At 36.4% G+C, this 72,089-nt stretch overlaps 2 protein-coding genes, 2 long non-coding RNA genes and 1 pseudogene across 4 annotated transcripts in view; 3 read left to right on the top strand and 2 right to left on the bottom strand.

Moving 5' to 3' along the window:
- LOC142632571 (uncharacterized) overlaps window positions 1-139 on the top strand; it is a 1,276-nt gene extending 1,137 nt beyond the window's left edge. The window contains exon 2 of the mRNA XM_075806949.1: window positions 1-139. This exon is cut by the window's left edge and continues 260 nt beyond it. Within this exon, the coding sequence (XP_075663064.1) occupies window positions 1-139 (139 nt within the window).
- A 26,462-nt stretch (window positions 140-26,601) lies between these two features.
- Window positions 26,602-35,786, top strand: LOC142630273 (uncharacterized). The gene is made up of 5 exons (XR_012843268.1): window positions 26,602-26,676; window positions 27,011-27,127; window positions 34,186-34,302; window positions 35,049-35,147; window positions 35,295-35,786. It is a non-coding gene; the product is annotated as an uncharacterized LOC142630273 (long non-coding RNA).
- LOC142630627 (uncharacterized) lies at window positions 29,087-32,509 on the top strand. The gene is made up of 4 exons (XR_012843362.1): window positions 29,087-29,366; window positions 29,468-29,531; window positions 30,129-30,205; window positions 32,351-32,509. It is a non-coding gene; the product is annotated as an uncharacterized LOC142630627 (long non-coding RNA).
- Window positions 35,787-37,948: 2,162 nt separating the features above from the next.
- Window positions 37,949-43,162, bottom strand: LOC142632570 (uncharacterized). Its single transcript, XM_075806948.1, has 8 exons — window positions 42,664-43,162; window positions 41,808-42,554; window positions 41,041-41,093; window positions 40,291-40,923; window positions 39,609-39,851; window positions 38,675-38,872; window positions 38,471-38,522; window positions 37,949-38,367 (listed from the first exon to the last, which is right to left on the bottom strand). Exons 1-8 carry the CDS (start codon window positions 43,160-43,162, stop codon window positions 37,949-37,951), a joined length of 2,844 nt encoding a protein of 947 aa, XP_075663063.1.
- A 3,128-nt stretch (window positions 43,163-46,290) lies between these two features.
- LOC142632569 (TMV resistance protein N-like) lies at window positions 46,291-65,857 on the bottom strand (annotated as a pseudogene).
- Between the last annotated feature and the right edge of the window lie 6,232 nt (window positions 65,858-72,089).

Below are 72,089 nucleotides of genomic sequence, written 5' to 3'. Positions count from 1 at the left end.
TTTGAAGGTGAAATTTCTATCAGGAGACCAGATCGAGGAACTGCTTGGGAGTCAGTCCGTCGCCAAACAATGTATGGCGGTAGCAATTCTGCATCAGCCTGAGGTTGAATCCTCGCCCTCTGCTGAGGGGGGCTCATAACAATCAATGACACCGGTCATGCCCATGGAGGCAGTGATAGAAGAACCCGCATGTGAGGGTTTAGAGGAAGTTATCATAGGTGATGACCCTGAAAAATTCTTTCAGGTGGGAGCTCAATTGCCTCCTCAGGAAAAGGAGCTGATTATGTTCCTGAAGAAGAACATTGATGTATTCGCGTGGAATGCTTATGAAACCCCTGGGGTGGATTCAAGTTTCTTATGTCATCATCTGAATGTCAATCCGGCTGCGATACCAAGGAATTAACCACCTCAGCGTTCATCCAAGGAGCATTCTGAAACTGTCAAAGAAAAGGTAATCAAGTTCAAAAAGGCCGGCGCTATCAAGGAAGTTTTTTTTATCCTGAATGGTTGGCTCATACAGTGGTGATAAAAAAAAAGAATGAGAAGTGGAGGGTATGTGTAGACTTTACGGATTTGAATAGGGCTTGTCCCAAAGATCCTTTCCCAATGCCTCGTATAGATCAGTTGGTGGATGCCATTGTTGGGCATCCTCGGATGAGTTTTTTGGACGTTTTCCAAGGTTATCACCAAATACCTTTGGCTTCGGAGGATCAGGAGAAAACAACATTTGTCACTCCAACAGGGAATTATCATTACAAGGTAATGCCCTTTGGTTTGAAGAATGCAGGGGCTACCTATCAAAGGATGATGACCAGGATGTTCGAGCCATAATTGGGAAAAAATATTGAGGTTTATGTGGATGACATGGTAGTAAAGAGTAAAGTAGCGTCCGCACATGTGGAGGATCTAAATGACACCTTTCAGATACTAAGAAAAAATAAGCTATGCCTTAATGCTTCTAAATGTTCCTTTGGAGTGGGATCAGGTAAATTTCTAAGTTATATGGTCACTCATCGTAGAATTGAGGTTAACCCAGCACAGGTTAAAGCAATTAACAGCTTACAGCCACCTTGGAATCCTAAGGAGGTCCAGAAATTGACAGGGATGACTGCTACCCTAAACCAGTTTATTTCTCGGTCTGCAGATAGATGTAGGCATTTCTTCTAGTTGTTGAAAAAGTGGAAGAGATTTCAGTGGACCGAAGAGTGCAATTCAGCTTTTCAGCAGCTTAAGGAATATCTTTCTTGACCACCTATTATGTCTCGGACCGAGGGGGATGAAGTTCTATTTGCCTACATTGCTGTGGCTAACCATGTCGTTAGTTTGGTTTTGATACGGGTTGATAATGGTGTACAGAGGCCAGTTTATTATGTGAGCAAGTCCCTACATGAGGCTGAGGTGCATTATTTACCGTTGGAGAAAGCTATCCTAGCAGTGGTGCATGCTACACGTAAGCTTCCCTATTACTTCCAATCTCATACAGTTGTTGTTTTAACTCAACTTCCTCTAAGGTCTATACAATTCGATAGTAAGGTCTTCAGAAGATATTGTTGTGATCTAGGCATTACGAATAGATATTCCACCCCAACTTATCCATAGGGGAATGGATAGGCCGAGGTTGTAAACAAGGTTATAGTTAATGGGCTCAAGAAAAGACTGGATGATGCGAAGGGAAGGTGGGTGGAAGAATTGTCGCATGTTTTATGGACGTATCGAACTACACCTCGAAGGTCTACTAGAGAAACACCATTCTCTATGGCTTATGGAGCTGAGGCTGTAATCCCTCTAGAGACTGGGTTTCCAACATTAAGGACGAGATCTTTCACTCCAAGCAATAATAATGGCTTACTAGAAAAAAGTTTAGACTTAGTGGAGGAACGACGAGAAAGCGCCATGGCAGCTAGCTTATTATCAGCATAAGCTCAAACAAGGGTACGATTCCAATGTAAAGTTAAGGTCACTCGCAGCTGGAGATTTGGTGTTGAGAAAGGTTTTGGGCACTGCTAAAAACCCAGCATGGGGAAAATTAGGACCCAACTGGGAAGGACCATATCACATCACCTCGGTAGTTGGAATAGGGGCATATTATCTTGAGGATCTAGATGAAAAAGTTGTACCACATCCCTGGAATGTAAATAACCTACGAAGGTATTATTATTAATGAAAGACACTTCTGCCATGTTATTTCTGTTGACATTATGTGTTATGTTGATTACCTTTTTTCTAAGTATCAAACTGAAACTTGGTCATACCTGACTCCTCAGACCCCATACCTTGTATAAATTGATATTTTATTAAGTGTTGAACAGAGCCTTAGTTATGTCTGGTTCTCGAACCATCTATTTTGGGTAAATTAACACTTCAGTTCATTTTTCTAAGTATCAAACTGAAACTTGGTCATGCTTGGCTCCTCGAACCACATACCTTGTATAAATTGATATTTTATTAAGTGTTGAACAAAACCTTAGTTATGTCTGGTCCTCGGACCATCTACTTTGGGTAAATTAACACTTTAGTTCATTTTTCTAAGTATTAAACTGAAACTTGGTCATGACTGGCTCCTCGGGCCACATACTTTGTATAAATTGATATTTTATTGAGTGTTGAACAGAACCTTAGTTATGTCTGGTCCTCGGACCATCTACTTTGGGTAAATTAACACTTCAGTTCATTTTTCTAAGTATTAAACTGAAACTTGGTCATGCCTGGCTCCTCGGGCCACATATCTTGTATAAATTGATATTTTACTAAGTGTTGAACAGAACCTTAGTTATGTCTGGTCCTTGGACCATCTACTTTAGGTAAATTAACATTTCAGTTCATTTTTTTAAGTATCAAACTGAAACTTGGTCATGCCTGGCTCCTCGGACCATATACCTTGTATAAATTGATATTTTATTAAGTGTTGAACATAACGTTAGTTATGTTTGGTCCTCGGACCATCTATTTTAGGTAAATTAACACTTCAGTTTATTTTTCTAAATATCAAACTGAAACTTGGTCATGCTTGGCTCCTCGGACCACATACCTTGTATAAATTGATATTATATTAAGTGTTAAATAGAACCTTAGTTATGTCTGGTCCTCGGACCATCTACTTTGGGTAAATTAACACTTCAGTTCATTTTTTTAAGTATCAAACTGAAACTTGGTCATGCCTGGCTCCTCGGACCACATACCTTGTATAAATTGATATTTTATTAAATGTTAAACAGAACCTTAGTTATGTTTGATCCTCGGACCATCTACTTTGGGTAAATTAACACTGTAGGTTATTTTCCTAAGTGTCAAACAGAACCCTTTGGTTCATTAGAACATTCATTTTTGAGTCAACTAGTACCTAAGGTTGATTTCAGCAATGTTTAGCCATTTTGATTGCATATCTTGGGGACTCCCAAAACAATGATGAACAGATGGGAGTTCATGAGCATCACTTAAAGCATTTGTAAGTATATCAAACATATTTATTGCTTGTTCTATGTTCTAATTATTTCCTTAAGATCATTAAGTTATATTGGAAATGATGTGAATGATTGTTCCGTTGTGATATATAGACTTTGCAATTATAAAGGTGTTTTGCTAGATTGGGTGGACTAACTAAATTTTGATTCATTAGAAAAGAATTATCACTTATGCAGATGACAAAGCTAGTTATATGTCATTGTCTTATTGATTAGGCAGTAGGTAAAGTAAAAGTTATACAAAGAAAGGATACAAGCGTCATACACATAGAAAAAAAAAACTTGGCATTTTCATTAATTTAAAGTCTTTTGAAAAGACAATTCACTTACAGAGTATTCAACTACATCATAAAAAAAAATTGTTAAGGATAGAAGAAAGAATAGACAAGGATCAATCACGGCTTCATTTTTATAACAAGATTGCCCTTAGGATTCCTCGGCGGCTGGATAGGAGCCGTGGGGTCAGAAGCCAACCCTTTCCCTTTGGATCCTCCTTGGGGATGATAGGAAGGGTCACCAGGACAATTTCCATTGTCTCGATAGCTCCATTCTCCTTGGTAGAATCCTTAGGGGAAGTGGAAGGTTGAGCAGCATCATGGGCCACCCCTTTCGTTATTTTAGTTAGCTGTCCGGTGGCCTCAGACTGTTAACTTCCTCGGACTGAGATCCAATGGAAGGAAGGGCTTCAACTGAGCCATCCTTTCCAGCATCTGCTCCCTGGGGGGCAGCGTCAGCCTTGGAGACAGATTGAACAGAAGCTCGGATGGCTGGGGGATAATAAACATTTTCTGTCCTCCAAAGGGCAGAAGAGGCATCAACCCCAGCTTGGGTAAGTGCCTCATTCCACACTTGGAGGCAGTAATGTCTACATATCTCCGAGACCTGTAGTCTAAGGTTTTCCTCGGTTTCAGCCACCCCAACCTCGTATCCATTTTGTTTGGCTCGATCCCTCGCCTTCTTGGCTTCCTCCTCGGTTTTCTCTACTTCTTCTTTATCCTTGATGGCTTCCTCCCTAGCTTTCTCCGAATCCTTTAGACTCTTCTTAAGGGTCTCTATTTGTTTCTTCGCAGCCGCATTATCCTTGTCGGCCTGGCGAAGCTGCAAACGTTGAGTCTTAATCGGTTTCTCATTCGTCTTTAGAGCTACCTTAGCGCTCTTTCTCTCACTTTCTGCTAAGTTTAGCTGGGCAGTGACCTCTTGTAGTTTCTTGTCTGCCACCTCAAATGTCTTTTGGGCAGAAATGTGCATGGCTTCCTCATCCTTTAGCGCTCTATGAGAGCTGATAACAATCTCTTCAGCCCTATGAGTAGATTGGACGGCCTATTCATAATAATAGAGAGGAACAAAGGGATATAGTCAAATCAGAAAACCTAAGGAAAAAGAAAAAATGAAATGAAATGATGAAATCAGTAAAAGTTGAATGGGAATCTTACCATAGTGAGCTCCTTCTTTAATGTCATAAAGACATCTTGCTTCCTTATTTGCCTCAGCTCAGCCATGTCCTTAGGCAAAAGAAAAGCTTGTTCTAATGCGTCTGCCACACAAGCAACTGTTCCTACATCAGAACCCTAATGGAGGCGTTGGCAGTGACCTTATGATCGTCCAGGATCATTGGTGGAGCCCAAATTAGGCTGGACTCAAGCGCCTAGACCTCAGTCCTTTTTTCTAGCCTCGTCTGTGTTGTGCGAGCCTATTTAACTCCCTTTTGAGGCTCCATGTCCTTGGGAAGAAGGCTCTTCCCTCCCTCAATCGCATCTTTCCACTTAGGCTGGTCCCTTTTCCTTTTATGATCAGCGTGTTGGGTTTGAAGGGGTGGAAGAGCAAGGAGCTTAGGCTAAGATGATTTCTCTGGCTGTTTGTCCTTAAGAGAGGGGAGTTTAGTCTGAGCAGTCTTCCCAGGCTCTTGACTCCCCACTTGGGATTCCATTATATCTTTAACATTCTGTTTGGTCTTGTGTTGGATTCCCATTGTATCTGGGTTGATAGTTTCTTGTTGAGGATGGCTTGTTGGCTCTGAAGACGAAGTGCCGAGGTCACCAGATGGGCCTCCCAGGGAAGAGGGTTGGTTGAAAGCCTCTAACTCGTCCTCGGAATCTGAAACTTCAATGATTTCCTCCTCTTCCTTGATATTGGGTTGGGAAGAGGTTGCTTCACCAGACTTATGTTAAGATGGAAAGGGGATTAGGGGGATGCCGTCAGGTATGGGTTGTGTGACAAGGGTGCCTTGAGGAATAGGAGCGCCCTCAAGAAGAAGGAAGCCTTCAGCAGCAACACTTATCCATTGTAGACGTGGGTCTTTTGCTCTAATCACACATTTCGGTGCCTTAAAGGATTTGGAAATGGGATTGTAGCCGAGGATCAAGTGCGCTGCTCGGAGTTGATTATTGGTGTGTACAAATACTTCTGCCTTCAATATTTCATCTAGTTTCACTTGGTTAACGAGGCTGAAGTTCGGGATAGCAGCGCGTCGGTCTGTAAAATCATCAAGAAAAACAAGATTAATTCAAAAGAAAATCCCTGTCTAAACCCAAGTTAGAGGAAAGGAAGAGTGGGTAATTATAAGTAGTTCGTCTAAACCTAAAGCCTCACCTGGTTCCCCTTCCTTCATCGGACAGGGGATGCCATCATGCCATTCCCCCGATATGATTAGGAAATATTTTTTCAGACCCTTGTTAGATTCAGGGAGGTGTTGGATCAATCTAACCTCAGGATACCTAGATTTCAAGTAATATCCCTGCCTATGTCCTGTGCAATCCTCAACCGTTGGATCTGTATCGCATCATAGAACGTGAGGGACAAAAAGCTATAGAAATTTAATGAGGGAGCGCCTCGCATGCCGAAACGTCAAGAACGTGCAATGGGCAGTTTAAAGGACACTTTCACTGTTAGAGATGATATATGACGAATACAAGATAACAGTGACAGATATCGAGATCCTTTTTTTCCTCCCAAGATAGCGGAAATGAGAATCTCGAGGGGCTATTGTAGGGTCAATGGGCCCAAGAGAATGCATTGAGCTAGAAGCCTAATCTGAGGACATTAAATGGTCTGAGGATGTGGGAACATCGACTCAAGAAGCAGTGTTGATGGATAAAGACGTGAAGGCTGATCAAGGTCATCTCGGAAGGTGGTCCGAGGACGACCTCCTCCTCGGCCAAATAAAGCCGAGGTAAGAAAGGGTTGCCTGACATCCTAAAAGCGATGCTCTAGGAGATCCTATAAGTAAGGATATGCATGATGGGTGTATAGGATAGGAAGAAGGGCTATGAAATATCCAAGATAAAGCTGCTACCACCACATTAAATGCTCTGCAACTAAACCTTTGGCCGTATTAACGGGGAAGTGATGCATGGGCATCAGGTTTCAGCCTTACAGCTACTTCCAAAGACTTCAGGGATGGGTTGATGGGACAAGTATCCAAACTCAGTAATCTGATCCATACGTGGAGGATGGAGAGAGGAAGAAAGATGATATAAAAGGAAGAGAAAACTTGCAGGAGTGGGGATGGGAGAGAGGAGAAAGAAAACATTGTAGACATTAAGATCAATATTTGTAACCTGTCTTTAAGGAAGAGAAATATAGGATCCAACCTCCTCGGCTTGAGTCCGAGGACAATTTTTGTTACATAGACTATTTCATCTGTATGATGTTATAATCGAGCCCATCATCTTTATTAGTAAAATCACTAGAACCTAGATTTCAAGTCCACTCTATACAAATTCATTGTATGGGGCTTTTTGGGCCTATCCCAATCGTATCTTTTGGGTTTAAGCACAAATTGTGTCCTTACAAATATATTTTTGGATTCATTTCTAGCCAAATTGGGCCAGGACAGGCCTAAAAAGAGAAAGAAGATTGTGTCAGGTACCATATCTGCTCGACCCAGGCTGGAGCATTCCCAAAAAGATACAAAAAAATACTTAAAATATTCATAAAAAAATTTAAAAACATCATTCTAACTTCATTTCTAGCCAAACTGGGCCAGGACAAGCCGAAAAGGAGAAAAAATGTTTTTTCGTAATGGGTACCGTTTCTGCCCGACTCGGGTTGGAGCATTCACAAAATATTCAAAAAATTAGTACGAACATACAAAAAACAAAAATTTAAAACATCAATCTGGCTTCATTTCTAACCAAACCAGGCTGGGACAGGCCTTAAAAAAGGAAAAAAAAAAAGTTTCTTTTCGGTTACCGTTTTTACTGGACCTGGGCTGGAGCATTCCAAAAATAATTCAGAAAAATAGTAAAAAAATTGAAAAAAAAAAAACTCCATTCTGGCTTCATTTCTAGCCAAACTGAGCTAGCATAAGCCAAAAAAGTGAAAAAAAAAAGTTTTTTCTTTTCGAGTACCGTTTCAGCCCAACCTAGGCTGGAGCATTCCCAAAATTTTTTTTTTTTAAAAAAAAGTAAAAAATTCAAAAAATTAAGAAATGTCATTTGGCTTCATTTCTAGCCAAACCAAGCCAGGAATAGGCCAAAAAATAGAAGAAAAAAATTTTTCGTTTTGGGTACCGTCTTCGTCCAACCTAGGTTGGAGTATTCCCAAAAAAAAAAAAAAAAGTAAAAAAATGCAAAATATTAAAAAAAAAATGTCATTTTGGCTTCATTTCTAACCAAACCAAGCAAGGACAAGCTGAAATAGATTATAAAAAAAAAAATTCATTCCAGGTACCATTTCTGCCCGATCCAAGCTGGAGTTGTAGACACTCGATTTTGCACTTTTGATTTAATCAAGGAAGATAACTAGAGTGACCTTTCATATACCCAAAATTCATGATTGCATTACATGCATTTTTTTTCATTCATTGCATATCATAAAAATGATCTTGAGGTTCTCACGGTCGCGATGGTGTGTCCGGTTTCTAAATCGGCCCGTCGAATTGAAAGATATTAAGAGATCAATTTTTCACGGTCTACATGCATTGTATGAGGTGAAGCCAATCACGTGTGATTAATTGAAATTAATTTTGATTGGCTAGACAATTAAAATTAATTAAATAATTTTGTGATTGGTAAAGTTTTTTTTTTAAGTGAGATTTGTTGCATAGGATTAAAGCAAATAAGCTGATAATATTTAAATACTGTAGATAATTAGGCTTTTGGGATAATTATATTCAAAATAATTATTTTAAAAAACCTAATTATCACTTTGGAATGAGGTTTATCATGAAAATAACTCTTAAATTCGTCCAACTACAGTTTTAGAGTTGGAAAACACTTCAAAAACATGCTAATCAAGTAGCAGATTTCAGATTGATATTCCAAGGTACTTTTGGCATAGTAAAACTCAAAATTCGGACTAGGCTATTTCTGGTAAAGTTGTAGATAATCTAATTTCCCTTCAGATGTAAAATTTTCAGCTTAATCCAAATTCTGAGTAAAAAGATATGATCAAAATACTGAAACTAGTTTTGATCTGAAAAATCAGCTTACTCTTATCCAAATCTCCTCTTTTCTTTTTTTTAAGGATTTTACCCATAAGTTTTTTTCTTATTTTTTACGCATTCCAACCTCTATAAATAGGAGATGCCTCTCAAAATTCAGCACACTGTTTAACGCTCTCAGAGTTCCTCTCTTTTTGACTCCCCTTTCTGGTATTTTCTCTCTTATGTTAAAGAGGTTTGGAGGCTTTAGTCTTAAGAATTTCTTTTTTGTAAGTAAGGATTTTTAGGTTTCAAATATAATTGAATAAACTTTTTTGAACCCTAAAATATTCTCTCAAGAAAAAGAGTACGTTCATGTAAAGGGTAGTTTTTCTTTACTTCTTCTTCTATCTCTTCTAATTTGGTAATGCATGAATAAATGTTTGGTTAGTTTTAATTTTTAAATGCTCATATCATGTGTTTGTTGATTTTTTTATTATTGGAATATGTTTTCGATGTATTTTTATTGCCAAGATCTATTTTCTTATTTCAAAAATCTGCTTGTTATCATATTTTTCTCAATCAAAAACTGATTTGCATCTTCATTAGATGTAGATTTGAATTTTTCATAATCAAAAAACTGATTTGCATCTTCATTAGATGCAGATCTGAAATTCTTTAGATCCAAAAAACTGATTTATATTTTCTTTAAATGTGAATCTGATTATTTTAACAAAGCAGATTTTGAAATAAAAAAAGAGTCATAAGTAGTCTTGTTGGTTTTGTTTGATGCATGTAGCATAGGTTTATATTATAAATTAGCCCTCTTCTAAAAATCTTTTTCTTATTTTCTTTCATATAAAAAACAGATCTGACTTTTCTAATTCTGTACTAATCTAAATTTTCTCATAAAAAAAAAAAAACAGATCTGATTCTTTTTAATGCAAACCAAAAACAATTTTTTTTAGTTCTCAAAAAATAGATCTAATCTTTTTAAATCAAAAGATTTTGTTTCATTTAATGAACACAAATTTGAATTTTTTTTCTCCAAAAACTATTTTTTTCCTACACATACAAAAACAGATTTGATTTTTTCTAAACCAAATTCAATTTTTTATCACAACATAGATCTAAATCTTTAACAAAGAAGAGGGCATATTCATAAATAGACTTATATGATTTATTTTTTTCATGTGCATAACATATCATTCGTTTCATGCATAATGAGGTACATTGGTCACAAGAGTCTAGAAGATCAGACTCTGTTTGGGCAGAATGGGTGTCTAACACCTTCTCATTCCATAACCTAACCTCCGAATTTAGTTCTTTTGGATAGGTAGACCTAGGCTTTATTTTTGTTTTTATTTTGGGTAGTTTGTAACTAGGGCCCAAAGCCATGCAATTTCCAATTTATCAAACATGTATTCTTTTTTATTCAATCAATGAGAATGGAACAATTTAGTCATGTATTTTGTATTTAGTTTTTTTCTTTTTGTGTAAAAAAAAAGAGTAGTGACTCCACACTACTTACCCAAAAAGAAAGGTGCTCAGCACTCCCAAAAATCTCCCTTCTTTTAGAGGCACTTTTCGGTCTCTCATAGGAGCATTCCCAAAAAAATTAAAATTTTTTTTATAAAAAAATGTCTTTCTGACTTCATTTCTAGCCAAACCGAGCCAGGATAGGCCGGAAAAGAGAAAAAAAAAAATTTTGTTCCGAGTATTGTTTCTACCCGATCCGGGCTATGGAGCATTCCCAAAAAAATTCTATAACAATTCAAAAATGAAAAAATGACATTTTACCTTCATTTTTAGCCAAACTAGGCCAGGACAAGCCGAAAAAGAAAGAAATAATTTTCGTTCCAAGTACCGTTTCTGCAGAACCCGGGCTGGAGCATTCCTAGAAAAATTCAAAAAAAAAAAATCATTCTCGCTTCATTTCTAGCCAAACCGGGCTGGGACAGTCTGAAAAAGAGAAAAAAGAAAAAATCATGTTCCGGGTACTATTTTTGCCCGACCTAGACTTGATTATTCACAAAAAAATTTAAAAAAAAATTGTAAAAAAATGCAAAAAAGTAAAAACATCATTTTGGCTTTATTTCTTGCAAAACCAGGCCAAGACAGGCCGAAAAAGAGAAAAAAAAAATCCCATGTACCGCTTCTTCCCAACCCATGTTGGAGCATTCCCCAAAAAAAAAATTTTAATTCAAAAATTCAAAAAATTAAAAAACGTCATTCTGGCTTCATTACTAGCCAAACTGGACTGGAACAGGGTGAAAAAGAGAAAAAAATATTTTCATTCCAATTACCATTTTTGCTCGACCCGGGCTAGAGCATTCCCAAAATAATTTAAAAAATTCAAAAAAATTAAAGGTATAAGTAACAGATCTCGACCCAATGATTATAACTGAATTACGAATCGAAGGTATAAAATTTGAACGCCACAAGGAAGAATCCCTGATAAGTTCACAATTCTTGAAGAAGCAAAAAGTCACGTTTTTTCTGATTTTTTATTCAATAATCTTCCATTACAATGAGTGCATGCTATTTATAAGACATGACTGAAAATTGGAAAATTAAAAAAAAAAAAAACGTACTCAATAATAGAAGTCTAAATTAAGGTTGATTTGGTCTGAAATTAGCGGCTCCAAAATAGGAAAATAGCTAAAAAATGTATCAAATAATAGAAGCCTAAAATTAAGATGGATTTGGTATGAAATTAGTAGCTCCAAATTAGGAAAAATAACTATTAATTAGTATGGATCTGGAAAGTCAATCAGCCATTAATCCACACCATAAATCAAGCCCAATTAAGCCAGATCAGCCCCATCAATAGCTTGGATTAAGTTTATTACGCCTTCATCTTCTTTTGGGCCAAGCTTAGAATGTCCAATGTTAGAATCAACCAAAATCTCTTGAATCAGCCCATTAAGTACTTCTTTGATCTTATTGGTTCTTGCCCTAGCAATATTTCTAGCCAAATCAGGCTGGGACATGCCAAAAAAAGACCAAAAAAAAAAAATTCGTTTTGAGTACCATTTCTGCCCTACCCGGGCTAGAGTTTTCAAAAAAAATTCAAAAAAATAGTAAAATAATTTTTAAAAAATTAAGAAACGTCATTTTGGCTTTCATCTCTAGCTAAACCGAGTTGGGGCAAGTCGAGAAAGAGAAAAAAAAAATTCATTCTAGGTACCATTTCGACCCGACCTAGACTAGAGCATTCGCAAAAAAAATAAAAAAATTGTAAAAAAAAAAAAAAATCATTCTGGCTTCATTTCTAGAAAAATCGGGTCGGGACAGCCTGACAAAGAGAAAAAAAAATAGTTCTAGGTACCATTTTTGCCCGACCCGGGCTGGAGCATTACTAAAAAAAATAGTAAAAAATTTTTAAAAATTAAAAACCATCTTTCTGGCTTCATTTCTAGCCAAATCGAGCTGGGACAAGCTAAAGAAGATGAAAAAAAATTTCGTTCCAGGTAACTTTTCTTCCTAACATGGGTTGGAGCATTTCAAAAAAATCAAAAGATATAGTAAAAAAAATTAAAAAAACATCATTTTGGATTCATTTCTAGCCAAACTGGCTAGGACAGACCGAGAAAGAAAAAAAAAGTTTTTTCATTCTAGGTACCATTTCTGCTCGACCCAGACTAGAGCATTCCCAAAAAAATTAAAAAATAATAAGAAAAAAAATTCAAAAGAATAAAAAAGTAATTCTGGTTTCATTTCTATCCAGATGGGGCCAGGACAACATGAAAAAGAAAAAAAATAATTTTTTGTTCTGGGTACCATTTCTGCTCAACTCGGGTTGGAGCATTCCCAAAAAAATTCACAAAAAAAAAGTAAAAAAAAATTCATAAAAAAAAAACGTCATTGTGAGATTTCTAGCCAAACTAGGCCAGGTTGAGAAAGAGAAAAAAAATTTCATTCTAGGTACCGTTCTTGCCCGACCCAAGCTGGAGCATTCACAAAATTTAAAAAAAAAAAAATACTAAAAAAATTCAAAAAATTCAAAAATGTCATTCTTGCCTGACCCAAGATGAAGCATTCCCAAAAAACTTTAAAAAAAATAGTAAAAAAATTTTAAAAATTAAAAACTGTCATTAAAGCTTCATTTATAGAAAAACCAGGCTGGGACAAGCTGAAAAAGGAGAAAAAAAAATTTTCATTCCAAGTAACATTTCTTCCCAAGACGGGCTGGAGCATTCCCAAAAAAATTCAAAATATAGTATAAAATTCAATTTGGCTTCCTTCTCCAACCTTGAATCAACAAAAGCATAGTCTTGGGCATTACCCACCAAACTCTGAACATTCCAGGGACGAACTTGCACAACTCCCTTGCAAAAGAATAGTGGAGTAGGAAATGATTTGCATTCTCGCCCCTCCTCTTGCATATGCAACTCCAATCAACTATAATCTGATTTATTGATATGCTAGAAGGATTGAGAAATTATGCTAAATCCAAGAAAGGAAGGCTTATTCTTATTCAATTTATTTTTTAAAGAAATAATTGGTTATCATATGTATAGTGAGTGCTATGTATTAGTATTTTTTCAATTTTAGTGTTATGCTAATTGAAGCAAGGCAACAATTGAATCCTGCACCTTCAACTCTATTTTGGGGAATTGGGATTAAGGTTGATGTAGAAAAGGGTAGGGCCAATTAGGATTTGATAGTGATATTTATCGGGAGTAAGATTTAGGGTTTAATAAGCTTTTAAGGGTGTTTGCACTTTGCAGATTTGATTTGATCTATGTTGTGAAATTTTAAAATACTCGCAAGTGTATGAACCGTATCAAAGTATAGTTTGACAAGAACGAGGTCGAACCCACAGGGACTTGAATGAACGTAGGAAAATTAATTAAATCTTAACCAAATTAATCCTAATCTAGTTTAATAAAAATTGGTTGTTTTGAAATCAAATAAACTAATCAAATAATCAAATTAAGCAAATAGTTAAACTAAGTAAAAGATATAAAGCAATAAAAAGATGTAAACAATCAAGGGAAATGAATTAAGGTTTTGGAATCCACCTTGTAAGTCATATCAGCATATATTTATGATCATTAATTTTTCCCAACTCACTACATGATAATCTAGAAATCAATCTTGCTATCATGGAAAATATTCTCATTAAAATCCTTATTTTAAAAATCAAAAGCATGTTTTTCTTTGCTTCTTAAGTATAAAATCAAATCATCAATTGTATCTGTAGCCAAACAAATCACAAGATATATCCAATTCTAAAAATCAAATCATAAATTGTATCAATTGACAGAAAAATCACAAGCAATATCCAATTTTGTAATCAAGAATTAATAAACCAAGCATTCAACTAATTAAGATAAATCCTAAATCATGAGAAAAACATGATTGAACTCATATCTAGAATCTCATATCAATCAATTGATATGAAGTAAGAACAATTTAAATCATTAAAGAACAACTATTGTGGGGAAAATCAAATCACATAAATATTACTAATAATCCTTAACAAGGTTTTATCCTCAACCCTAATTATAAATTTAGCTACTCATAGTAATTAAAATAAAACACAAGAATAAAATACTAAACATTAAACTAGACAAATAAAATAAAACTAACTGTCATGGAAGAAAACCAAATAAGTAGCCTCACTCTCTATGTTCAGCCCCCAGCCATAGCACTAGCCTCCTTGAATTTTGCCCTAAAGAGCCTTTAAATAGATCAAGGAATCCTACAACAAGTTGAATTCCCGTTTGGGGAAAATCCCAAATTTTTAGGCTTTAATTAACTGACAATTTTGGCCCATTTAATGTCAGAATTCGGACTTTTGGTAAACTACAAAGTTGTAGCCCTTTAAGTTAACTTTACAACTCAACTTGAATAATCGAGATTGGACATCTGAGCCGAAAGTTATGCCAAAAATACTAACTGATGTGCAGGCTGGAATCCTAATCCGAATTGGACTTGGATTTGGTGCAAATTTCCTTTGATTCCCTGCTCCAATTGGACTTAAATTTAATTGGGTTGGCCTTCTTTAACTTCATCATGGCCCTTGTAAATTTAAAATCCATTAGCATTCTTCTTTGCACAAATCCACTTATTTAATTTCATTCTCCTACAAAAGACAAATTCACGCAATAAGATTCAATTAAGCACAAAATTGATTATTGACCATTATTCCAAAACCAAATATAAAATGCATGAATTATCTCAAAATAAGTATGATAATACTTTCTAACAATGATATAAATATGCAAAATTAAGCTGTTATCAATGCACATTAATCTAATTTTCAGATCAATTAATTAAAGTAGAGAAATAACATGAGTACATTAAAGAGCAAGTGGAAGATGAATGAGAAAGAAATAGAATGATAAGAGAGATGCTAGGAAGTCAAATGTAGCTCTAAGCTATCAGTTCTCAATAATTTGCCTTATTCTTAAATGTGATTGGATAAATGATTAAATTCAACCTTCTTGATAGACCAAGAATGTATTAACCCCTTGTGATAAATTAATTGATTAATTAGCCAAGTTTATTAATTAATTAAATTATCATGCAAACGCGTGGTAGCACAAACAAATCATCAATAAACTAAAGTGCAGTAGAAAATAAATTGACATGGTGATTTGTTTACAAATGGGGAAAACCAACACAAGAAAAATCACACTGGGTGATTTTAAGGTCACCACTCTCGAGGATTCACTATTATCACAACAAACGGTTATAAGTAACGGAATCTCAGTACCTTATGCCAACCTACAGTTAAACCCTTACCCCAATATCCAATTGGATTTGTTATGTAGTGACAATCTCTCCTTTTTAATGCAAGGCTCCTAGTACGTGACTAACCAATTGCACGGATCCCAGTTGATGCGAACCTCAATCGACACGCTTTGAGACTCAACAAAAATATTGGAATACTTGCCCAAGAAAGCTAAAAATTCAGATTTTTGATAGAAACTCTGACCCAACGTTTATAATCGAAACGCGAACCAAAGGTATAAGTATGACACCTTGACCCAATGATTATAATTAATCACGAACCGAAGGTATAAAGTTTGAACGCCACAAGGAAGAATCCTTGATAAGTTCAAAGTTCCTGAAGAACCAAAAGGAGAGCAAAGCCTCACATTTTCTGATTTTTATTCAATAATATATGAAAAGCGTTTACAGACTTAAGGGCCTATTTATGAGCTCCATAAAACTTGATAGACAATAAAATATATTCTAAAATAACTCCTAATTGATACCTTACCCTATCAAAAATAAAATTTGACCTAAAAAGTATTAAATTCACCTAAAAACAAGGAAATAAATCACCTAAACCTAAAATAACGTTTTTACATAAAAATACCAAAAATAATAAATTACAATAATTAAACAGTAAATTGTGTCTTACATCAGACCCCTCCACTTGAAACAAACTCGTCATCAAGTTCATCTTTGAAATCTAAAATCTTCCGCTCCAAATAAACAAATACTTTGAATGCTTTAATGACTTGATCCGATTGTGAAACTTGAATTCTTCATAAAGTGTAGCAGAAAATTTCTTCTCGTCTACTTTCAATTTATTTACAACATCAATCAACAAAGGGTTAATAATAAAATTAAACTTTTCTACTCCAAGAAAATCAACATATTGTATAGTCATCTTCAACAAATCAACTGAGACTTGAGAATTGTGAGTTGTGGACTCATCCTCATATTTGTCCTCAATTGAATCTTCCACAATGTTCTCAATAATTACCATCTCTTCTTCTTCTTTTTTTCTTTTTCTTTTTTCTCTTTTTTTTAACTTTTTTTTGAGCTTGGTGCACGATTTTAGCCTAATGTACATCACAAAATAAGAACGGGGAATGAAGAACACAAAAGGAACAAGATAGGATAATAACAGGAAACTAAAGATAAAGGGATAGAAAACTGATTTTAGAACCTGTGCTCTGATACCAAATGATGCGAACCTCAATCGACACGCTTTGAGACCCAACAAAAATATTGGAATACTTGCCTAAGAAAGCTAAAATTCAAATTTTTGATAGAAACTCTGACCCAACGTTTATAATCGAAACGCGAACCAAAGGTATAAGTATAACACCTTAACCCAATGATTATAATGAATCACAAACCGAAGGTATAAAGTTTGAACGCCACAAGGAAGAATCCTTGATAAGTTCACAGTCCCTGAAGAACCAAAAGAAGAGCAAAGCCTCACATTTTGATTTTTATTCAATAATATATGAAAAACGTTTACAGTCTTAAGGGCCTATTTATGGGCTCCATAAAACTTGACAGATAAGAAAATATATTCTAAAATAACTCCTAATTGATACCTTACCATATCAAGAATCAAATTTGACCTAAAAAGCATTAAATGCACCTAAAAACAAGGAAATAAATCACCTAAACCTAAAATAACGTTCTTACATAAAAATACCAAATATAATAAATTACAATAATTAAATAGTAAATTGTGTTCTACATCAGACCCCTCCACTTGAAACAAATTCGTATTCGAGTTCATCTTTGAAATCTGAAATCTTCCGCTCCAAATAAACAAATACTTTGAATGCTTTAATGACTTGATTCGGTTGTGAAACTTGAATCCTTTATAAAGTGTAGCAGAAATTTTCTTCTCATCTACTTTCAATTTATTTGCAACATCAATCAACAAAGGGTTGATAATAAAATTAAAATTTTCTACTCTAAGAAAATCAACATATTGTATAGTCATCTTCAACAAATCAACTGAGACTTAAGGATTGTGAGTTGTGGACTCATCCTCATATTTGTCCTCAATTGAATCTTCCACAATGTTCTCAATAATTACCATCTCTACTTCTTCTTTTTTTCTTTTTCTTTTTTCTCTTTTTTTCACTTTTTTTTGAGCTTGGTGCACGATTTTAGCCTAATGCACGTCACAAAATAAGAACAAGGAATGAAGAACACAAAAGGAACAAGATAGGATGATAATAGGAAACTAAAGATAAAGGGATAGAAAACTGATTTTAGAACTTGTGCTCTAATACCAAATGATGCGAACCTCAATCAACACACTTTGAAACCCAACAAAAATATTGGAATACTTGCCCAAAAAAGCTAAAATTCAGATTTTTGATAGAAACCCTGACCCAATGTTTATAATCGAAACGCGAACCAAAGGTATAAGTATGACACCTTGACCCAATGATTATAATGAATCATGAACTGAAGGTATAAAGTTTGAATGCCACAAGGAAGAATCCTTGATAAGTTCACAGTTCCTGAAGAACCAAAAGAAGAGCAAAGCCTCACATTTTCTGATTTTTATTCAATAATATATGAAAAACGTTTACAGACTTAAGGGCCTATTTATGGGCTCCATAAAACTTGTCAGACAAGAAAATATATTCTAAAATAACTCCTAATTGATACCTTACCATATCAAGAATCAAATTTGACCTAAAAAGCATTAAATGCACCTGAAAACAAGGAAATAAATCACCTAAACCTTAAATAACGTTTTTACATAAAAATACTAAAAATAATAAATTACAATAATTAAACAGTAAATTGTGTCCTACATCAGTAGTACGTGACTTCAATCACCAATTAGAGAAGAAGGTTGGTTACAAAGTTCTTCTGTTCTTCAACACAGGAAGATCACGAATTTGCTTGGTCACAAAATCCTATGGTGTACAAAACACAGCAGCTTCTCAAGAACTAGGGTAAAAAGGTTTCTGGTCACACTTAATGAATTATGCTCTTGTGCAATTGTGCTCTTGCCTGTGTAACCTAATACGGCCCTTAAAATAATCCTTTTATATGTCTAGGGTTGTGAGAAAAGAAAGCCCAAACAAATAATCATGGATTGGAGGAAAAACAGACTCAAAAATCTGAATTTCTTAAACCTCGATAAATACCCTACCTGCCAAGCTGCTGTCGAGCCACGGGCTGTAACAACTCTTCAAGCCTCGATATTCTTTAGATTCATTTTACCACCTGTCTTGAAAGAAAACCATTCTTCCAAAAAGGTCACTATTTTAAAAGATATCAATAAAAGAGGAATCTATAGAACTGGAACAAGTTTGTCATCTTTAAAGACAGAAATATCACTTGATGACCAATTGACAGTTAAGGACATAAAGAAATGCAAACAAGATATAGAGACAGAGATTTGTTCTTATTCTCCTATCACTTTTTTGCACCAACATATAAAACAATTATCCTGTGAGAAAGACTTTAATAAAAAAGAAAGAACTATGCTTATAATTTCCTTTAGTCAATATAAATGGACTGACAGGTTGACAGAAGTACCAAGTAAATTTATAGTATCTTCAAATACTCAAGCAACAGATGTTTTAATAAAAGAAGTCTTGACAGATACTCCTTTATTAATTATTAATTGTGGTAATTTCTTGAGTAAAGACAAATTTAATCTCTTAATAGACAGAGTTAATCATTGGTCTTTGACAAATTTTCCGATTATAGTAGTTGATGAAAGGCTTTATGCTAAAGCTTTATTTCACATATGTTTGTAGAATGAGACATATAGTAATACTTACAAAATGAATAGAATCATGACAGATTTTGTAAAGCTTTTGAATTCCAATCACCCTGACATTGACAGACTTCATTATGGTTACTCTTATACCACTACTCAGCAAGAGCACAAAAGTGTACAGGGAAAAGTTTGTTTTATTATATATGCGTTAAATTTTCCTATAAAACATTTTCAAGAAATTTTACAGAAAGACATTGGTGAAAGGATTTTAAAAGAAGCCTTGCATGAAAATGTTTATTCTTAAAATAATATTTCAAGACATAATCCTTTTCCCAAAACCCAATTGCAGACTAATATGAGTAAAAGAACCTCCCAGGCAGACATGAAAGGAAAGGGCAAAGCACCAGCGGTGCAACCCAAACAATTCCGAAAGCCTTCAGTAAGGATTTCGGATAAGCATGAAGGCGTCTCGATAGAGACAATATCCCTTCAGGATATGTTGCTAGCAGAGGCAATGTATTCATGTGGTGAAAAAGGTGAAATTCTGCAAGAAGTGCTCCGCATTGACCTCATTTTTCGAGATGGAGAATTTACAGATCTTCCTTTTCACATCAAACTACTTCTTGATAACCTTCAAGCAGCTTTCACCCTCAGACAGAAATCTTTATTCCAAAAGACCCTTAAGGCTTTGGAATTACATCTTGTTAGTACCAGTGCTTTCATTGAAGCATCTGGTTGTCAACTCCCTAGCAAGAAGGAGGGAGATTCAAGCTCCACAAAGACAATATCATAGTCTCCAAAAAACTATCTTCTGGGAACAAGCTTTTCAAAGCTCCACCCTAAGATTCAGTAAAAAAGAGACTTGCCATTAGAACCTTACCCCCTAAAATCCAACAGAATATACTAACCCATAAAGCCATAACAAGTACTTATGACAGATGGATGGATCTTTTCAAAGTATTAGTCTCTACAACATTTATCAGAATAGAAGACATGACAGATGATGCATGGCTATCTCATAAAGCTACATGGTATGAAAGCTTTGGAGAAGCAAACAGAGTTTATGAAGGAACTGGTGACGGATACAATCCCTATCCAGGATTACTTATCAATACAGAAACAGAGGATCCAGTAATTTGTGATCCTTTATGGTTATCTGAAATGCTAGAAGTAGGATTTATTAGCAAATTAATTATTACTTCTGGAATTTAGATTAGTTTATTTCCCAAAGTCATCCAAGAGGTAGCCGCACAGATTGGAGGACTTAATTATATGAAGATCACTATCTGGAGCACTCTTCCAGCTTGGGACAATAGCTATTATATGGAAGCTCGGCCAGCACACATTTTGGTCCTTATCCATGATTAGGGTGTATCCCTGAATACAATTGGCATACCGAAGATACTTATTTATCACTTGATGATCCAGACGCTCTGGCTCAAGAATGGTTTAATTTCATGAGTAACAAGATTTATGAAATGCAGAAAGAATTAGACAGAGGCTTCCACTTATATGGCTACACAGACAGGATAGCCATATATGGTCCAAGACCTTCGACAAGAAGGCTTATTGGGAAAAGAAAGATTGTTAAGGATCCCAAATTAATGACAATAAAGGATCGTGTTCCTATTTATCTTCCTATTTCATACTGCATTCTATGTGGTAATTATGAAACTATCCATGAGCATGAGCAGTATGAAGATGACTTTGATCCGCTAGATTAAGATAACTATGCAGATACAGATTGATAGACAGACAGATATGCCAAGCAAGACAGAATGCTCTCTCGACAGATTACTATTCACCAGTGATAGATCACTATTCACCAAGACAAATCACTATTCACCAGCACGCGTAAATAGCTTCAGACAAGTCCAAGATAGTCTAGACAAGATAGTTCAAGACAGTCCAGACAGATACAGACAAACAGGTAGAGACAAACTATACAGAGATTATGATAGCTACAGACATATATACTGCTGTTTACAAGCATGGGAAAAGAGACCTGATAGATTCTCTGATTGACTGGCAGATTCCCAGACAGACTATTACTAAGGATAAGCCTCCACCGACAGTTTAACTTGAGTTAATTATACAAACTCAGGTTACTTTTCAAGACTAAATATGGTTCTCTTCATCTATAAAAGGGACAAACTCTGAAGACAGAAAAAAAAAGCAAAAAAAAAAAAAAAATTTACAAGCTCAAAAATAGAAGCCTAAAGCCTTTGTGATAGCCTTCCCTCTCCCTCAAACAGACTCTTGTAACCCTTCCCCTCTTGTAATCATGTAACCTTTCTCAGACAGATTTTACTTTGTAATCTTGTAACTCTTTAGATAGTCTTTATTTCCAAAGTTTGTATCAAAGATAGAGTTTTTAGTTTTAATCAAAGACAGAAGTTTTGTTCAAGTAAGATTTACTAGTTTTTGCTTTCATATTCCATATTCCGTTTTAACCTTATTTTGAATATATCTGTTTTGAAATTTTCTTCATTATCATCTATTTTATCATTTTTTATGCTTCCATATTACTGCTGTGCTCTCTCCTGGGTAGTTTATACAAAAAAACAGTGGGAGAATAAGAATAAATCTCTGTCTCTATATCCTATTTAAACTTTTTTATGTCATTATCTGTCAATTGGTTAACAAGTGATATTTCTATCTTTAAGGATGATAAATGTCTTCTGTTCTATAGATTCTTTCTTTATTAATATCTTTTAAGATAGTGACATTATTGAGGGAATAATTTTCTTTCATGACAGATGGTAGGATGAATCTAAAAATTAAGTCTTTTCCTAGCACATTAGTTTTAATTCCTTCATCTGTCATTAAAAATGGGTAAAGTAAAGCCATAAAGGGATTGCCTAAAATAATTTTAGAAGAAAGGTCTTTAATTAAAACAAAAATAGTTTCAAAACGTATTTCATCATTACATATGTGAACATTAGGTATTTTATGATTAGTTAGCAGTTTTTCTTCATTAGCCTGAGTTAATCTTTCAGAAGATTTTTCATAATATTTTAAAGGTATTAATCTTTCTTGCATACAATTTTTTTTCTGTCAAGGAAAACCCTTTATTAATTACTAAAATAACTCTGTCAATCAAACTTAGAATGTTATGTTTATTATGGCCAATTTCTTGATCATGTGTAGTTTCTTTTTCTAAAGGGGGATCTGTCATTATTATGCCTGTTGTAGGAAAACCTGTTAGGTTAATTATTTCAACAATATTTTGTTCATTTTTGTTTATGGAATTATCCTCATTAATTTCTTTTATTTCTTGTTTTATTATTTTTGCTTCTGTCATTAAGTCTTGTAAAGTTACTGGTTTTATATTTGTCTTTTCTTTCTTATCCTTTTCTTTCTTAGCTCTTTCTCCTTTTCCACATTCTGTAACATGGTGTCCATATTTCCTACACTTAATACAAGCAATAGGTATATCTATAGAATCTTTCAATTTTAGTAAATAGCATTTTTTATCTTTTAAGTGATTAGGTAGATTATCTATTAATTTCATTATTATGTCATTTTGTTTCCTTTTTCTTTTATTAACTTTGAGTGGGTTGGCTGATTTTAGTTCTTCCTTTTTCATTACTTGGTCTATCTCTTTTTGCTTAACATTAAATATTTCCATCAATTCATTTATTATGTCTTTCTCAAACTCTAATTTACTTATACGTTTTACATTTTTATTATGCCTGTCACATTGTTTTTTAGTATGCCCATATTCTTTTCATTTATGACATATAGAAGTATGTCTGTCAAGTTTCTCATTATTTGATAAGTCAGTAATCTCTAAAACTGTTATGTCTCTTTCTATTTCTTTTTTCTCTATAAATAAATTCAAAACTTCTATCTTTTTAGCTAATTCTTCTAAACTATTGTCTCGGGGTATAGGTCATAGTTCTTTCAATTGATTTTAGTCTTTCATCAATTTCTTCTTTGAAACTATTACTCTTTTTGGAATTATCTTTTCTTTCTTTGTTGACTAAGTTTACCAAACCATCATTTTCTTTCTCTTTCCTCATCATGTCCTTTTCTATGTCTTTATCTATGTTCGTCTTTTTAGGTATAGTTTGTATAGAACTAGTTTCTTTGTTTTTTTGCCTTTCCATTCTTTCCATCATTTCTTTCACTTCTCTTTCTCTTATTATACTCTTTTGTCTTTCTATGTCATCTCTTTCTTGTATTGTTTCTATAGCACTTCTTTTGTCTATAAGGATTTTTCCTTTATCTTCCATACGTGTTGTTCTTTCTCTTATTAGGTCATCTTTCTTCTCTTGTCTTTCTGTGCTATCTTTTCCTTGTATTATTCTTATAGTACTACTATCTTTCTTTTTTGTCAGAGTAGTCTCTAAAGTCTTTATTAATCCTATCTAAGAAACTATTATTGTGTCTATCAATCTGTCCGTTGATTTTATCTCCTGTTAATGTACTCCAATTATTTGTATTATTATAGTTATAATTATAATTATCTATATCACTATCAAAGTTAGAATCTGTTTCAAAATTCATATTAACATTTAAATATCATTGTCTTGACATAATATTTTGAAAATAAGTACTTTCTTGAAAAGCTTTTTTCAAGTTCATTTTTAAAACTTCTTTCAAATTCATTTTTAAAACTTCGTTGTCGATGTCTTTCTGAAAAATTTCTTTAAAATGTTTTATAAGAAAATCAATTTTAAAATTTAAAGCATATATAATAAAACAAACTTTTTTCTTTACACCTTTGTGCTCTCGCCGAGTAGTGGTATAAGAGTAGTCATGATGAAGTCTGTCAATGTAAGAGTGACTAGAATTTAAAAAATTCACAAAATTTGCCATGATTCTATCCATTATTATTATCTCATTCTGCGAGAATATGTGAAATAGAGCCTCTCCATAAAGTCTTTCATCAAATACTAAATCTGTCAGGGACTTATAATTAAATCTGTCTTTATTCAAGAAATTACCACAATTAATGTTTTCTTTAATGATCAGTAAAGGAGAATTTGTCAAGACTTCTTTTAGTAAAACATCTGTTATATGAGTATCTGAGGATACTATAAAGGGTGTAAGTATGCTAGTTATTATACTTTTGTTTGGTATCTCTGTACACTGTCAGTCCATTCATATTGACTAAAAGAAATTATAAGCATATTTCTATCTTTTGTATGTTTTCCATTAGAGTCTTTCTTACAAGATGTTTGGACTATATGTCGGTGCCTATGCAAAAAAGTAATAGGAGAATAAGAACAAATATCTATCTCTATATCCTGTTTAAACTTCTTCTTTATGCTATTATCTATCAGTTGGCCATCAAGTGATTCTTCTATCAAATGTCCTTTTGTTCTACAAGTTCTTTCTTTATTAATATCTTTTAGGATAGTGACCTTATTAAAGGGACGAATTTCTTTCGGGATTAGGGGTGAGGTGAATCTAAAAACTAGCAAATAAATTTTAATTTCTTCATCTATCATCAAAAGGGGATAAAGCAAAGCCATAAAGGGATTTCTTAAAATAATTTTGGAATAAAGGTTCTTAATTAAAACAAAAATAGTTTCAAAACATATTCCGTCATTACATATGTGAACATTAGGTACTTTATAATTAATTATGGGCTTTTCTCCATTGGCCTGAGTTAATCTTTCAGATGATTTTTCTAAAAACTAGCAAAGTAATTTTAATTTCTTCATCTATCATCAAAAGGGGATAAAGCAAAGCTTTAAAGGGATTTCAAAAGGGGATAAAATAATTTTGTAATAAAGGTTCTTAATTAAAACAAAAATAGTTTCAAAACATATTCCGTCATTACATATGTGAACATTAGGTACTTTGTAATTAACTATGGGCTTTTCTCCATTGGCCTGAGTTAATCTTTCAGATGATTTTTCATAATACTTTAAAGATATAAGTCCTTTTTGTATACAATCTGTCGGTAAAAACTTAGAAACTTATTGTAGGACGTTACTACTATTGATAAGCAATAGTCTATCTGAGAATCTGCCAGGATAGTATTCACGTGTGCAGATGAATAGTGATTTGTCATAAATTTCTGTCTGGTTTGTCTTTATCTGTCTAGATGGTCTTGGATTTCTTTTTACGCATGCTAGTGAATAGTAATAACACATCTGTCTGTATCTGTCTGAAGCTATTCTCGCATGTTGATGAATAGTGACCTGTCACAGGTGAATAGTGGTTTGTTACAGTTGTCTGTTTGGGAGAACATTCTGTCTGATGGTAGCTATAGTAGCTATTCTGTAATTATATCTGATCACTACTTGAATACATTGTCATTGCTAACCTTGTATCCTTGTATTCTGAAGGGATATTGCCTCTATCAAGACGCCTTCATGCTCTATTTGTTTTGGCAAAATGCGGTCTGAAGTTTTATTAGCCTTAGGATGGCTATCTTGCTTGCGAGGCAATTGACCGTTAATTTTAAAAGGGCTAATTACAATTTACCCACTTGTAGTTTGACCGAAATTTAAGTTACCTACCTGTGGTTTAAAATTTGACACTTTACCCACCTGAGCTTTGCTCCGTTAGACTTCAGTAACCCACCTATCTATTTGCCGTTAGAAAAAACACATTTTAATATTAAGCATAACTTAGAGAAATAAAAGATTATCATAACAATCAGCTAACTGAAGAAGCAAACCCAACATTTTTTTAGTCTTTATTCTTTGTTTCAGCACCTTTCACCTGTCGAATCCAACATTTTCCAAGTCGTATTCAATTCATTAAATCTAGCACATCCTTATACAATTCTGAGCCATTAGCCCACTAATCTACCAAACTCTAAGCCCACTAAAGCACAAAGATTCTCTAAATCTGTCCAACATTATGAAGGCAGCTGACTGATATTATTAGACACACTACATTTCCTACCATTTCATTTGTAAATATGACTTTTATTGATGAAAATAGAAATACCTGGAGGGTCCTAATCTCTCCCTTGGCTGGGTTTTGGATTGGTCTTGTTCAAAGACCGTTAACAGCACTAAGCCTTTTTTAATCCCCCATTCCTAAATTTATTATAAAAAAAATCTCTTCAACCCATTCCTTTCATCGCTAAAGCTGATTTTTGATGGGTCACATGGACATTATTTTGATGATATTTCAATATGTGTTGTTACTTCTGTTACTAGATGTCAGTTTATTTACTTTAAAAAAGAGATTAGATATTAGTCTATTTGGATTGGTAAACTGAAGTTGGTTGAGATCATTAGTAATTTTGTCTACTTAATATATAATGGATGTAAGTAGAGCGTAGACAACATGCAAGATAGTTGGTTTTTTTATTGGTTAATTTACTTTGTTATTCGTATGACAGGTGCCTTCCATAAAAAGCGATAGGTCGCATGTTTGAGTCCATGAATTAGCCTCTCCAAAAAAATGTTGGTGATAAGGTTGCCTTCCATGACTCTCCCATAGACCCCACAAAAGTGGGAATTTTGTGCACTGGATATGACATTTTTATTTTTATTTTTATTTTTTATTTTTTGACTTTGTAATTTGTCCGTGTGATGAGATCACTATAGAATGAGCTTTAAAATGATGGGAAAATTTAATGCCTTTGAGAATTGGGCCTGTTTATTGGAAATTTGCTTTGCTATGATGTCAAAAAATTTTACATTGCATTTCCTTCCCACTGTGCATGTAATAACTCATTCCTTGCTTTCCAAAATTTTCATATATGATTTTACTTGTCCATCAACTGATTCCCTTGCTATCTTGTTGCAGATGCAATTTTATGAACTTCTCCAGGAATAAACAGTGCCGAGGATGCAATGAAGATGGCCCTAAAAAAGTTGGTATGGGTGATGTTGAAATGAAAAAAGGAGATTGAACCTGTTCTCAGTAAGTCCCCTTGTATGTTATCAGCAGTGTATCATAATTACTGATAAATCCTTAACAAGGAGTTGAATTTACTTTTTATTTTCCTTACAACAAGTGGGGGTGAGAGGATTTGTACCCAAGTTCTCCTCACCTCATGTGAAGAATTTGGCAATGCCACTGAGGCGCAAAGCTCTTGGCTGTTGTTGAGCTCACTTTCCAACTATTGTTTGTTGACAATCACCTAATGATGCTATATGCTGTTCTATATGTAGGACTAACTTTAATGTCATGATTTTCTAATTTTTGGAATTGTTTAGTTGATGCTGCTGAAAATGCATTGAACTGTGTGAAAGATTTGCCTGAGATCATTCTCAAGCAGGTTGTTATTGCCATTGCCTTATTATGATTCTGATCATTATTTTACCTATTCAAAAAAAGATTTAGTGGCGTGGATTCAATGTTCATATTTCAATGGGGATGTGAGGTGTCACATGACGTCTTTCATAAATACTATCATAGAAGCCAGGCTTTTCTTTTGTACCTTTGTGAATGTTCTATATTCAATGTTTCATTTGCCTTCTGGCATTTGGGTGAATGTAGATGCAGCTTGAAGAAAGATTCATGCAGAAAGTGATATTTGGAACCAGGTTGTTATTACCAAAAAATATGACTTGCCTTCTGCACCGTTGAAATAAATAAGAGTCGGGTATATTGTAATTTTGGAAATAGATGCTTAAAAAAGTAGAAATTTGAAGTCATTTCAACAGGAGTATGGTATCCAATTGTTGGTTGGGAGAAGTTATTATATCGATTTCATGATGTTGTGGGACTTTTTTTGGACTTATTTCTCTTTTATAGGCCTATACTATTTTAGGATGGTAAGTTTGATGTGTAATTCTACTATGTTGAGAGGATCCAATGGTGAACAGCGTCAATGCAAGAGTAAATGGTGTAGTGAAGTTTTGAGAAGAGTTTTTTTTTTTTTGGTTTTGATAGCTGCTTTGGGAAAATCTTATCAATAAGATAAATGTTTTAGTGGTTAGAATGGTAAAATTCATTGTCCAATTCTACTATGATGCGTTGAGAGGATCCAACAATAATTGTTTCCATGGAAGATAGACGGCATTGCAAATTCTGATAGGAGTTGCAGTTTTTGTTTAGGGCTGCTTTGGGAAAAATCTAAACAGTTGATAATCACGAGGAGTATCATTTTGGTGGATTGGTGTTTCATATGTAATAGCCAATAATACAATTGATCATCTATTGATTCATTGCACCATTGCTAGAGAGCTCACTACAACAAAATGTATTTTTAGTGACGAATTTTAGTGAGGAAAATTTTTTCCTCACAAAAAAGTACTATATAGCGACGAAATATAAATTTCGTCGCTATTTATAAAAAAAATTAGTAATATTTAGCGACGAAAATTAGATTTCGTCGCTATATGTTGTGCTGAACCAAGGCGCCATGCGAAAAGTGTTGGCGCCAAACAAAATTCATCTACAGCGACGAAATAATTAGTCGCTAAAAGTTTAAGTTTTTTGCGACGAAAAATTTCGTCGCTAAAGGTGTTAGTAAGAACACCATTAGTGACGAAAACCATTTCGTCGCTGAATGTGACAAATAGTGACGAAAATAAGTCGTCGCTAAAAATAAAATCATAAATATATGTTGTGCTGAACCAAGCGCCAAGTGAAAAAATGTTGGCGTCGGACTTAATTCATCTACAGCGACGAAATAATTCGTCGCTAAAAGTTTAAGTTTTTTGTGACGAATATTTTCGTCGCTAAAGGTGTTAGTAGAACACTATTAGTGACGAAAACCATTTCGTCGCTGAATGTGACAAATAGTGACGAAAATAAGTCATCGCTAAAAATAAAATCATAAAAATCAGTACATTATCAGCGACGAATCCGAGTTCGTCGCTAAAGGTAGCCAATAGCGACAAATTCGAGTTCGTCGCTAAAAGTTTGATACTAATATGGGCTTCAGCCCCCTTTTTTTTTGTTTCACTTTTCTCTTTTTCTGGTTTTTTTCTCTCTTTCCTCACTCTCCCTCGCAGCTGCCGACCCTTGGTCTCCCTTCGCACACCGGCCGACCTTTCACCTTCCTCACACCGGCGACCCTTCGCCTTTCCGATCTGAGCACGCTGCCGCCTCTTCCCTTATCTCGCCGCCGATCTGAGCACACCACAGCCCTTCCCTCATCTCCCAAACCCAAACCCAGCCAACTCTTCGACTCTCCATCTCTCACTCACAGGTTAGATCTCTCTCTCTCACTCTGCTTTCTTTCTTCTTCTTTTTTCTTTGTTTGATCGTGATTTTGCTTGTGTTTTTTTTTTTTTTTTTTTTTTGGTTTAGATTGTCTGAGATTACAGATCAGAGAGTTTGAGGTCGCTGGGATTTACTTTTACCGATGAATGAGGTATTTTTTTTAAAAAAATTTGGTACCTGTTTGGCTGCAGAGAAAATGAAGGAAAATAATGGGAAAAATATTAACTTCCATGGTTTTTTTTTTTAATTTTAATTTTTATTAAAATAAACACCTTTAACTAAGCTAAGGAAAACAGTTCAGGTACAGCTCACGTTGTTGTCTTTTTCATTAATTTTTTAAAAAAAATGTGTGTATGGCCCTAAATGATTTGCTTGTCTGTGTGGTCCTATCAATCCAACTGTGGCAGCAACTAATCACATCATGAACATTATAATATTAGATGATTTGCTTTTTCATTATAATATTATAATATTAGATTTCTTTAGATTCCCCAAACTCTCAATCTAATACCTGTTGGTAGTGGTACAAGCCGTAAAGGAGAGCAACAGACTTTTTAGAGAACTTAGAGGTGAGACTCTAATTTTTTTTGTTTCGGACTCAGGTGATAGAATATGAAATATGTTTTTTTTTAATTATTTAAAATTAAACAATTACTGGGATGTGGGCTGGGGTTTTGTTTTTGTTTATGTTGTTTTTTATTTTGGTAAGTCGTAGCTATCTGTGACTCTCTATGTGTCTCTCTCTAAGATTGGATCCCTTCGACACTGGCGACTATGGTCTTGCCCACACCGACACTGGAGACGGCATCATCACCGACTCACATTGTAAGTCACTTCTCTCTATCTGTCTTGACTCTCAATTATTTTTAAAATTTTTGTTTGGTTTTTTGATAAAGGAATAGAAGGGTTTATTTATTTAAAATAGTCAGTGTTTTTTGGGTTTGCAATTGTTTGGTTTGATTTAAATATATAAAAATATTTTTTAGGGGTTTGTTTGGAATTGGGATGATGATAAAAATGTTTAATCCTGAATTAATTTGAGATGTCATGAGCCCAACAAGGCATAAGACATCCTAAGCTATGAGATGCAGAGCATTTGTCCTCACTGATGGTTGGCGTGTTAAGTTAAACTTCACTTTTTACCTTTAGGATTATAGGAATTAGGATTTTGCGTTTTAGTCTCTGCTTACTGTTTTAAGTTCCTTTGTAATTTCAAGCTATTTAATTTATGTGCCTTTAATCATAATAATATTTTTCCTCAGGTTGTTAGTTCATAACTTCGACCTCTCTCTACTATGCTTTTTTGTTTTTGTTTTTGTTTTTTTTTTTTTAATGCAATCCTCTTTTTTCTGTGGGTTTGTTCTGAAACTGCCACATGTTTATTTTGGGATTTTTTTTGGAATATTTATTGTTGGGTTTTGATACATCTGATAGTTTTAAACGTATGGGGCTTTTGATTACCTTTATTTTGGGGTTTAATTCTCTATAAATAATCGTACGCGTTTACATGTGATAAATTGCAAATTTTAATGACCCCCAAGCATTAATATTTGGGAGTCAAGCCAAGATGAAGCTTTAAAAAAAAAAAAAAAAATCTTGTTTTGTAATTATCTTCAGATTTCCTTTGATTTGCATAACAAGTTTTGTTGGAACAACGAGTGTCTAATGACACATTAGATTTGTGTTATTTTGGCTACTTGAGGCAACCATTGGTGATAGGACTTGTGCCCTGCTTTTCCTTTTGTCTAATGGAAGACTCAAGCTTTCTCTTGTTTGGGCTCAAAAAATTGAGAAATCCAATAAATAGTTGTCTCCCACTTGGCACCCAAAACAACAAGGAATAAGAATCATCTAAGCATATCCCTCAATCAATAGTTTTCAAGAAGATAAAGTTACTATGTTTTCCTCAAACATGACACCGCCTAACATGGATGATTTCAAGACAAGCTGACACTAAAGATTATAGTATAACACAGTTGAAATTTTCGATTGCTTTAATTTAATGCAATTGTTGAAATCACACAAGAAACTAATATTGGCATGATTTCATCCTAGATCCTGGTTGATTGCGAGAGTCAATGATAAGTTATGTTCACACAACTCTTATTAAGTTCCAAGTAAATTTGATGATGGGTATAGATGGATCCACAATAGATACATCTTAATACATTGCTGATGTGATGCAAATAAGAATATCATGTGTGTTAGTGCATATGTTATTGGATTTGACACTTCTAAATCAGCTGTAAATCTTGATTTAGCATTTACTCATTTAAATTTGTGGATCGAAATCAATCCTTCAATTGATCCAATATTCTAATTCAGTAGATCCACCTAATGTAATACAACAATAAGCATAACAGAGTATTTCAAAGGCATAAAATGTTTGAGAATGCTTTTATAGTCAAGTTGTGTTAAATCGTCACTTCTTTTCCCATATAATAAATTTGAAAAAAAAAAAAAAAAGCTGGTCCAACATTCTTTCACATTGGAATGGGAAGTTTTCATTATTGCATAGAAAGTTTTAATATTTGAAGGGGGAAGTTGCCCCCTCCCCCAACCAATAACGATTTGTAATTGGATCTTGCATGGTCTTGCTTTCAAATGCAATCTTGCCTATAGCTTTCTAAATTGGCAATTAGTTGTGAACTTTTGAGTATCATAGTATCACTGACTTTCCTTTTGTTGTTCGGGCCGAACTAAAACATTGTCCTCTTTTTTCTTTTTTTCCCTGGCTGAACTAGCATGTATAATTACCCAGCAACATTTTTTTGTTGTATTATTTGAAACTAATTGTATTATATTACACTTGAAAATCTATATTTGCTTTCTACAATTTATACATTAGGAGTTGTGATTTTAATTCATTGGTGTAGCTACTCTTGATGCATTGTTAGAACTGTTTCTTATAACATAGTTAATGTTTTTACTTTACGATTTTAATGTAGTATTGTTTTTATATTTGTGCAGATTTCTTATTGGTGGCTTTTAGGGGATTTACTTTTGGCATTATTTAAAGATATATGAGGACATCTTTCATTGGTTCTAATTATATTATGCTACATTTTTTGTATTGTTATAAAGCATCTTGAGTTATTGTATCTATTGCAAACAATTATTCTATGGAAGGAGTTTGAATTGGATACTTGTTTTATTTTTTACTTGTGGAATGTATGGATCGATTATTTATAAATGTGTTGTTGAAATAAATGTGTTATTCAAATGTGAGGTTTTCATAATGTAATGACAGGTTACATATTAATATCAAAGCCATGAAAAAAAAATAAAAACAGAAAATAAGTTTTAGCGACGAATTTTTTCTTCACAAATATAGCAACAAAAAATTGTTTTAGTGACGAAATATTTCGTCGCTAAATGTAGCAAAATTTGGCAAGCAATGGTTTTAGTGACGAAAATTTTCGTCACTATATGTGCCTGGATTTTCTTAAAAATAGTTTTAGTGACGAATTTTTTCGTCACTATATGTACTCGAAAATAGTTTTAGTGACGAAAATTTTCGTCACTAAATATGATTTAATAAACTGAAGTGTTTTTAGTGACGAAATATTTTCGTCACTGAATAGTGTTTTTAGCAAGGAAAACATTTAGCGACGAAACGTTTTCGTCGCTAAAAGTTTTTTCTTTTTAAAACAAATCGGACTTTTAGTGACGAAATTTTTCGTCGCTAGAACTTTTAGCGACGGGGTTTCAGCGACGAAATGAGTTTCGTCGCTAAAAGTCCGATTTCGTCACTAAAGGTTCTTAGTGACGAAAAACTGGACTTTAGTGACGAATTTTTTCCTCACTGAAAATACATTTTGTTGTAGTGGCTATGGTCTTTTATCTTCCCACATTTGGGATATGATAGGTAATGCCAAAAGGATTCTTGAGTTCTGCCTTTGTGGAGAGGAATGTTTGGTTGAGATCGTGATAGTTTCATTTGGAATGCAGCTCCTGTTTGCCCTATTTCAACTATTTGGAGAGAGAGGAACTATCACACATTCAATGAGATTGAGATGATGATAATGGGATTTAAATCTTTCTTTTAAAGATATTTGTGTGAGCGGATACTTGCTTTTGAAGGTATTCCTATTCTATCTATTGTAGATTTGATTAATAAACTTTTGCATACGGCCATTGTATCTTAGGATTCACCCTTTTTCAAATAAAATTTTCCTACATATAAATATATGTATGTCAGGCAAAGGTAGTCTGTTGACTATCAGGTACTAACTGTTGATCGGATGGTTTTTATAAGACTTTAGTTTTATTGTAATTTGTAGCTTTTGACTGGTTTTTGGTCTTCTCTTTTCATTCGTTAGAGCAATTATGAATTTTTGTACTTAATTATATAATTTCTTGTTGATAGCTTTTCATAAATTATTGGTTTGACAATAGTTTCAATCAGGCTTAGCACCATGCTTTAATGCTTCCACTTTTACTTGTCAGACAATGATTTTCTCACTCTATCATATGCCAATGGATGTTAGCATATGCAGTATAATATTACACCTCATAAATTTTTGCTTTTACGGTTTTACCTATAAATACATGGCATAACATATAATGTTTAGTTATCTAATTTTATTTTTTTTGACAAGATAGTTATCTAATATGGTTTGGAAATTAGTGAAAGGTTATTTTTCATGTTTGATATACTACTACCAGTCATGCTGATGATAACTTCTCTCCTGTCCCGTCCCCTGGTTATCTTTCTCTAATCTATGCTGTCATCAGTTGCTTGACTTTAACGCGTCACATACTTTTCCTGGTAAGCTGACTGATGCCATTGGGATTTGTTACAGATGCAATTTCATGAATTTTTCTAGGAACATACGTTGCCTAAAGTGCAAAGCAGAGTGGCCAAAGAGGGTTAGTGCAGACGAGGTTGAAATGAAAAAAGGAGATTGGAACTGCGAGCAGTATGTTTCCTATATTTCTTTTCTGGCCAATCAAAATAAACTTTTACTTTTCTGGAGAATGAGCTCCAGCTAACCTGGCACCTCCTCCCCTTTCAAGTGTTAGGTGGAGGGTGAGGTTGTGGGTGCAAGACCCACCAGATGCATGTAACTTATCAATAAAAAAATGATATAAACCTCTATCACTACTTAGTGTAGCTCTAAATTTCAAATCACAGGTAGGCAACTTAAATTTCAACCAAACCACAAGTGGGTAAATTGTAATTTGCCCAAAGAGTTATGCATGTATATGTGATGGTCCTGCTCGAACACATTTCTTTGTGCATGCATGTTAAACATCAAGTTTGAATAATAGATGCTACAAGATGTTAAAGAGATACCTTTAGTCGCTCTTGAGAAAAGTCCTAGTTTACCAAACCTGCTTATAGTACGTCCTCAATTCATCATTTATAAAAGTATTTGTTGTAGACTCTGCTCTTTTGAACATATTCTGCTTCACATCTTTTTTTTATTTATTTAAGTAATTATATTATACTTCATTTTTTTTTTTGTGCAATGAATGATAAATAATAATAACAAAAAATATCAGGCCAGTCTCTACCTTGGTTACTGCAAGAAGTGATAAGAGGAGGACTGAGAATAATCCAGTCATAGGATTTATCATTTTTGGTCATCACCGTTTCTGTTAGGCTAATATATTGTTTCTTTGTGAATTGGTTCTATCCTCATGAATTAGCTTCTTTCTGTAGGTGTGGTTTTATGAACTTTGCTAGTAATAGGAACTGTTTACGCTGCCGTGTGGCACGTCCTAAAAGACAGTAAAACCCTGGAGAATGGGAATGCCCCTCGTGAGTTTCTCTCTCTCTCTCTCTCTCTCTCTCTCTCTCTCTCACACACACACACACACACGCACACACATGCACACGCACACACAGCTCATATCGAATTTCAATATTGACTGAAGAATTTATTAACACATGGGTTGCTTTCTGTAGATGTGATTTCTTGAATTACAGAAAGAACATGGTATGCTTGAAGTGTAATTGCGAACGCCCCAAGGAAGCTGCAGCAGCTTCTGAGTATGAGGAGCAGTTATGGAGGCGGCCTCACTAGTGATTTTTATCAAAAGGTCAAAAGACTTGGTTTTTGTGTATTTTGCCCAAGACATGACCTTGGACGCTCATAATATCAGGTTGGTGACTAAAGAGTGCAAAATTAAGCTGAAAATATTGGTGACCAAAAGAGAGCACAATTAAGCAGAAACTGCTCGTCTCTCATCAAGCTCTGTTTATTATGATGTTTTTCGGGCTTCCACAACTACTTGATTTTGGTCTCTTACCATTCTGTTAGTTTTGATGTTTCCCCAATTCTGAGAAATTCATTGATAGGAAGGATTTGGTGGCTGTCAGGTTACTTGAGTAATGTATAGCTTGCGAATAAAAGTAAGCATTGTGTCTGTAGATTCCTGTTGTTTCCATGCTGTTAAGGCTCTCTGCTTTCACTAAACATGATCAGTATTCACAAATCATCTGATTTAATAGTGCATAAGTGGTCAATATCCTTGTAGCTCAACTGTCACTTAGTTTTTACAACAGAGACATCTTCGCTTAAAATCTACCTCCCCTCACTTTTGAATTATCAAATAAAATGAAATAATAAAGCATGAGTGATTGGAAGAAAATGTGCGTTTAAAAGAATATTTAGAAGATTTAGGTTTAGGCTCCTAAAGTCTCTGTCAATATTTGGGCTGCAGAAACAAGGAGCATTGGCTAAGGTAGTTTAAAGGCGTTAACATTCATGGCAGTTGAATTTCCGAGAATCAAAGAGTAATTAAATAAATAAGAAAAGAATTATGGTCAAAATGCAAAAAACACCCATGAGGTTTAGGTCCATTGCAAATTGATCCTTGTGGTATCAATTTTTTCCTTAGAACTCCCTCGTGTTTTCATATCTGAAATTGACTCTTATATATTGGAAAATTTAATATAAAAGAATATAGTCTCAATTTTTCCAATCTTTTGTCTACCAAATATATGTAGGACTGTATGACTTTTAATAGCCAAGAGCATGTAGCTTGGTGACATTACTTGTTTTCTGTTATGAGGAGATTTGGGGTTTTAATCTCCCTTCCCTCGTTGTGTTAACTATCCCATTATCAAAAAAGAAAAAAAAAAATTCATGATTCATAATAATCCTATTAGGACAATATAAATCAGTTTAGCCAAAACACATGTTGCTTCAAAAAGTGAAGCTCTTGGTCATATAAGTCCTTGATGATGAAGAGTCTAATGCAATATATGGATGATGAGAATATGGCATTGTGACATGGCACAAGGCTAGCCAAGTCTAAGAGCTAAATTTCACATGTGCCATATGGTTATTGACTTATTGTAGTCAAATCCACATAAGCATTGTGTTGGGATTTTTTTATTTATTTTAAATTTCGTTAATTCAAGAGTTTAGCTTATGCCCAGTACCTTTTAAAATGGATTCTCCTTCTCTTTTAATAAGAGTTGTCACATTACCCACTAACTAAATAAAAATTGGGGATTAAAACCCACTATTACTTATCATTGTATATTTAAAACAAAATTACATGTCCAATTAAAAATGTACAGGAGGTAACCCAAACCCTTAATTCATGTATGTTATTTCTTAATTTATGATTTCAATTATTTAAATTTATCAATCTATTGTTTAAACTTTAAACTTTAAACTTTAGGATAAGACATATCTCAAAAAACATAATTGACTGTATTGAAAATGTTGAATTCTTTTTCTTTATCATATTTATTAGATCTATGACTTTATTTATCTGTACTACTATTTAAGGGGTGTTTGTGATCCTCAATTTAGATGCCCAAAATACCCTTAAATTCATCAGTTTTTAAGGCTTAAATCATAGGGTTAGACATGTAAAATTAGTAATTTAAAAACTCCTAATTTTTAGCTAAATTAAAAAAAAAAAAAAATAGTTTTTTCTCCTACCTCCACATTTCTCTCTCACGTTAGTTGTCAAATACTACTACAACTTCTTCTTTCTGAAAAAACAATAAAAAAAATAAAACTGCTTTTTCTCCCCATGAACATACCATTTTTTTTATCACTAAACTGTTTTTTTTTTCAAAGCTCCACATTTCTCTCTCTCATTAGTAGTTAAATACTAATACAACTTTTTCTTAAAATATAAAATAAAATAAAACTGCCTTGAGTAAAATGTATAAACTCAAAAAATAAAAAGCCTCATCACATGTGCGAAGTGCATGTGATGAGGGAGAAATTATACAGTCTTATAGTGGATCATGTCACTTGTCCATCATTCCACTAAAAGGCTCCCACTTATTTAAAATTATTGAGTCAGTAATTAATTTTTGTTTTAAAAAAATTTTCAACTCAACAATTTTAAATAGGTAGACCACATCACTTGTCCACTGTGAGGACCTTATAATTTCTTGTGATGAGGCTAGTATTTATAATCAACCTATTGATTACTTGATTTACATGATTAGATCTATGCATGTTAAATTATGGTTTTCATGTAAGATTTCATGTTAACCCATACTTACCCATTTTCCATCTCGAATAAAACTTGCAATGTTTCTTTGATTGACATTTTTTTTTTTTATTGGAAAAAGAAACGAGAATTTCATTAATGAATATGAGCAAAGTCAAAATCCAAAGCTTCCAAAGCAAGGGGAGGAGAATCCTCAATCCAAAAAACATCCTCCTGAGTATGTCGTGCATAGCGAGCTAAAGAATGAGCCACATAATTAGCTTCTCGTTTTACACTACTAATAGAAAACCATGTTAGCCCTGCCAACAAAGCTTGGATATCAATAAAAATATGCCCCAATCGAGCCCCACTGAGATCCCGCTTGGCAATGGACCCTATGATCATAGCATTGTCCCCTTCTATTACAACATCAATAATGCCCACCTCAATAGCAAACTGTATAGCCCTCCGACAAGCGAGTAACTCAGCTTCACTGCTATCAACTGCTTTTGGACCATGGACAGAGAACGAGGCTATCACTTCAGCATTCTCATTGCGAATGACAGCCCCATAACCTGTGAATGGTGGGTCCGAAAACAAGGCAGCATCGAAATTAAGTTTATAATGCCCAACAGGAGGAGGCAATCACATACTTGGGTGTGCATTGAGATGATGCACTGAGAGCCGAATTTGAGAGCTTCAAAAATCCTCCAAAAAATCTTTGGCTCGCCTGTTAATGATAGAAGGGTCCTGCACTTGTCCGCCATGCACCACTAAGTTCCGCTGATGCCAGATAAACCATGCCTGCACCAAAAATAATTCACAGACCTCCTTGGGCTTCTCATCCAACAATTTTTCTACCAAATGTAAAAAGGGCATTACCTGCTGCGACGCTATTTTCTGCACTCCCACCAAACTTCCAGCCCATATATCCTGAGCTACACCGCACTCCCAAAGGGCGTGGATACAGTCTTCAGAGATCAGAGTACACAACTTGCAAGTAGCCACCTCTAATACTCTGTGCTTCAGCAAATTCTGACTGGTAGGCAAAGCATTATGGCAGGCCCTCCACCCGAATACCTTCAATCCATGGTAATTTAAGCATGTAGTTAGTCTCCTTATTCCATGAAATGGTGAATATAAACATGTGTATTTGAGATTTAATGAATATACTTGGAAATGTATGATAACAGCATGTAAATTAACGGGTATGAGATTAATTGCATTTGAGAATAATATATGTGATAAATTCTATCTTATTTCCATGAATAATTGAGGTTTTTTTTTTTGAGAATGAAGATTGTGAATTTTATTAAGAAAAAGGCAAATCTGCCTAATACATTTCAAAACAATGGGACGGAAGATCCTTCATCCAAACAGAAAAACCCGTGACATGACGTGCATGCCTAGCAAGGTTATGAGTTACACTATTTCCTTCTCTACGTACATGCTGAAATTGTACATGATTAAGTCGCAAAGCCAAGTCTTGTGCCTCTTTTATTAGCAAACCAAAGGGCGTCAAATTTGACACCTGATCTGTGAGGCCTCTGATGACTGAGGTGGAATCGCCTTCAAAAACCAAGTTCTGCAGTAAGCTCTAAAGCCCATGTTGCTGCCAATGCTTCCATCTCTGCTACAGAGCTAGCAAGCTGTATATTCTGAGCTAAAAAAACCATAGGTAATCCTTGGCTGTCATGGACTATCACCCCTAGACCAGTTCAACCAACATCCTGAAAAATTCCGCATCGAAGTTCACTTTATACCAACCTACTGGTGGCGGTGACCACCTTACACTTGGCCTGACCGTAGGTGTTACCACTGACCTCTTTGGCTGTGCAGAGCGAAACTCCATCAACGCCTCAAATGCTCGCTGTACTATAAGATTAAGAGGAAAGCCAGGTGTGGCTGTTCTGATCTTATTTCTTCGATACCAAATCGTCCAACACAGCATTGCAAAAATCTCAGCACCACAACCCGATTCAAAAACATGGAGGAGCAGATGGGGAAAATCTTGGAACGCTTTTTGATCTCTGAAATTCCATTGGTCTTCATTCCACACCTGTGCAAGGGTCGGGCAAGACCATAAAGCATGTAGAGCATCTTCATCGTGTTGTGCACACAGAGAACAGCTAGAGTCTTCCACCACACAGCAACGTTTCAGGTTCTTCAGAGTTGGGATGACATTTTTGCAAGCTCTCCATAGAAAGTTCTTGATTTTGCAAGGTACTGAAAGGCTCCAAGTTCTCTTCCATAGGGGTTTTATTAGCTCGGCTTGGGTAAAAGACTAGGAGGTTGCCATTTTAGCTTCAGTTTTTAGGAAGTAGTAACCTGACTTGGTAGAGTATTGGCCGGTCTGAACATATGACCAAGAAAGAGTCCTCTGATGTAGTTCGGCCCAGAGGAATTTGTGTGGTCAGATCAGCTTCCACCTGAGTAAAACAATTATGCAGCAATTGTGTATCCCATTGTCTAGTAGTGGGATTAATTAATTGACTCACCGTGGCATTTTGTAGTTCAGCTGTGAGAGGACTTTGGAGGCTTTGACTTTGCAAAGAAGGCAGCCACTTACCACCCCACAACTTGATAGATTCTCCATTGCCCACTCTCCATTTTGACCCTCTCCTTATGACCTCCCTACCCTTCAAAATACTCTTCCAAGCATACGACCCTCCATAACCCTCCTTAGCTTCCATTATAGAACAATGTGGAAAGAACTTGGACTTAAATACTTTGTAAAACAAAGAGTTGGTATTATGCAGCAACCTCCATGTTTGTTTGGCTAAGAGAGCATCATTGAACAATGATAGTTCTTTGAAACCCATGCCACCTTCAGACTTTGGTTCACACATGTTCTCCCACTTAATCCAATGAATTTTCCTACGGTTTCCTCTTTGACCCCACCAAAAACCACGAATGAGTTTTTCTATTTCATGACAAAGGCCAATTTGGTAGCTTATGGTATATGTTGGAATAGCTTGAACAACTGCCTTAATCAAAACTTCTCGCCCCGCTTGTGATAATAGGCTTTCTTCCCATCCTTGAAGCCTCCTCCAAACCCTCTCTTTAATGTAATCAAAGCTAGCTTTTTTATGCTTGCCCACAAGTGAAGGTAACCCCAAATACTTATCATACTGCAAGATTTTAGGGACCCCCCAAAGCTTCTTTGATTTCAATCCTCATAGCAGGAGTGGTAGATTTGCTAAAGAAGATTGTTGTTTTGCCTCTATTTATTTGCTGCCCCGACATGCTTTCATAGGAGGCAAGAAGATCAAGCTCCTTTTGACACTCATCTCTAGTGGACCTGCAAAACAATAAACTATTATCTGCAAAAAGCAAATGAGTTAGTTTCAGACTTCTTCTACTTAATGCAAATCCATGTATGGTGCCCTCACTTTCTGCCTTCAAGATTAAATTATTTAGGCCTTCGTACACAACAAAAATAGAAAGGGTGATAGAGGATCGCCTTGGCGAATCCCCCTTGTAGGTTTGATCTTTGGCTCACCATTCACCAACACCGAGTATGAAACTGATTTTACACAAACCATCATAAGGGCTATCCATCTTTCATTAAACCCCAATTTCCTCATCACTTCCTCCAAGAAACACCACTCCACTCTATCATACGCCTTACTCATGTCTAGTTTTAATGCCATAAAACCAAATTTCTTAGAATTGTGATTATTCATGCTATGCAATGTTTCAAAAGCCACAAGAATATTATCCGAGATCAATCTATTTTTTGTGAATGCACTTTGGTGTTCGGTTATGATTGAGGGTAGGATTTTTTTTAACCTATTTGCAAGGACCTTTGAAAAAATTTTATAAAGGACATTGCAAAGGCTAATGGGGCAGTAATCAATGACGGCAATGGGATTTTTTATTTTTGGTATTAAGGTTATGAAGGTATGGTTTAGAGGGTGGGGTAGTGTGGCAGAATTTAAGTATGACAGTATGGTTTTGGTGACATCATTACCAACAAGATTCCAATAGTTTTGGTAGAAGAGAGGGGGCATACCATCGGGGCTAGGAGCTTTTAACAGAGCCATCTGTTTTAGTGCAGCTTCTACCTCCCATTCTAAGAAATCTTGTGACAATCGAGCATTCATATCATTGGTGACCACCTTCTCCATTGTAATCAGTCCTAAACTCAGGTTGGAAGACTCAAAGAGTTGTTGATAGTATGTTGTAAAAGCCTCAGCTATGCCCTCGGGTTGGCTGACCCAAGCACCCGAAGAATTTTGGACCCCCAAAATTCGATTCTTTTGATGCCTTTGAGTAGCCCTACTATAAAAATACCTTGAATTTTTATCACCATCAACCAACCAAAAAGCCTTAGCTCGCTGCCTCCACATCTGATTTTCCTTCACCAACAATTTGTTAATCTCCTTTTTCAAACCCCTCACACGATGATTACTCCCATTTTGCATTGCTTCTTTTTCGGCTTTCACCAACCACTTCTTTTTTTCGGCTAATTGTCTCCTAACATGGCCAAAGTTCTCACGACTCCACTTTGATAACTCACTCCCGCATTTTTCAATCTTTTTTATCACTTGTCTTTCAGCTTCACAAGGGAATGAACCTCTCCATACTGCTTCAATCACCCTTCCACAACCCTTATCTGACATCCACATCTCTTCAAAGCGGAATGGCCTTGAACTTGGTAGGGGGTCTATACCACTTGGAACAATCCATAGAGGGGAATGATCCGAAGTAGTACATGTGAGGTGAACAACCTTGGTGCCAGCAAAGTGGTTGAGCCAATCTGTTGTACATAAAGCCCTATCTAATCTTTCCCATATTGACTCCCCTGAAGTATAATGTTTACTCTAGGTGAACTTTGAACCCCGAATACCCTAGGTCCACAAATCCACATGCATCAATTGCTTCACGAAACAATTGCATTTGATTGTGACTTCGTCTACTGCCCCCTAATTTTTCTTCACTTCTTACCAACTCATTGAAGTCCCCCACACACAACCATGGACTTTGAGATTTCCTTTTTAGAGCTTGTAGCAAATCCCAAGACTCAATCCTTTTTTGAGTATCCAGTTCACCATAAAACCCTGTGAAACGCCACTCAGAATCTTTGTTCTTATCTATGATTGTATCAATATGGTTCTTATCCGACCCCTCCACTGAAATATCAATTGTCGACCTCCAAAACAACACTAACCCTCCTCCCCTGCTTGTCTGTGGTGATACAAACATATTTTCGAATTGAATTTTCCTTTTCACATCTTTTAAAATTGCTTCATCTGCCAATGTCTCAGCTAAAAACACGACAGATGGATCTTTTGCCCTCTCCATCTCAAGCTCATTAACTGTACATGGGTTCCCAAGCCCACGACAGCTCCACACTAAGCAACTCATTGTGTTTGGCAGGGCTGAATATCAGCCTCCACCATTGAAAAAAGTTTGTCACTCTCATCGTGCTCCTTGATTCACAGCTGAGGTGGCGTTCTGATTATGGAAAGGAATATTCCCCTTAATTGCTGCCTCCTTAATTTGCCTTGACTCAGTTAACGTGTCATAATCTATTCCCGCAACCTCCTCATCAATCCTCTTAATTGGAATTTCAAACAGCTCTGTCGTTGGACTCTGATTTGGAATGGATTTCTCTGCGCCATTAACTTCCTCCATTAATTTAGGAGTATTAATAGGAATTTTAATAGGATCAGATATTGTTGGGAAAGAATCCATATCTGTCTGCACCTTTATTTCAGTAACGTGTAACGTTTCTCCCACATTAAATTCCTCCCGCTGCATGCCATCAATGCTCTCATTATTGCTTGTACTCGTTGCCATGGTTGGTTGGGCCACCTCCACCGGACCACCACTCCCTTCCTGCCCCTCCGCTGCACTTGGTTGTGGATTGTTGACCTGAACTGAGGCATGCACTCTAGGTTTTTGCGGCTCATAATACCCAGGGACGTAGATGACATCCTTGCCTGCTGATGTATACGGTGCTGCCTTTAAAGTTGAGTCAAATTGTTGTTGCTCGGGTGTAAGTGTAACCTTACTATCAATCCACAATTCACAATTTTTATCACTGTGATTCAGACGTCCACACCAAAAACAAATGTTAGGCAGTCGCTCATACTCCATGAAGCACGGGTGTGGCATTTGGGCCGCCGCACCCGCGTCGGACGCGGCGTTTGGGCCGCCGCACCCGCGTCGGACGCGGCCGGACGCGGCGACGCGCAGGCGATGCCACTGCCTGCGCGTTCGTGCCGCGTCTAGCAATAAAAAATCATTTTTTTCGGCGCGATTCGCGCCGATACGGCGCCGATTCGAGCCGATACGGCGCCGATTCGAGCCGATACGGCGCCGATTCGAGCCGACGCGCGCGAAATCGAGCCGATTCGGCCCGAATCGGTCCGTATCGAGTGAAATCGGCCGATACCGGCCGAAATTCAAAAAAAAAAAAAACAACAACAACAACAGGTGCGTATGGCTGGGAAAAAAAAAAAAAAAAAAGATGCAAACGCACCGTTTGGAAAAAAACCAAGACCCAACCCTCTCACTTTTCATTTTTCTTGAGCCTCTCTCACACTCTCTACCTTCACTCTTCAGCTAGGCTCTCTCCTATTCTCTGTATTCTAGTTATTATTTACCATTGCTCTTAAATTTGGTATATATTTATATAATGTGAAAAAAGTATGTTTAGCAATATATTAAAAATATAAATAAAAATATTTTTAATAATTTTTTAATCGCCGCACTTGCACCCTACTTTTTCAAAAATTGCCGAGTCCCGCACCCGCTCCCGCACCCGCACCCGAATCCCGAAACGCACCCGTGCTTCATAGCTCATACTTAAATTTCACCCAAACTTTAACTCCATTCTCCATTGTAATCAACCTTCCTCGGCAGAGGGGTAGAGAAATATCTATAAGGACACGAACTCGTATGAAAAGACCCCCATCGTCATCAACTGCCCCTGTTGATTTTTGCACCTCACCGACTACTTCACAGATTTCTTCCGCCACACGTCTGTTCATATAGCGAACCGGAATATCATGAACTTGAACCCAAAATAGTGTAGTTTTGAAAACCAATTCACGTACTCGGACATCAGAATTATATCTCTGCAGCATGACTAAATGTTTGTCAAAACTCCAAGGTTGGTGTTGCAAGATCCTATCCACATCACCAAGATTGTCAAATACAAATAACACTCCCTGATCCTTGTGATTACAGACTTTAAACCCATTGGTGGATCTCCATAGTTGCTTGAAAGTCCTGGACATTGCTTCCATATTCAACAATCGGGGAGTTAAAAATAGTGCAGCTAACAGGAATTCCCCCGATCGTTGGTCTCGTTGAAGAACAAAACCTGTGGTCTCCCTCTCCGACAAAGAAAAGTTGCTCCATCTGGCTGCCAGGTCCTCCATGATACTATTTGGAGAAGAAGACAAACCAAGATTGTGTTTCCCTTAACCCCCAACAAAAAAACCCAACTAGCTCTAATGACGAACTTGTTGCCTTAGAGAACAAAAAGCCCTCCTTAGGAAGGGACAAAACACTACTACTGCCGTAGGAAAAGAGAGAGAGCTCACTCGCCTAACAACAGAGAGACTTAAATCTTCCATGAATAATTGAGTTGATTTTACTTTCCTTGTAGTTTTTCTCATAAATTAGAATAAGGTGCGAGTATTTATGTATATATATACTAACATTGTATTTAGCACTATATCTTTTTTTTTTTGGTAATCAGGGAATATATTAAAGAAAGCTAACAAGCAGAGTTATCAGCCAAGGCTGAGTACATTCTAGGGCGATGTAAGCCCGATAAATCAAAAGACAAAAGGGGAACAACAATAGGGGGGGATACAAAAATAAGATCAGTATCAGGGCGTGAGGATCCCAATCTTGCTAAGGCGTCTGCGCAATAGCTAGTTAGCACTATATCACACGTTAGAATAAATTGATCTAATATGTTTTCCGAAATTACCATCCAACTTGGTTTGAAAATAATCTAAAGAGAAGGTCAACTTTGGGAAAAAGGGCCCAAATTTTCTTCTTTCCATTTGATTACACATTGAAGTGGCATGCATCTATTGTAATCTCCTACGGAAAATTATAGTAAATACCATAAATAGAGCAACAAAAGTGCCGACTCTCTAACAAAATTGAACAGAAATGATGAGCACACAATCAATTGCACATATCTTCTATCACTCTGGTTTCAAAGGAAATTGCACACATCTTCTCGCCTGATAGCAATGTGATAATATCTCCTTGCCAAAAAAAGTTCAATAATTTCATCGTATCCAAAATCTGGCAAGTAGCAAAAATAAGAATAAAAAATTACTGAACTAGAATGGCCCTTGTCACAAATTTAAAAAAAAAAAAAAAAGTATATGCCAAATTGCCAATGAATTAAAAAGAAAAAAAAAATACAGCTACAGACAAGTTCCATAAAGAAAGAGAGAGATTGTGACTCACACCAAAAATCAGGAAAAAAGAACCCTGCAAATTCATCAAAGCTGCCACTTTCACGGGGATTCCTCTTCCTCACAATCAGAGTTTTCTTGTAATTGTGTGCCTAAATTTCCAAACAAATTTCCCACACTTGGAATGAATCTTTCAATTAGATTAGAGAGTCGAATCCTCTTTGGTTGTGGTATGTTTACATCATTAGAGTTAGAGGTAGGACTGATATTGGGTCGGGTCGGGTCGGGTTTGTTGTGACCCGAAACCAGACCCAATAGAAATCGAGTTTGGCTGCCTGAAACCTGACCCGACTCGAAAAATCAGGTTTGCAATCGGTTCAGTTTTTTGGGTCTCGGGTCGGGTCTCGGGTTGCTATTGCTGAAATTGGAGATGGGTCCTTAAATGGGCCGAGTCCACTATTGATGTCTGATATCTCTAAGAGCTAGACTCCATTTGTTAAGGTTTGGGCCTTGGCCCCATTCATTTGGGAAAAAACCCAAACCCCAAAAAAAAAAAAAAAAACACCAACAAAACCCTAAAGAAAGCACAAGCTTTGCTTCCTCTTTGTGTCATCTTCATTTGCAGCCGCATTTGCTCCACTCCGCCCCATTCTCTCACATCCAACATGAAGGTTATGTTCTTTTTCGTTTTGCACTTCAACATCGCAAACCCAACTACTAGGTGCCAAAAGAAGCTCGAAATCAACGATGACCACTGACCAGAAGCTGTTAGTTCCTCCCTCTCTCTCTCTCTCTCTCTTTCTCATTTACAGACTCAACTTTTTTTTGTGTACTAATAAAATTAACCCCTCTCTCTCTCTCTCATTTACAGACTCAAACCTCTTACTACCAACACTTTCAGGAACCTTGAAACACAAAACTTGAACAAAATCGAAATGGGTCCTTAAAAAAACATAGCTCTGTAGTTAAAAACTTGAAAAATATCGAAAAGGGTCCTTAAAAAAACTAGTTTTGCTGCCTGTCAGTATGATTCAAGCCAAACCCACATCACAAAACGCAAGAAAATCAAACCCAAACAGGATATTCATTGGTTTTTTGTTTGTAACAGGAAAATCAACACCCAAATAGAATAAAACCCAAAATCTGAAAGTATTAAAACCCAACTAAATTAACAAAGAGAAGGACTGGGTGAGATAGAACTGGGGGAGATTGAGACTTGGGAGAGTACCTGAGGGAGGCGGAGAGAGACCAACAAAGAGTGTAGGGTTTTTTTTATAAAAAAAAAAATGGCGTTCAGAAATAGCATATATAAGAGACCCAACGCCGACCTGAAATCGACCCGAAACTGAAAATAATCCGAAATTTAGACCCAAAACCCAACCCAAAAATTCTTAGACCCGCCTAAAACCTCTCGGGTCGGGTCGGGTCGGGTTGTGTTGTCGGGTGGGTCGGGTCCCTTGCTCAGTCCTAGTTAGAGGTACCTTCTCCACTAGGTCCAGCCTCATTCCGACCAAAGTCATCATGACTTCGCTTAATTTTGGTATTTTTTGTTGAATCTTCTAAATCATCCTCATAAGGAGTGATGCTGCAGCTGCTAGGCCTAACCATATTTTGTTTAAGATCTTCAACATCCTGCTCAAATACCATATGGGCACCACATTTTGTAACCTCTAAGCCTAGACCATCGGTTTCAAATATGATCTCAATCTGATTGAATCCATTAGCATCAACTTGATTCAATGCTTGTTTCCAGCCCTTATTGAAAAATAAAGAGGGAAAATATTGCAACCAAAGGAGATGCAATTTAATCTTACAAAATTCATCTGATAAAGGAAAGTTCAATATGGTACATTCATATTCGTTGGCTCTAATGGAACACACAAGCTCATGTGTAATTTTGGAATATCTCCAATCAGGTTTGTTAACTGGATGATGCTCTTGGAATATAAAAACAGCACATATAGCAATTCCCATCAATTTATTACATAAATCTGATGGCACTTGTGCATTTACTGATTCCCCCACACTTTGATGGCCAAACCATTTTGGAATTTCACTTTTAGGAATTTGGAGACCACGACTCTTCGTCTAGCTTGCAGTGTTTCTGAGAGAGAGAGATCATGAGACTGAGAACTTTACATGAGAGAGAGAGAGAGAGAGAGAGAGACCTTGATGAAATAACGTCTTGGCATTGTTAACAACATGTCATTGTAGCCTTGATTCTCAATCAATTTGACACAATTGAGAATGAAAATCATATTCTGGTCTTAATGATAATGTTTCCAATGAGGTACACTATGTTGCATCAATTTCGTTAACACTTAATGGAAGCTTGGGCAATGATTGAAGACTTGTGCAAGCACTCAAATAAAGTCTTTACAGTTTAGATAGTTCAATGATGCTTTTAGGAAGGAAAACAAAATTATTTCCTCTTAGATTTAATTTTCTAAAGATGACATGGAGCCAAGAATATAAGGAATTGCCTAAAGATTGCAATAACTTAGATCTAGATTGGTCAAAGACCATAAGCCTGATAAAGAATGCTCTAACATAGCCATGGGATTTGGACTTCTTCTTCCGTGCATTAAAGGAAAACTGAGGAACTTATTTGATGATTTGGGTGATAACTCTTTACATCCATGGAGATATAGTACTTTTAGATAATTTAAGGAATGTAGCTCTCTTATAGTAGTTTCACTTAGATCAAGCTCCTCCAAACCTTCAAGATTCCCCAAGTTTTCTGGTAATTTGTACAATTTTGAGCAGCCAGATAAACTGAGAGTTTTTAGAGACGTCAAACTAAATGGCACTAGGAAGACTTGAAAGGTTTTTGCGGTATCCTAAATCCAATTTAATATGCCCAGTTAAATGCTCCACAAATAATGGTAGATCTTTGATAGCAGTCTTGTTCAAATAAAGCTCTGACAAGCATGACATATTTCCCACAATCTCAGGAAACTTCTTCAATATTGAACAACCAGAAAGAACAAAAATTTCAAGAGATTCCAAGTTGATCTTGTGTGGAAAGCTTTCAAGGCGTTCGCAATCATTCAGATCCAATCGAATAAGCAATTTAAGATTTCCAAGAGATTCATGAATCTTATACAATCTTGTGCAATGTCGAAGAATTATTTGCTTAAGATTTGGGACTCCACTAAGGTTCGGGGTTTTGAGAGTCACTCAAGTCTATGAGTTTTAACCCATCTAAATTCTGCTATAAACAAATAATTAATTAGATAAACTCAAGCCTTAATGAAAAGGAAGAGAATACACATTTGTATAAATGAAAATCTTACTGTAGTTCCTTTCCACAGCTGTTTGATGTTGTTGCAATGCATTATGAATTCAACAAGTTTGTTTGGTTCGAAACTTGTTGGCATAGATATTAAAGGATATCCATGCCATTCTATAATGCGTAACTCATTAGGGAGATAAATGAGTCCTTGTGGAAGTTGCACATTACCTTTAATTTGGCCTTGTAGTAGTTGCACATCACCTCTAATGAGGCCTTGTGGAGCTTGCACATTACCAATTTTAAGAAATCTCAATTCTTTCATCTTTGAGAAGGCTTCAGCATTCAATTGTGCCTCTTTATGAATAGGTATTTTTAGAACTATGCCTTCAACTACCTCTGTTCCCAAATGATCAAGAATGAAGAGTTTATAAAAATTGGAAATTTTAGAAGAATATATATAAATATATATATATATATATATATATATATTTATTCATGTTTTGATTAGTAACTTACTGTATTATTCTTCAACACATGAAAGATATCATCATAAAGCCACAACCTACTACGTCCACCTGGCTCTTTAGGAGATTCACGACGAACAATTTCTTGACCCATTTCTTGTAGCAAATCATGCATCCACAAAGTTCCCATTTCATTAATGGTAATGAGTCATTTGTCCATAAGAACATCAATATTGTAGTCTGGATAGTAACCAAAACTTTCTAGTGTATCTCTTATGCAATAAACATCCTCTCCTTTGAAGAAACGTGCCATATCTAAAAATAGTTCTTTTTGTGTATCCATTAGCCCATCAAAATTTATTTGAAGTATATCCATAATGCGGCTATCAAGTTCTGCTTTTAGTTTATCTAGAGCACTCTTCCATGCATCCATTCTTGATGAGAATCAACAAGCATTTAAGGATCCATTGCATGTTCCAGTTGGGCCTATTACAAGAGCAAGATCCAAGAAGATCAAAGAAGCACTTAATGGGCTGATTCAAGAGATTTGGGCAGATTCTAACGCAAGACATTCCAAGCTTGGTCCAAAGAAAGTTCAAGGCGTAATAAAATCCAAGCTATTGAGGGCTGATCTGGCTTAATTGGGAGTAATTTATGGCGTGGATTAATAGTTGATTGACTTTCCAGCTCTATATTAGTTAATGAAGATTTTTTCCTATTTAGGAACTGTTATTTCAGACCAAATTTACCTGAATTTAGGGCTTTTATTATTAAAACGTTTTTTAGCTATTTTCCTTGTTTTTAGGTGCATTTAATGATTTTTAGGTCAAATTTGATTCCTGATATGGTAAGGTATCAATTAGGAGTTATTATAGAATATATTTTCTTGTCTGTCAAGTTTTATGGAGCCCTTAAATAGGCCATTAAGTCTGTAAACGTTTTTGAAAATTATTGAATAAAAATAAAAAAAGGTGAGGCTTTGCTCTTCTTTTGGTTCTTCAGGAATTGTGAACTTATCAAGGATTCTTCCTTGTGACGTTCAAACTTTATACCTTCGGTTCATGATTCAATTATAATCATTGGGTCAAGGTCTGTTACTTATACCTTTGGTTCGCATTTCACTTATAAATGTTGGGTCAGGGTTTCTATCAAAAATCTGAATTTTAGCTTTCTTGGGCAAATATTTCAATATTGTTTGTTGGGTCTCAAAGCGTGTCGATTGAGGTTCGCATCAATTCTTCTACCAAATAATGCAAAACCTAATACTTTAAGTGCCAAAGGAGGCCATTAGCATAATTCACAAAATCCTTAGACAAATCCCCATAATTTTCCTCAGGATGGGGTTTCTTGAAAGCTCTACAACTAAAAAGCTCCTAAGCTTCATCATCATTCAACCCTTTAGTTGTATATATATCATCCATTCCATGTCTTCTCAACAAATGGCTATCTCTACTTGTTACAATAATTCTACTCCCTGGACCATACCGATCATGTTTCCCTACTAATGCTTCTAGTTGTTCTTCTTTGTCCACATCATCAAGAATAATAAGAACCTTCTTGTTACATAATCTATTCCCTAAAAGATTGACTCCCTCACAAATATCCCATATGTTTATCTTGCTTTCCATAAGGATTTTAGAAAGAAGTTGTTTCTGTAAAAAAACTAGACGTTGATTTTTAGTTTCTTCTCTAATATTAGCAATAAAGATGCTAGTTTCAAAGTTACTAGAAATTTTTTTATAAATTTCTTCTGCGAGAGTTGTTTTACCCATTCCTCCCATCCCGCAAATCCCTACAAAGCGAACACTACTCAACCCTTCATTCAAATATAGATCCAACATTTCCTTCACACGGGAGTCTATTCCAACAGGGTCCTTAGAATCAGTACTTGAGAATTTGCAATTCAATTCGGTGAATGCGCTTTTAAGAATTTCTTTGATAACTATTGATTCATGCCTACAAAGAATATAGCAAAGCAATCATTTTGATGAGACAAAGTTCGTCACATTATGAACATAAAACAGTTAGCATAACTATAATCTTAGCAAAATGAAACAAAGTTAGCCACATTATGAATACAAAATATTTAAGATAAATACAATCTTATTTCGTTCAGTAGTAAGAATGGAATTCAAAAAGGGTATAATATAGCACTATTTGAGGTTTGATTTGTTTGGCAAATCGTACAGACTAATAGAGAACCATGTGGTTATTTATTTAATGAGTTATAAGAGTGAGCTTAATTTTATTAGTCATTTGTCTTATGCTTCTTTGATTTCTATTTTTGTACACTTCTTTTGTCTTTTTTTTTCGTAATAAGAAAAAAGATGATAACTAATAGACCACTGAACTATTTAAGCTGCCTATATACTTGTTCATGATGTTTTTTAAAACCAGCTCATCAAAGCTATTCTGCAGGAAATGTGAATTAATGAGACAATGAGGCTAAAAAGATTAGTCATCATCAGTTGTTGTGATAAGTGTCATGGTTATGGTCATGCACTGTTGCAAATCATACCAATAACCTTTTGAATCTAAAATTTACAGCTTTCAAAATGCTTCCTGTAAGGACACAATTCAAATTCCCAAACTATGACTGGAAGGAAATGGGCTTGAAAGGCCTTTTTTACAATAAATTTGTAGAGGATGGGTTTGTAATCTAGATTTCAAGGATGGTTTAGATAACAAGAAAAAGAACGGGTTTTGGGCCCAATGACACAAAATAAAGAGTTGTTTGCAAGAGTAAGACTGAAAGTTCCTCCTTGGACGCAATCCGAGGATAGTTTATAATAGTATTTCCTCAAGTTTGGATACAATTATTGATTATCATATACTATTGGCCCTTTTTCTTACTGAAAAAGCCTCCCTTCTCTTTGTATGTCTTCCCCTTTATTTATACTTCTTCTTCTTCTCTTCATCATCTTCCACCTCATGGTTGCAATGCTGATTCCGGATACTTGTCCCATCAATTCTTCCCTAAAGCCCGTTGGGATTAGGGACCAAGTTCCAAACTCCATGCTCAGGTCCCATCCTTCCATCTATGCTGTCAGCGTATCAATTACAGAGCATTTAATGTATGGGCGGTGGTAGCAGCTTTACCTTAGACATTCCACCGCTCTTATTATTGTCCTCCACGTGTACTATGTATTCCCGTAGTCGTAGGATTCTTTATAATATAGCCCGGGGACACTAAACCTCTCTTCCTATGTCCTCGGCTTAACAATCCGAAGACACATATTCTCCTCGGACGTAATTTGATCATTCGTTTATCATATCTTTACTTGGCATTTCTTTATGAGATACATTCAGATACTCCAAGATTATTTTGATGTCTTCGGATTTGGGTTTCTAGCCCAAAAGACTTCGTTGGGCCATCCTTGGTAAATTACTAGGCCCAATGCCCTACAAGCCCCTCGAGATTCTTTATTTCTTCACCTCGGGAGGAAAAAATAGGATCTCGACTTAAAACACCCTTTTTATCCTGCGGAATTTTGGCAATATTGCTGACAGGGAAATAACTATTGAATTACCCATCGCGTGTTCCCGATGTTTCGGTATGCGAAACGCCCCCGAATTAATTACTGGCGCCTCTATGTCCCCCATATTTCAAAGATGTGACACATATCCAATGGTTGAGAGCGATTCCTGTGTTAAGGCGAGAATTTGCCCGCTTCATAACTCCTTTTGATATATAAGTACTAACTCCCTTCAAAATTCTTCACACTACAGTAACCTTATAACGTACCTGCCACACTTGCCATCTTCCCGTACCTTCTCTTTTTATCAAATACCCTGTCCGAGGTGACCGTGCTTTCTTCTTTTTTAAAGTAAGTTCTTCAATACTCTCTCCCCTCCTTATCAGCTCTTTGTTTCTTTTGTTTCTTTCCCTCCCCATCTTTTCTTTTTCTCTGTATCTTTCATCCTCGGCGTGGTTCTTTTTTTAGTTTTCTTCACACCCTCCCCTTTTTCAAAGATGGGTAGATTTGCATCCCTGGTGGATTCAAACGAAAAAATAGAGCAGTTCAAGGTTAAGTACAAAATCCCCTCCGACGTATCTATTAGGTACTGTAACGAGGAGGAATATTATGTAAAAAGAAAAACGGGGGAGGTTGTAATTCCGATGATTTCGTTCATCGAAGGGGGAATGAAAATCCCCATAGGAACCGTGACTAGGGACTATCTTAGGGCTTTTAGATTAGCTCCCACCCAGTGCGCCCCAAATGTCTTTAGGATCCTAGGTTCCATAGATGCTTTAAATGAGAAGATGAACCTAGGGCTCACTCACCACGATGTGAACTGGGTTTATAACCTCCATTACCTAAGCAAGAAAGACGAATATTACCTAAAATCTAGATACCCAGAAGTTAGAATAATTCAGTGTCTGCCTGAATCTAATAAGGGCCTAAAAAACGACTTCCTGATCGTATCAGGAAATTGGCACGATGGACTCCCCTGTCCGACAAGGGAAGGGACTCCAGGTGAAGTTTTTTTGGCTTCTATATAGAACCCTTAAAACCATTATACTATTATATACATACTATATATATATATATATATATATATATATATATATATATATATATATATATATATATATTTTTTTTTTTGTCTTTTTACTTATTCTTACCCTCTTCTATTTGGATAACTCTACAGATCCACACGCAGCGGATCGTCATCCTAATCTTGTTGATTTCGGACGGTTGGACAGGATCCTACAAGCTGAGGTTTTCGTGCATACTGACGGCCAACTCCGAGCGGCTCATCTGATCCTCGGCTACACTCTGATATCCAAAGCCTTTCAAGCGCCGAAGTGCGTGATCAAAGCCCACGACCCTCGCCTTCCTCGGATTAGCGTTGCCGTTGAAGGTTTCCTGCTACCGGAGGGGACTCCTATTCCTCAAAGCACTTTGGTCACCCAACCAATCCAACCACCACAACCTGTTCCAGTTGGGATTCCCATAGTCCCTTTCTCCACACAATCAGTCCCTGGTGAAGCTGCGTCTTCCCACACTACCGTAAAGGAAGAAGGAGTAGTTGAGGTATCCGATTTCGAGGACGAGTTTGAGGTTTTTAATCAACCCCACTCTCCTGAAGATTCAATTCCCATCCTCGGCCCCTCCACACAAGTCTCGCAAGCTACTACTTAACAGCCTGATAATATGGGCATTCAACGTAAGATTAAGCCCAGCCTAAAAGATGTCCTTGAGGGCGCTGACAAAGGCCTTAGAGCCCAAGAACCTCCTAAAGAGGTGCGCCATCGGACCCGAGAAAAGGGTGCTGACAAAGGCCCTGAAACTAGGCTCCCTCCTCCTCCCCCTCCTTCCCAAACTCAACGCACCAACACAGCTGACCTTAAAAGGAAAAGGGATCAGCCGAAAGGAAAGGAAGTGGTGGAGGCAGGAAAGGGCTCTCTTCCCAAGGAGCCCGAGATTGAAAGGGGTGGTAAGCAGGCCCGGGCCGTGCAGACCAGGTCGGAAAAAAGAACCGAACAACAGATGGCCGTGCGAGCCCCTTTGTGGCTTCCTAACATGTCCATGGATGACCAGGCTATCACCGTGGACGCGTCCATTAGAAACTTTAATGAGGGGACAGCTGCATGCGTCGCAGATGCATTGGAGCAGGCGCTTTTGCTCCCTGAGGACATGGGTGAACTTAGAAAGAAAAGGGACCATAACGTTTTTATGATGTTGAAGAAGGAGCTTGCAATGGTAAGTTTTTTCTTCTAAACTTTGGCTGTTTTTTTGTTTTTGTTTAAATACATGTATTTTTTAAATACATGTATGTATAAGTTTTATAATTTCGTTCACAGGCCGTTCAATCTGCCCATAGGGCAGAAGAGATTGCCATCAGCTCCTATAAATCCCTGAGGGCCGAGGAGTCAAGGCGTGAAACCGCCCAGAAGATTTCGGACCTTCAGAAGAAGAAGCTGCAGGAGGTCTCGGCCAAGCTGGTTAAGGCAGAGAGTGAGAAGGTAGGTTTAGAGGCTAACCTGAAAACAACGACTAAACAGGCTGAGGACCAGAGATTAATGCTCCGCCAAGCCAACGACAACCTCTCTGCAGCACGAAGGCTAATTGAGGATCTCAAGAAAGACCTGAACGAGTCTGAGAGGATCAAAGAGGAGGCCATTAAGGGCAAAGAGGAAGCCCTTGAGGAGAAGGAAAGAGCTGAAAAAGCAAAAGAAAAGGCCGAGATCTCAAGGGACCGAGCTGAACAGGAAGGTTATGATATAGTTGTGCAAGAGATAACGGAAACCTTCAAGGCTCAGGTTCCCGAGGTGTGTAGGCATTACTGCCTCCAAGTGTGGAATGAGGCACTTTCCCAAGCTGGGGTTGACGCCTCTTCCATTCTTTGGAAAGCAGAGAATGTCTACTATCCTCCTGCAATTCGAGCTTCTACCATTCCTGAAACTGCCCACGAAGCTGCTCAAGTATCATCTGAGGATAAGAGAGGTGGTTTGGCTGAAGACTTAGCTCTTCCTGAAGATGCTCTTAAACAAGTTGATCCAGCACAAGAAAAGGCACTAGAAGACATACAGCCTTTAAGTGACCTTCAGGACTCTTCAAAGGATGAGTTGAGTGATCAAGCTAATCCAATAACTTTGATGGATGATCCCAAAGGCAAAGGAATTGCCGATGAGTCCTCGGTGCAGCTTCCACCTCCTCAAGACCCCAAAGGCCCTCTGAAGATTAAGCTGAAACAGTGACTTCTTCTCCATAGCTTTTGCTGTTGCCTTCTTTTTTTTTTTCTTTTTTAAGTGTAATTTCGCAAGTTTTTTTGTAATTGCAAAAGTACTATTGGAATCTAATATAAGCACGAATGCTACTTTCCTTGTTAGATGGCTCTCACTTTTTGTTTTGTTTTGATCATATCACTCCAAAAGTACTATCCTTTTGCTCTTACTAAAGTGAAAGCCATAACCTGGATTGAAATTGATACTCTAGGTAGGCTTATTATGCCAGGAACTGCATTACGTGATGCTCATGGATTTCTTATCCGTTTATCACTATGTCAGAGAGACTTTAAGTAATTGATTCTTCATTTTGGACTTCTAGTTGAACTATGTCAAACATATGAAATAAGGCATATGGTCTTTTGACTTAGGTACACAAAGCTTTGATATTTTAACAAAAAGAAAAGAAATGTTAATTTTTCCAAAGTAAATGATCCGGGGACTAGGCATAACTAAGGTTCTGTTTAACACTTGGTAAAGAATATCAATTTAGACGGGGTATGTGGTCCGAGGATCCAGGCATACCAGGCTTCAGTTTGATACTTAAATGAAACAGTTGAAATGTTAATTTTCCCAAAGTAGATGATTCGAAGACCAGACGTAACTTAGGTTCTGTTTAACACTTGGTAGAGAATATCAATTTAGACGAGGTATGTGGTCCGAGGATCCAGGCATACCAAGCTTCAGTTTGATACTTAAATGAAACAGTTGAAATGTTAATTTTCCCAAAGCAGATGATCCGAGGACTAGACGTAACTTAGGTTCTGTTTAACACTTGGTAAAGAATATCAATTTAGACGAGGTATGTGGTCCGAGGATCCAGGCATACCCAGCTTCAGTTTGATACTTAAATGAACAAAGATAATGAACGTAATGTAGTTTTAACAAAAAACGGCCGAAGTGCCTTTTATTTAATAATAGTACCTTCGTAGATTATTTACATTCCAGGGACGTTGTACAACACGTTCTTCCAAATCTTCCAGATTGTAAGCCCCTATTCCTGCGACCGAAGTAATACGATACGGTCCTTCCCAGTTGGGCCCCAATTTTCCCCAAGCAGGGTTCTTCGTTGTGCCCAAAACTTTCCTTAATACCAAGTCACCAGGTCTAAGAGGTCGAAGTTTTACATGAGAATCATAGCCCTGTTTGAGCTTATGTTGATAATAAGCTAGTTGAACCATGGCGTTCTCCCGTCGTTCCTCAACTAAGTCCAAATTTCTCCTCAATAGATCATCATTGCTATCTGGAACGAAAGAGCTTTTCTTCAGGGTTGGGAACCCAATTTCTAAGGGTATTACTGCCTCGGCTCCATAAGTCATGGAGAAGGGTGTTTCACCTGTGGATCTTCATGGTGCAGTTCGATACGTCCACAAGACATGTGGCAGTTCTTCCACGCACTTCCCCTTAGAGTCACCCAACCTTTTTTTGAGTCCACTCACTATTACTTTGTTGACAGCCTCGGCTTGCCCATTTCCTTGGGGATAAGCCGGAGTGGAATATCTATTCGTGATGCCCAGATCGCAACAGTATTTCCAAAAGGCTTTGCTATCAAATTGTAAACCATTATCTGAAATGAGAGTATGAGGGATGCCGAACCTGGTAACGATGTTTTTCCATACAAACTTTTTTGCTTCCATGTCTCTGATATTTGATAATGGTTCGGCTTCAACCCATTTGGTAATATAATCCATTCCGACGAGGAGCCATCGCCTGTTTCCTGTTGCTTTGGGGAAGGGTCCAACAATGTCTAAGCCCCATTGAGCAAAAGGCCAAGGGCTAGATAGAGGATTAAGGACTCCTCCTGGTTGATGTATATTTGGAGCGAATCTTTGACATTGGTCACACTTCTTCGCATAATCCTGCACCTCCCTCTGCATATTTGGCCACCAATAGCCCTGAGTAAGGGCTCTATGAGCTAAAGACCTTCCCCCTGTGTGACTTCCGCAAATCCCTTCTTGTAACTCTTCCAAAAGTAGCTCCGTTGCCTCAGGGTGCATACATAACAAATATGGTCCCGAAAAGGAGCGTTTGTACAATTTCTGGTCCTCGGATAACCAGAAACGAGTGGCCTTTCTGCGAACTTTGTCTGCTTCGGCCTTTTCTCCAGGCAGGATGTCATTTCTGAGAAATGTTACTATCTGATCCATCCAACTAGGCCCTGTCCTAATTTGAAGAGTTTGAGTGGAGTTACCACCCGTCCCTGTGGGTTTCAACAGATCTTCAACAAGGATAACCCGTGGTAGACTTTGTGCCGAGGACGTTGCGAGTGTGGCTAATGAGTCGGCATGGGTATTGCCACATCTAGATACATGTAATAGTGAAAAAGACTCAAATTTAGATTGCACACACCTGACCTGGGTTAGGTATCCTTGCATTCTGGAATCTCTTGCTTCTAGCTTCCCTTCTACTTGGCCTACCACCAATAGTGAATCTGAGAACATTTGCACCGTCTTCCCTCCCATTCTATGAACCATGTTCATCCCTGCGAGGACGGCCTCATACTCGGCCTCATGTTCATCCCTGCGAGGACGGCCGAGAATCCCAATCTCAAAGATTTCTCAAAAATAATTCCCTCCGGGGATATCAAAACTAGCCCTATACCAGATCCCCTCTGATTTGCTGCCCTATCAATATGCACTTTCCATAATGGAGGCTCTTTGCATGAAATCATGCCTACTGATTTTTTACCCATGCTTGATCCTTCATTATAGTCTTCTAACGAAGGCTCAGCAAATTCCGCCACAAGATCCGCGATGACCTGCCCCTTTATAGAGGTGCGAGGCATATATTTGATGTCGAAAGCTCCTAGGACAGTTCCCCATTTGGCAATTCTTCCCATATAATTCGTACTTCGCAGAATCGATTTAAGAGGGAGTTGTGTAAGGATAATAACCGTATGAGATTGGAAGTAATGGGGAAGTCTTCGTGTAGCATGGACCACCGCTAAGATAGCTTTCTCCAGTGGCAAATAACTCAGCTCGGCCTCATGCAGAGACTTGCTTACATAATAAACCGGTCTTTGGATATTATTATCATCTCGGATAAGAACCAAACTAACTGCATGGTTAGCCACTGCAATATATGCAAACAGAATTTCATCAACTTCTGGTCGAGACATAACGGGCGGTCGCGAGAGATACTCTTTAAGCTGTTGGAAAGCCACCGCACACTCCTCGGTCCATTCAAAGCCCTTCCATTTATTCAACAATTGAAAGAAAGGTCTGCATCTGCCCGCGAACCGAGATATAAATCGGTTGAGAGCAGCGGTCATACCTGTTAGCCTCTGAACTTCTTTAGGATTCCAAGGTGGGTGTAATTTGTTTATCGCCTTAACCTGAGCAGGATTCACTTCAATTCCCCGGTGAGTCACCATATAACCTAGAAACTTGCCCGATCCCACACCAAAAGAGCATTTAGAGGCATTGAGCCGCAACTTATACTCTCTTAGCTTTTGAAAAGTGTTGCCCAGATCTTCCAGATGCGCAGAAACTTCCTTACTCTTTACCACCATATCGTCCACATATACCTCAATAGTTTTTCCTAGCTGTGCCTCAAACATTCTCGTCATCATCCTTTGGTAGGTAGCCCCTGCGTTTTTCAAACCAAAGGGCATTACCTTATAGTGATAATTTCCTGTAGGAGTAACGAATGCAGTCTTCTCCTGGTCTTCAACGGCCAAAGGTATCTGGTGATAACCCTGGAAAGCATCAAGAAAACTCATCCGAGGATGTCCAACAGTAGCGTCAACCAATTGATCAATCCAAGGCATTGGGAATGAATCCTTCGGGCAAGCCTTGTTTAAATCTGTGAAGTCCACACAAACTCTCCACTTCCCATTCTTCTTTTTCACCACCACCGTATGGGCTAGCCATTCAGGATAAAACACTTCTTTGATAGCACCTCCTTTTTTGAGTTTGAGCACTTCCTCTTTTACAGCTTCGGAATGTTCTTTGGAGGACCTCCGAGGTGGTTGCCTCTTCGATACCACAGCTGGATTGACCTTTAAATGATGACCTATGAAGCTCGAATCAACCCCAGGGGCTTCATACGCATTCCAAGCAAATACATCCATATTTTTCTTTAAAAATAAAATCAGCTCCGTCTTCTCTTCCTATGGCAATTGAACTCCAACCTGAAAGAACTTCTCAGGGTCATTGTCTATGAGAATTTTCTCCAATTCTTCACACGCCACTTCATCTATCTTGGCTGCGGCAAAAGACTTTGATTGCTATGCTTCTCCGTCAGCTGAGGCCGAGGACTCTAGCTCTGGTCGACGTAGAATTGCAGCCGTGACACACTGTCGAGCCACAGATTGACTCCCAAGTAACTCCACCACCTGGTCTCCAGAATGAAATTTAACTTTGACATGCAAGGTTGAGGAAACAGCCCCTAACGCATGCAGCCAAGGTCTTGCTACAATAGCCGTATAGGGAGAATAAGCATCGATCACGATGAAATCTACGTCTACCACTTCTCGGCCTGATTGTACAGGCAGTCTAATTTGTCCCTTTGGAACGACAGCTCTCCCTTCGAAGTTTATCAAGGGTGAGTCATATGCCATAAGATCTTCAACTCTTAATTTCGAGCCTCTAAATAGGTCAGGGTACATGATATCTGCGCCACTACCTTGATCAACCATTACCCTCTTTACATCATAGTCCCCTATTCTCAGGGTTACCACCAAGGCATCATCATGAGGCTGGATAGTCCCTATCTTGTCCACTTCAGAGAAACTTAGAACTGGTAGGATGCTCGCCTTAATTCTCTTCGGTTGATCCCGTGACTCTTCGGCCAATGTTCGAGCCACAAACATTACCCTGAAAGGAGCTGAGCCAGTCCTTCCAGGTGCCACAAAAATCACATTGATTGTACCTAGAGGAGGTCTCGATGAAGGGCCGTCGTGGTTTGCCACTCCTGATTGGTTTCCTCGCCCATCAGGCTGGTACAGGAACTGCTTCAGCTTTCCCTCCTTAACCAATTGCTCCAAATGATTCCACAAAGTGCGACAATCCTCGGTGGTATGACCCCTCTCCTGGTGATAATGGCAATGGAGATTTCGGTTGCGTCTCAAAGGGTCCCCTGCCATTTTATTTGGCCATTTGAAGAAAGGCTCATGCCTTTTTTTTTTTTTCCAACAGCTGCTGCACTGGCTCTCTGAAGACGGTGTTGACCACCTGTGGGGGTATGTGACCAACCTGCCTGGAAAAATCCCTTGCAGGCCTATTGTTGTTGTATCTGTCCGACCTGAAATCCCTCCTTTCTTGTAGGATAACCTTCGCTTTGCCTTTTCCCTGCTGCTAATCTTCCTCAACCCTTTTGTACTCGTCGATGCGATCCATCAGTCGACGCACGCTTCTGACTGGTTTTTTCGTCAAGGACTTCCTTAAGTCATGCTCCGTCGGTAGGCCGACCTTGAAGGTCCTTATGGCTACATCATCGAAGTCTCCGTCAATCTCGTTGAACATTTCCCAATACCTGTCCGAATACGTTCTCAGGGTTTCCCCCTCCCTCATGGCCATGGATAATAAAGAATCCAATGGCCGAGGAACCCTACTGCACGTGATAAAGTGAGAACCAAACGCTCTAGTAAGCTCTTTGAAAGAATTAATAGAGCCTGTCCTCAAGCCATCAAACCATCTCATGGCCACGGGTCCCAGGCTAGAGGGGAAGATCTTGCATATCAAGGTCTCATTCTTGGAATGCACTGCCATTCTTTGGCTGAAATGGCTCACGTGCTCCACAGATCCGTCCGGCCATTGTAAATAGTGAAGGCCGGTTGTGTGAAGCGCCGAGGTAACCTCCCCTTCTCCAACCTGCGTGCGAAGGGTGACCTGGAGATTTGGTGCAACGCCCTACCCATTGCGTCATTTCCCAAGCCCCTAGAGGGGTAGTCTCTGCCACGCCTCCCATGTAGATTGTCCTCCTCGGAAAAAGATTCACCTGGGGGAGTCCTGGATCTCTGCCCGTAATTGTCATCCTTGAATCCTTCCGAAGAAGGGTCAGAGACCGAAGGAGTTCGCCTTCGCCTTTCGTGACGCAATTTTCTTTTTAGGCAGTCGATCTCCTTCTGCATGGCCTTGGCATTCCTCTCATAAGGAACTCTGCTTCCTCCTTGTGAATAGCTCGCACTTCTGATGGTGTGCGTAGTATGTACACTACCTTCCCGGTTCTCTCCGTGATCAGGATGCAAGGAGTGATCCTCACGCTGGGAGCCTACGGACTCTACGCTGCGTTGTGGTCCTGATCCTACCATGATGTTCTAAACTTCCTTAAAGACTAAATTCCCACAGACGGCGCCAATTGTAAGGACACAATTCAAATTCCCAAACTATGACTGGAAGGAAATGGGCTTGAAAGGCCTTTTTTACAATAAATTTGTAGAGGATGGGTTTGTAATCTAGATTTCAAGGATGGTTTAGATAACAAGGAAAAGAACGGGCTTTGGGCCCAATGACACAAAATAAAGAGTTGTTTGCAAGAGTAAGACTGAAAGTTCCTCCTCGGACGCAATCCGAGGATAGTTTATAATAGTATTTCCTCAAGTTTGGATACAATTATTGATTATCATATACTATTGGCCCTTTTTCTTACTGAAAAAGCCTCTCTTCTCTTCGTATGTCTTCCCCTTTATTTATACTTCTTCTTCTTCTCTTCATCATCTTCCACCTCATGGTTGCAATGCTGATTCCGGATACTTGTCCCATCAATTCTTCCCTAAAGCCCGCTGGGATTAGGGACCAAGTTCCAAACTCCATGCTCAGGTCCCATCCTTCCATCTATGCTGTCAGTGTATCAATTACAGAGCATTTAATGTATGGGCGGTGGTAGCAGCTTTACCTTAGACATTCCACCGCTCTTACTATTGTCCTCCACGTGTACTGTGTATTCCCATAGTCGTAGGATTCTTTATAATATAGCCCGGGGACACTAAACCTCTCTTCCTATGTCCTCGGCTTAACAATCCGAGGACACATCTTCTCCTCGGACGTAGTTTGGTCATTCGTTTATCATATCTTTACTTGGCATTTCTTTATGAGATACATTCAGATACTCCAAGATCATTTTGATGTCTTCGGATTTGGGTTTCTAGCCCAAAAGACTTCGTTAGGCCATCCTTGGTAAATTACTGGGCCCAATGCCCCTACACTTCCCATCTGTTTATTTCCAAAATGTGATTTGACCATGATCATTTTTAACTTGATTTTTTATTGGTTATAAAGATACTTGTTAAACTTATCTCCATTTTAACATTACCTAATTGACACCTAACTTTGTTAAGAAGATCACCTGTAATAAATATGTATGGGATTTTTTTTTTGATACAAAATACACACACGCGCGCATATATATATATATATATATATATATATATATATATATATATATATATATGTTTGTGTGTGTGTGTGGGAGCCAAGGCGATTTAGAGCAAGTTAGGCCTAGGCCGGAATCTGAAAGGGCCCCACCAGATGTTCAAATGGGTATGTGGGCTCGGATAGACCGAGCAAAAAGATTGCCCAAAGAAGGAATTGGTTCAAGGCTGAGGGAAGAATAGACTGACGAGGTTGAAGAGTTGTTGTACCAAGCCAATTGTGTTGGTCCGAGGAAGGTAATAGTAATTAGCCCCAACAAGAATCGGAGGAAGCTTCCTAACAAAGCCACCATCCCCTCCACATTAAATTCTCTACCATAACTAATAATCCTACATTAATGACTGAATGATACCTAAATAGTGCAATAACAGTCTGTTACCTACTCATCACGGCCTTAAAAGGAGGGAAGAAGAAGGATGAGACAAGTATCTTGCATGAAGAATCATCTACCCCTAGGTGGACGGCCAAGATCGGTGCATTAGAACTATAAATAGGAAGAGATCCCAGATGTACAGGGATCTGATCCTGAAAAAGAGAGAAAAAAAGAGAACATTTGTAATATTGAGAACAACCCAAACTTGTATTTTCACCTAAGTATAAACATTCCTTGGAAATTCCAAGGAAGAAGAAATAAGATTCAAGTCTTAACATATCATACAAACTAGAATTCTGGCACTATATTTTCAATTCTCTGTGGAAATATTGTTTTAGACTCAACTGTTGGTCCTAAAATCCCATCTTTAACAAATTAATTGTCTTGGATACAAGCCCAACCCATCAACTAGGGTCTTTGGATTTTAGCCTATACAATTAGCTTGTTAATTATATATGGGACAAATTGGCAAAACTTAAGTGTAGTTTCTCAAGTGTAATACATTAGATTTTTCTAATTAAATTCAAATATATGAATACATTGACCAACAAAACATAAACAATGTTATCTTTTCTAAGGACAATTAAACTTAATGCAACTTTATGTTTGAATTTAATTCGAGGACCAAATATACAGTGCTCAAGGTATTGTACCTAAATTTTAGCCTTAAGTATATATGTCTAAGCACAATTGTCTTAATCATGGCCTGGTATGAGTCTTACCAAGTTGTAGTCTTTGTCTGTCCATATTCAGTAATTCAATAATAGACTAGCATGCCTCAAAGGTTCTTCAGCCAAAGTCCAACTTGATCTTATAATTTCCCAAGTTCATAATATACATTTAGGGGACAAGCTGAAATTTTCTCTAGTTGGATTGGACTTGAAAAAGCTAATAAGATTAGTCTTGTTAATGAATAGGAAAGTCAGCAATAGAGTTTTAGTTTTGAAAATTATGATATTGATAATAATTTGAACAAAATTACTATGCAAAAGACAGATGTTACCTATCATGTAAATGCCATCCAGAGATATTGCCCACTTCTTTCAAAGCAACTTTCCATGCTTGTACATCTTCTGAGCTAACCTTGGGATCTTTTTCATGTTTAGCAAAGGCTTCAACGAGAGTCCCCATCTGGTTCCGTACATCAAAGGGATCCAAATGGTAAAATACTGGCAAAACTGTCAACCCGATCTCCTTTATGCATCCAACAATCTTTGCTAGTTCAATAAAGCACCACCTTGAAGAAGCGTAGGTTGGTGAGAGAACAACGATCGCATGCTTGGACTCTTCTATTGCTTTCAAGAGTTCTGTAGAAATATATTTTCCTCGCTCAAGTTTCTCATCATCCCTGAAGATGATAATGCCCTTCTGTTTCAAAGCAGTATAGAGATAGTCTGTAAAAATCTTGCGGGTGTCAACACCACAAAAACTAAGGAAGACATCATATTTCCAAGAAGAAGAAGAGGAAGAGGAAGCTGTTTGAGTGGCCATGGAAGCAACTGGAAATCACCAGCTTGTAAAATGATGTACCAGATAACCAGAGAATGTTACAGAGTTGGAGAATATAGGAACAAAAATAAGAGAATTTTAGAGCCTGTTTGGCAGGCTATTTCAAGAATAGTTTTCAGCATTTTAAAAACACTAACACACATTTCTACACACTTTTTCATCCACATGTATATCAAAACCACCCAAAAAATATTACTAAAACTTACTCACCAAACAGGCGCTTAGTGTCTATCGATGAATTTGCAAATTAGGATTGAGATTCTCTGTATTTTGACTGGTACCTCCTCTTCCTGGTCCAACCACCATCATAATTGTTAAAGGGAAAAGCATATAAAAGTCTGCACACATGCAAAGGTTTTAGAGTTTTAGGTAAGCAAGTGGCACTAACCCCACTAGCTGCTTTATATATACTAGCCTCTGAGCACGCACATGAGCACGTGCTCAGAGGCTCTTTTATTTTTATTTTTTTGGTAAAGATTAATAATTTGCATCTATTATAATTTAGAAAAAAAAAATTTAATCTTACAAACAAATAAAAATAAATAAATTTTAGAGATAAGTAGTAATTGTAATTTTTTTTTGAACGTAAAGGGAAAAATAATCATGCGCATGCTCAGAGGCTCTTCTATTTTTTTTTTTTTTTTTGGTAAAGATTAATAATTTGCATCTATTATAATTTAGAATTTTTTTTTTTATTTTATCTTTCAAACAAATAAAAAAGATAAATTTTAGAGATAAGTAGTAATTGTAATTTCTTTTTTGAACGTGAAGGGAAAAATATCCTAAATTTTAGGAATTCTCTTCTTGAATTCAAAAAGAAATTTGTTATTTGACATTTATGACCCTATTTCTAAATTAAGTTACCCTTCATTAATGAGGGTATTTTTGAACCATATAAAAATCCAATTAAAAGAGGGGAATCCTCTTATATATAATATAGACTAGCTTCATCACACGCGCAAAGCTCTTGCGATAAGATTTTTTTAGTGGTCCTATTTTGTAGAAAAAAAAAAAACTATGCTTTTTTAATTTTATATATATAATTTTTATTTTGAAAATCTAATTTATAAGTGGATAAAGTAATTTGAAAATTAACTGGAGATGAAATTTTTTTTTAGTGGTTCTATTTTGTAGAAAAAAAATTGTGTTTTTTTAATTTTATATATATAATTTTTATTTTGAAAATTTAATTTAAAAGTGGATAAAGTAATTTGAAAATTAACAGGAAAGTGATCTTATTTTTTAAGTAATGTTTTAGTGAAAGTTAGAATTTTATTTTTACCAGATTGTCCAGTAGTTTTATCTTTACTTAAACATAGGGGTTGTGGGGTCATGGATTTTGGGTTTTGGCCGAAAGCATGTGGTTTTGGCCGAGAAGCATGGGTGGTTCGAGTCCGAGGAGTACTATCTCCTCGGATAAAGCCAAATGCAAATCTGGTATAGATCCTAATGATCAAGGATGACCTTCCAGGAAGTTCTAATGAAAGCGACGAGCATCATGAACGTACAAGAGGGATAAGGACTCAAAAATATCTAAAGGAAAACTGCTACCACCGCATTAATGAGAAAGTGACCTTTGAACAGTATTATGGCAGCCTTACAGCCACCCTAGAAGACTTTTAGAGGGGGCTGATGGGACAACCATCAACTGTCCACATGTGGTCCATGTGTAGGGTAAGGATGAAGGGAGAGATGTAATATAAATAAGGGTAGAGATCCCAGAGAAGGGGAGGAGAAAAAGGAGAAGAGAAAGCACTATAGCAATCTCAACAACTCCTGTAATCATGGTCATCCAATATATGCTAGAACAGAGCTCCTCGGACGGTGCCGAGAACCAACTTTCTCGCACAAACCGGGTTCAATTCTTGTTGGCTCATCATCCGAAACCATATTAATTGTTATCTAAGCACTAAATCCTAGTTCTTTGACCCACTCTCTACAAATTTATTGTACTGGGTTCACTGGGTCAAGATCCCTTACATTTTGGGCTTGGTCTGAAAATTGTGGCCCCACAGGGGTATAGGAGCATTTTTGAACTAAAAAATGAGGAATCCAAACGGAAGAAGCCCCTTAAATAATAGTGTATATATATATATATATATGTGTGTGTGTGTGTGTGTGTGTGTGTGTGTGTGTATATATATATATAATGAAGTTAAGGTGTTTATTAACAAGATTAAAAGCATTATCAATATGAGTTTCACACTTTGAACAAAATTTGAATTTTACTTTTTGTCCAAAATGATTAGTAGTAATTCCATCATCTTCAGTAAGGAAAGGGTATAAAGAGTTAATAAAAAGCAAACCAAGAATCACCTTATCAGTCATGTTTTCAACAAGCACAGAAGGAATTTTAAAGCAAACATTATCATGGCAAACATGAGCATTGTTCAATTCATACTTGATTTTCATTTTAGTTCCATTGGCAGAAACTAATCTTTCAGTGGATTTTTCAAAATATTTAGAAGGAATCAGTCCTTCTTGAATACAATTAACATCAGCACGAGAATCAATCATAGCAACAACATCAAAAGCATAATCATGAGCAACAACAATTTCGACCTTAGTGTACCATTTGGGCAGCATATGTTTAACAAGAGACAAATGATTATCAATCAAATTAATCAAGACACGATCAAAAACATTACCAGAAGGAGAAGCTTGTTAATCGGATTCATCTCCGTCTTTTTGCTCATCATCATCAGATTGGTGTTTATCCATAGTTTTATCAATCTTTAGAATTAACAATTCTTGTTTAAGATGATCATTATCATGTTTAATAGTTTTAACATCATTTTTTAATTGAATTATTTCTTGTTTAACAGTTTTTATTTCATGTTGAAGATCATTAACAGTTACCTCTTTTGATTTATTTTTATTAAATTTTTTTAGAGTTTCTTCAAAACTTATCGTAGAATTAGGTCTTTTAACCTTATCTTCTTTTGTTAAGTTTTTCAAAAACTTGTCAAGATAATCTTTTTGTAAATTAGGGTCTTCAATTTTACTTATCATTGTTAATAGTAAATCATCACTTTCTTTACTTTTTGTTAACATTTTAACAGATTTAATCACATTATATATATATATATATACTAGCCTCGAAGCGCGTGCGATGAGGCTTTTTTTTTTAGTGGTCCTAGTTTGTAGCAAAAAAAAAAACATGTTTTTATTTTATATATATATATATAATTTTTATTTTGAAATTTTAATTTATAAGTGAGGCTTTTTTTTAGTAGTTCTATTTTATAGCAAAAACAAAACGTATTTTTATTTTATATATATATATATATATATATATCTATAATTTTTATTTTGAAAATTTAATTTATAAGTGGATAAAGTAATTTGAAAATAAATAGGAGAGTGACCCTATTTTTTTGGCAATGTTTTAGTAGGAGTTAGAGTTGTATTTTTACTGGATTTTCCTTTAGATTTTCTCTACTTAAACATAGGGATGTAAGGGCATTTTAGAACCATGAAAATGAAGAATCTAATTTATATATATATATATATATGTATAATTTTTATTTTGTAAATATAATTTATAAGTGGATAAAGAAATTTAAAAATTGTTAGGAGAGTGCCTTCAAAAATTTTTTTAAAAAAAATAACAAGAGAGTGGTCCTATTTTTTAGGCAATATTTTAATGGGAGTTAGAATTGCATTTTTACTGGATTGTCCTTTAATTTTGTCTCTACTTAAACATAGGACTGTAGGGGTATTTTTGAACTAAAAAATGAGGAATCCAAACAGGAAAAGCCCCTTAAATAGTAGTGTAGATATATATATGTGTGTGTGTGTGTGTGTACTAGTCGATAATTCGTATGATACACAAGAATAGCTACTAAATAAATTTTAGGAAAAAAAATTGGATTAGTAAGCAAAAATGCATGAAATAAAAAAAAAATAATATTATTAGAAATAACACAAAGTTTCTATTGAACGAAAATGTGCCTATTGAATGAAAATGTGTCTATTGATTGAAAATGTGTTTTTTCAATGAAAATGTATCCATTGACCTAAAAGGTGCCTATTAAAAAATGAAAAGTCATAACTGTTCGGTGTTTATAAGTATTTATAAATACTATTAATTTGATTTTATAAGAAAGTATTTACATTCATAAATAGGATTACAATCGTATGAGTAGCTATCAAAAAAAAAAAACAAAAACTGTGAAAGAAAAGAAGAAAATTCTAATTTTTGCTCCATCCTCGTTGGAAAACCTCTCTGACTTACTTTGGAGTTTATGGTGGGAAAGTCCTCTTCATCCTCAATAAATTACACCACCGCTTTGCAGATGAATCTCCAACAGATTTGCATCTTGGCAAATAGGCAACATGCTGGCGCCAACCACATCACATTCTCATAGATGAGTTTTTGACTCTCTTTGGACTGGTTTGCTATTTTATTTTTTTCCTACTTTACTCTTCATCCCACCATCCCAATATGCAAGATTTGAAGTCCACTATCCAAGTCCCAAGACAAGATTTTTTTTTACGGTTTTGAGATTGCAATTTGCTTCAAGTGCCACACATGTATGGTTTACCCTTCAAGTTATCTTCAAAAGCAAAACACAGATACTCTCAAGTTTGATCCTTTACTTGTTTTTTATTTGTCATAAATTAATGAATATATTATTACTGTATATAATATAATACTATGGTTATTGAAACTGATATTATTTTTAATGTATAGTACAAATAAACTAATATAATCTTTACTTTTTAGTCTATTAGGAATTTAGTTGTACCTAGTCATTCACTCATTATATAGAAGAGTTAAAATTTAATTTTAAAATCTAGGTTTATGAGTAAGTTAAAAATTATTGATTCATTCTTCAAAATAAAGAAAGATTGTACTGTTACTAATTTAACTATGGTACATAGTATAGATATATTACATATAAATTTTTATCATCTTACTATTTTTGGCCCCAAAGTCAATTTTTTGCTCTGTCACTACGAGAAGGTGCCTATTGAGTGTAAAATTATCTTCTTCTTTTTTTTGATACATAAAATTGCCTATTTATTGAAAATGTGACTATTCAAAAATGAAAGGCACAACTTTTTCAGTTTTTTTAAATGTATGGCATTTATTTATATAACCACCTGGTGCAATGAAGAGTAGTTAACAAAAAATTAAATATTTCACTTTTAAATTATATATATATATATATATATACAGATTAATTTGTGTAACCATGTGGTGCGATAAGAAGAGGTTAACAAAAAGTCAAAAAGTACCTATGGATCGAAAAGGTGCTTATTTGCCAAAAAGGTGCCTATTAAAAAATGAAAAGTCACAACTGTTCGTGTTTTCAAATGTATACGTGGCAGTAATTTATATAATTACGTGGTGTAATGAGGAGCAGTCAACAAAAAGTCAAATGTTTCGGCTATTAGTTATTTTATGTGACAATTATGTGTCAATTTTGTTGGGGACAAGATTGTACAGTAAGAAAGCTGCAGCCTGCATATGATTTATTGGTACACTATTTGTAAACCAAAATGTCTTGGAGGGCAAAACTGAAATCTATACAAATATATAAAAATGGACTTATAAACAATTAAACATAAAATGTCTGCTATGCCAGGAAGGACTCGTCCCTCCCTCTCTCTCCCTTCTTCTTCAAAACTGTTCCACATCACCAGCCGGTCTTTTTCAATTAAATGGTTGTTTTCAGGTTACCACGAGTAAAGACATTGGTGATGGCAATTGAGTATCGAGTACATGCAGTTATAACTTTAGGGCCATATATAGCAGAAGCACTGTTATATATATTTTTGCCTTGTGCCTTGCTGCTGATGCTACAAATAGAATATTGGAATCAAATGTCCATGACAGGAACAGGACTACATAGGTTGGCAGCAGATGTCAACGGTATTCACAGTAAAATCAGTGTCTTTTGTTGTAGTCAAAGGCTATGGCCATAGCAACAGCAGTGGCAGCCATTGCCACTCTGTTATATCAAATAAGAAAAGTAAAATATTTGGCTGCCAGAGGCAATTACATTTTGCTTCTCCTGATACCAGTTAGAAAATTTTTATCTCTATGTTTGGCCTCTTCAGCGGCAGAAAGAAATCAGTTTATGAAATCCTAACCAAGCATTACTACTATATAATTGTCACAGCTACTGCCAATACATGCTTAACCAAATTATGGCAGGTGAAACATATATGCAGCTCTACCATCCCATAACAGAAAACTTGATTC

The sequence above is a fragment of the Castanea sativa genome, chromosome 4, assembly GCF_040712315.1.
Source record: "Castanea sativa cultivar Marrone di Chiusa Pesio chromosome 4, ASM4071231v1".
Classification (NCBI taxonomy): Eukaryota; Viridiplantae; Streptophyta; class Magnoliopsida; order Fagales; family Fagaceae; genus Castanea; species Castanea sativa.
This window is presented reverse-complemented; position numbering and strand designations above follow the sequence as displayed.

Coding starts and splice junctions, on each gene's coding strand:
- LOC142632570 (XM_075806948.1), bottom strand. CDS start 43,162: ATGAGTTGCTTAGTGTGGAGCTGTCGTGGGCTTGGGAACCCATGTACA. Junction 40,924..41,040: donor TCTTCTTGCCTCCTATGAAA/GCATGTCGGGGC, acceptor AAAATCTTGCAG/TATGATAAGTATTTGGGGTT. Junction 38,523..38,674: donor AGAAAATAGCGTCGCAGCAG/GTAATGCCCTTT, acceptor TATCATTAACAG/GCGAGCCAAAGATTTTTTGG.